The following is a 72,089-nucleotide window of genomic DNA, read 5'->3' as shown; positions in this document are numbered from 1 at the left end:
TATGCCATGAAACATTAATGAATCAGAAAGAAAACTGTAGTAAAGGGACTTAAATATCAAGAATGTCACTAAAACTGCAAATAGCTCGAAAATATAGCTAGAGTTCTTGCTATATGTTAAATTTTATGGCTAAAAACAAGTAACACGTAGTGCATCTAGCGGAAGAAACACTGACTTGGCAACTTACACTGGTGTGTGTGTGTGTGTGTGTGTGAGAGAGAGAGAGAGAGAGAGAGAATGGATGGGACTTTAAACCATCAACTCCTGGCAAAGGTAGACTTGGTTTTTTAATGGGGAAAGACTACACAAGGGACAAAGCAAAATCATCCCACATCTCTTCCTCTTCCCACGCAAAAATATTACGGGAAATATTGCAAGATGATATTTACTAACAATCTTAAGTTTCCTCTCCGAATTCTGATTTTTATTTGCAAGAAAAGCCAGAGATATCGCATGCAAAGTTTCTGCTCACACCTTTAGTTGTCCTTCAGCAAATTAAAAAAAAAAAAAATAAAGATTGAAGTATTTTATTGTTGTAAAGGTATGCAAAGTACATTATACAACAAAAGGTGGCAAGTCTGAGCCACGACACTTTCCCTCTCGTACAGAAGATTTTTTTTTCAGTACCGTAACACCAAAAAATAAATAAATTAATAAATAAACATTCTACTGTCTCCTTGTCACCCCTGTAAATCAAACTTTTGTGTTACAAGAAGAAATCAATCGTACAGTATATAGGTTTGAGAATCCCTTCACAAGTTACTGCGGGCAACTCGAGACCTTGAGTTGCATCACTGCTTGTACAGTCGGTCAAAATTTGTCAGCATAACCAATCGCCTCTCCTACTCCCCACTATCCTCTGCTGGCTAGTAAGACTCAGGAAGGATTGTTTATGTTTCTACGGCAACGGACGATTCTCTCTGACATCATGCATCAGGGAGGGAAGCGATGAACATGCCCAAGTACGAAGGAGATGCAGTGTAATAGTTGGTGGATTTTTGAACCAGACTGTACCATTTTGCCTTGTCATGCCGACTCTCAGACATACACCTCTCCAAATACGGTAGGCATCAAAAGTCCTGTTGTCTCCCACCCCCCTGCCTCTCTCTACACACTTGTAAAATCAGTGTGTTTGGTTTGTAGTTAACAACGCTTATGACACTCATCTGAGGCCAAAGAAAATCATCAGTATTAGTTGTTGGAGATTCACTTTTAATGTGCATGGAGGGTATATCAGGAATGGTGACAGGACTTTAGATGTCCACTGTACCTCTGAGATAACTGTTGATAAAGTAACGCCGCTTACACTATAAAAAAGCACATTACTTAACTCTGAATGACCTTGTGTCCGAGGGAAAAAAGAAAAAAGAAATAAAGAGGAGGTTGCATCGGAGTGGTTGGCAAGCCTGGGCAGCTGGTGACATTTGAGTTAGACGGGAGTATCCTCAATCAACCTTCACACTGGTTATGACGGGGTTAGTAAAGAGTATATTTAATTCCTCTATTTCATAAAATCTCTCTGCAGTAGGAAAAAGTCCACAGGAGCAGGAAGTACTCCAAAAGACGCGTCGGAGCAATTGGTAGGCCTGACAAGTGATTTTATTAAACCTCAGACAGACCTATAAAAGTATCAGGTGTTGCTGCTGCTTAACCTTGATCTGTCAGGCTAAGCTGGCCCGTCGACCATAGGTAAGCAATTGCTTGTGAAGTCAACCTACATGTACAGTACAGTACAGTACATACACCATGTAGGGATCCGGCGCCCCCCTTGTGGTATACACCTCGCCAGGGTCGGACTTCCATCCTTCCCAAGGGAAGCGGCAGGGAAATAAGAAGTTTGTTTCCCCGAGTCGTCGCCGAAGCTGCTCCACTTACGGTGCACAGTGCCACCACATTTAAGGTTATTTGTCAGCGCCACCTATACTCGTAACAGTAAAGGCCTTTATTATAGGTTATATTCAAATCCTTCAGTTTAAAAAACCTCTCCCAAGCAAAAAAAAAAAAATTCGTTTGGTGACGGTGATAGAATGTCATTGGAGTGAAGATGCTTACCCTTTCACTATGATGATGTCCAGTTTATTCTTGCTTCCTATGAACAATTTTAATTTGGAAAACACGTCTCGTACTGAAGGGGTTAATAAAGACTATACCTGATACCTCCAATTCGAGAAGTTCACGAAACAGAAAAAAATTGTCTAGATGCACCAAGAATTAATATACAGATGTCGTCAGGCTGAACGGGTTAAGTGGTGAGTAAACCTTGTATTTTCTTTCCCCTGCCTTTCCTGTAATATTAGTTTTCATAATGACAGGAAGGTTATTTTCTTCAGGCGGGGGTGGGGGGGTGGGGAGGAGACATCTACTGTAATAGGGACACTAGCCATCCACTAACTCAGTGGACTACTGCTCTCAGGTGACTAAACTTAGCGACAGGGCCAGATTTAAGCCAACTGGAACAAATGCTCCCAACTGGACCCCACGCTTATGAGGGCGCAGCGCGAGGCAGCTAGCGTAGGCCTACTCTACTTTAATCTTGTTAAGTACACAGAAGAACACATTGCAACATACACCCAACACCAAATTGCAGGTTTTACAGAGAACTATGTACTTTTCAAAAGTGATCTACACATTTTGTTTTTTTACGTCTAGGCTTACATGCATGCAACTTTAAATTAAAATGTAGCTTAGATTTATTTGGTCCATTTATTCACATGCACTTTTTAAGCACACATTTTGATTGCTTTCCATTCGACCATAGAGATATAAGGTCTATCAGAGACTTCATATCTCTATGACTCTACAGACCTTGGCTGTGAACCTGGAGGCCCTACCAAAAATGTTCCCAATAGGGCCCCGCAGCTTCCAAGGCCGGCCCTGCTTTGCAACAAGCCAAACTGTTCCCCATAACTCAAGAACCATTTACTACACTGGATGGTATTCTCCTAACGAAATGACGCCAAGTGGTGGTCTTGTGGGTTGAGGCACTCCTGTCAGACCGTGAGCCTTTTCACCCAGGACCACTAGAAATGCAAAGCTAGGTTGGGTTAGGTGGCTCTAGGTGGCCCTCAGTGAAAAGACTGACCCTTTTTGACCATTTTTTTTTTTTTCCTGTGCAGACAAGACATTGATACTCTTTTAGTGTGATTTAAGTACTGTAAATCGATGCCAAAAAGGCAACACGAACATACAAGAGAAAAATAAAGTGACTCGATGGCCCCCGGTTAAAAGACCGACCCCTGTCCTGTAGGACCTGCAAGGGTCTGCATCTGAGCAATTGCTGGGGTTTCTTGCTCACATAATGCCACCTAGAGGGCAGTGAGGGTGGTCATTCTAGCCTTAAGTGTTAGGACTAAGTAGCCTATTTCGGCACCCCTACGCTCCTGATGGGGCAAAGAAAGTTCGGGTGATCAACATTCTGTATTACAGAATCTCTCACCAGACAAAGCTACTGGTCCACATGAATTTCCTTCAATGGTACTTAAAAATTGTTCCTCAGTGTTGGCTCCTGTATTGGCAAAATTTTTCCGCTTATGCATCCGTACCTCAAGTTTTCCAGCCTCTTGGAAAGAAGCAAATATCCATCCTGTTCCTAAAAAAGGGGCAACTTCTGATCCATCAAACTATAGACCAATTGCAATAACTTCCATTCTCGGCAAAGTTTTTGAGACGCTAATTAATAAACACATAATCACGCATCTAGAAATCAATAAATTAATCAATGATTGGCAGTATGGATTTAGACAAGAACGTTCAACTGTAGACATTCTTTGCCTCCTTACCCATCAGATTAACAAAACAATAGACCAACACTGTGAAACACACACAATAGCACTGGATATATCAAAAGCATTTGACAGAGTATGGCACCGGCCTTGTTGTCTAAGATGTCACACTATGGCCTTGCATCACTGGTTCCTCTAATTTCTTCTTACCTTCATAATAGAAAAATACAGGTCATGGTAGATGGTATTTATTCTCAGTTTCATTCCATAAATGCTGGCGTACCTCAAGGATCAGCTTTGGTGCCAACCCTCTTTCTCATTCATATAAATGACCTCCTATCTGTCACTCACAACCCCCAATAAACTCTTATGCTGATGACTCGACCCTTCATAGTTCTTTCACATTTAGTACCTCCTTTACACAATTTGATATTATAAATTCCCAAATAAACATAGCAGTTTCTCTGAACCAGGACCTTTCTAAAATTAATCAATGGGGATAAACAAATCTGGTCTCATTTAATGCTCAGAAAACTAAATACATTAATTTCTCCAACAGAAAGAATCCCTCAGACTCTCACATAATTTTAAATGATGTCAATATTCCCATATCCACTACAATTGATATCCTAGGTGTTACTCTAAACCCTAACCTAAGCTGGACAACTTATGTTAAATCCCTTGCTAAAAATGCTTCCAAAAACTGGGACTTATGTACAGAGTTCGCGAGTTCTTCACTGACGAGCAGATGGCCACAATATACAAAAGTCATGTGCATTCTCAGATCGAATACTGTTCACCACTGTGGAGTGAATGTGGAGCGGTTGTATTGAGGCAGTTGGACAATATTCAAAATAAAGCCATTAGATTAATCAATAATCCTACCATCACGCAAGACCTTCCTCCATTATCAGTTCGTAGAGATGTTGCTTCTTTAGCATTATTTTATAGATATTTTTACCGTAAGTGTTCAGACGAACTGGCTTCAAATTGTTCCTCCCCTTCACATTTTCTCCCGAAATACTCGGGCAGCTGGGAGCGCCCATGAATTCACACTCTCTCCCCCGCAATGCAGAACCTCTGCTTATCAAAATTCATTTATCCCCAGAACTAATACTCCCTGGAATTCACTTCCAGGGAGCTGTTTCCCACAAACATTTAATCCACTTCAATTCAAATCCAGTTGTTATAATATGAATGGAGGATACCTTCAGGCACATGGACTTATTTTTTTTCCCCTTTATTTTTCCAGTTTTAATTTATGGGCATGAGTCATGGTACAGTACAATTGCAACAGATCAGAAAGGATTTGAGAATAAAATACTGAGAAGGATTCTTAGGGTAAAGTGGCAAGACAGAGTTACAAATGAAAGAGTAGGGGATAATACGAGAGTGGAACCAGTTAATGAATATGAGACTGTCTCGCTGGAAGTGGCTGGGGCACATATACAGAAAAGAAGGCAGTTTAATACAGGATGTGCCAGAGTGGACTGCTAGAGGAAGAAGAGGTAGAGGTAGGCCGAGGGAAACCTGGTTGAGGAGAGGAGTGTTGGTGGGACCTGAAGGAGATGGCAAAAGACAAATATTGGTGGAGAGAGTTCATCGAGCCCCTATGCATCCCGTGGGGTGCCACAGGAAATGACTGATTGATTGATTGATTGATTATTTTTCCTTCCTCCATTCATTATCTATCTATCTATATATATATATATATATAAAGGTAATAATTCATATATATGGAATTCTCAGAGATGTCTGGGAATTGATTCTCTCTCTCTCTCTCTCTCTCCACCAAGATTCACTAACAAACCTATCACTAGGTCAGTCATGGCTACACTTAGTTTTTGTAGAAAGACCAAGGAAAGCAGCAGTTCCACTAAGTGAAGAGAAAATTACTCCCCTATTATTAAAACAAAAAAGTATATGAGCTCACATTCACACTAAACTATAACCCCCGCCTCCACCATGTCGTCTAGTGTATCCAAGAAGCGAGTTCGTACTAGGGGGTTCTTCAGCATGATGTCCTTGAAGTGCTGCTCCCGCCAGGCCTCCAGTTTCGCCTTGGTGTCCTTGGCCAGTACCTCCTCAGCGCCGGGACCATCAGCAGGATCGGTCATTAACAAAGGCAATATTATCAAGGCAAACATAAGGCCATACGCCATCTTATCCCGAAACTCCTGCCGGAGCTCCGACATGCTGAACGGCATCTCCGCACCACCCGCTTGGATGACGCTTTTGTAGGTACAGTAGTAGCCGGTCAGGAAGGAGTCCAAATTTGGCCTCCTGACATCTGACGACACGCTGGTGAAGAAGAAGTAGCTGAGGTCCGTGGCGGGGGAGGCAACGCGCGATCCCTGGTGGTCCAGTAGCATAACTTCAGCTGGTGTGCCGTCGTCATTGTACCTTTAGGACAGGAGGCACATGTCAACATTTAGACACTGTAATTTTTTTATTTGGTTGAAAATCCAATTATAAAAAAGTTTGCTGAGAATTTTGGCTTAATATTTTTCATTTGGCCTAATGGAAAGTACCGAATTCAAATCTGCTCAAGGTTTTCTTTGTAACACGTTTTAGAGAAAACCACAAAAGTGGTAATGCTGTAACTTTACAGGAATATACCTCTGGTCCCTCTCATTAAGTGAAAAGAATAGGGTTACAGTTAAGCAAACAGTTATCCAGTTACTGAGACAAATATAAAACGTACCTATGGTGATGCTTCCTTACTGTGGCGACACAGTAAGTAAACAGGTAAGTAGTTATTATTATTACTATTTTTATTACCTTGCCTGGACGGAGTCCAGCAAGATACGGTTGTTGGTCGAGTCTGTTTGTTTGTTTATTAGCAACATTACGGAAAAATGGTTGAATGAAATTACATGAAGCCTTCAGGATATGTGGCCACTGGTCCCAAAAGGAACTAATTTAACTGTGAAGGCAATGTCTTCAACTTTGAAAGGTGAAGTGCAAGGTCAAGGGGTTTCACCAGACGAGTTCTTGAATGTGAAATTAGTTCTGCCATTACCGTAAACTCTATTAAAAGTTTCACAGGGCAAGTTGAAAATGAAGTTAGTTGCGACTTTAATTGTTTACTGACACTAAATGGCGGTAACGAATCAGTATTTAACAGCACTAAAATAACTACTGTCAGGCGAGGTATCCTGTGCCCTGAACAACTTGTTATTACTATTATTATTATTGTAATTCTTGCTGTTGTTTTAGTTCTTGTTGCTGTTGTAAATATTAATACTGTGATATCATCATCATAATCAATAATATTATCATTATTATCAAGAAAGATCAGTTATCCTACAGTATACGTGTAACCTGGTGCAGATACTTGGAGGGCTATGTTTGTAGGCGTATGGTGGACTACTCTCCACATTACAGAAACATTGAAAAAAGTCAGCAAAGGAAGATGGTCAGGAGCAGAGTCTCTAAAGCTAATGCAAGTAGAACCCTGGCTCTCCATACCGCCAGCTTTTTATCTGCCTCGGGGTAATGCCTTCTTCATTTGGTGCCTCAGTCACTTCCTAATAAAAAAAATAAATAATAAATATGTGTTTCGTGGGAAGGTATTTCAGTCCATCGCTCAGGGAGCTCTCTCATACTCTTCAATAACCTACGTGATGTATGGTTGGTCTGCTTTACAATGACGGAACTGGGCCACTCCTATACATTTAACACTTAAGTCGTGGTTGCACAAACCTTTATACGCCTTACCTGTACTTATAATACAAGAGTCAGTCCCCTCACTTACTAGTCAAATCAACCCTTTGACTAAATTTGGCGATAACCTGAGCCGAAAGGGGTTTGGGATCTACATAAGCTAAGAAAAAAGCTCTATCACAAACAATAACCTACCTGAAAAGCATGTTATTGTTCCAGCAGTCACCGTGGCACAGGACTTCAAAGGGTGGGACGCGAGTGATCAGCTTCTGGATAATGTCGAGGAAATTTAGTGCATTCTCCTCGACCCATTTCGCTACCTTCTCGTACCCCTCAATCTTCCTCAGCATCACTACTGTATTGTCGTAGTTCCCGGCCATCATGCTGGTGAACGTTTGTTTCATTTCTTCGCTCATGTTCAACACGTCCTTTTTGAGTGAAAGGTACTTGTCTGTGAGGTCGCGGTTGGGTAGTCTCGTCTGCAGGATGTACGAGGAGGCGTGCAATCTGGCCAGCTCCTGCATGACCAACTTTACGTGTGCTTCATCCTGCCCTTTATATCGGTCATACATCTCAAACCCCCTTGGCCTTAGGTCTTCCAGGAAGATAAGCTCATTCAAGGGCTGCATACAGGAGTAGACGAGCCTTGGCACCTTTATTTCGTCAAGCCCCGCAGCAGTTAGAGCAGAGTTCAGTTCCGGGACAATCTTGGTGTAGAAGTCGATTTCTTTCTCAAATAACAAGCGGTTAAACTCCTCAGGCAGAGCACCATCTCGACACGGGTTTAATTTGACCACGTATGACACCTGGTTCTGTTGGCCGGCCTGTTGGAAGTGGACCTGGACCCTGGTGACAACAGTCGCCATGTTGTCACCCTTCTCAACGCAGTCAGAGGTGGTGAAGGAGGACAACTGGGCGGCATCACCTTTGTCTGCCATTAGCGCCGCCCTCAAGTGGTCCTCCGTGATGAGAGTCAGTGGATCCTTCGGTCTGCCTCCCCGCTCTGTCACTGCAACATCACCACCACCAATAGTAATACGGAAGAGCCAAAAAGTGGGAAGGTGTTATAGGGGAAATTATTAGCTAGAAGAGCCAGAACAGGGAAGTTGTTATGTGACTAGGTGAGATTAGCAGACGGAAGAGACAAAGTTGGAACGTTATTGACTAAGAGAAAAGTAGTAGTTCATCCATCCATCCATCATCCAATCCTACATTGTCCCATGAGGAGCGTAGGAGCCCGGGGCTGGGCAGTTGGTCCCGACATTTAAGATGAGAGTGACCAGCCTCACTCATCCCTGAGTGGCATTACATGAGCAATCAACCCCAACTACCCCTTGGATATAAACTTTCACCGGCTCAATCCAATTGGAGTGCAATAATTACCCACTAAACCACCAGGCGCCAAAATTTGGTTATATGGTTACCACCCAGCGTAGTAAATGGTTCCCTGGTGCACAGGAAACCATTTGGCTTGTCACTCTGTGTAGAGTCACCCACAGGCTGAAGGAAGTGGAAAGAATGAAGGAAAGAAAGACAGAAGAGGGAGTTAAGAACAGTAAAATGAAAAAAAGAGGGAGAGACGGGGAAACTGCTACGTGAGTAGAGGATTTTAATAGGTATAATCCTCGGTCAACTGCAACTAAACCACTACCAATACTACCATCATTCAGCCAAAATGTGGGGAACTTGCTATGTGTCTAGGGGAAATTAAATCACTATCATGAATGATGTAAAAAAAAGTAAAAAAGTGGAGCAGATGAAATGTTATTAGGGAAATTTAATACCCATATCCATAGTTAAGCTGCAACTGCACTACCAAGAACAGCACCGCCAAAGTGTCGAAAAAAAAAAAAAAAGTTGTCATTAGAGGATTTTAATAGACTAGCCAAAAAATGAAAATGCTATGTGACTACGAGAAATTAACAGCGATGAGCCAAAAAGTGGGGAAGTTGGTATGTGACTAGACAGAAATGATAGCCTAGCCTCGGTATACTGCAACCACATCAACACCACTATGGCCGGTTTTTCTTCATCTGATGATACTCGGTCACTCGAATATTAAGTGCTGGTCGCGTGCAATTCGATAGCCTTTTGTTATGAAGCAGGAATAAGTCTACATGGTTACTAGTCAAATTTACCCTCCCACCTGACTACACCTGGCCATCAACTTTGATGATAAAAGGGTACGGATCTTTGTCAGGCCAGAACAGTGGTTTCCAACCTTTTCTAATTCTCGCCCCCTCTCACTGAGTGACACGTTCCCTGCGCCACCCTTCCTCAAATACTGTATTTTACTGTCAAAGTTGGCATGTCAATATAGATCATAGATTCTTAATCTTTGAAATTGTTAATATATTCAAATAACTAGATTTCTGATTCATATCTGAAATATTTTCTCCATATTTTGAAATTACTGAATTCCATTATAATTCACAGTTTTCAAATATAATTACCCACTTTATCAAGTCCTCGCGCCCCCCCCAGCCAGCCTGTCGTGCCCCCCTAGGGGAGCACGCCCCACAGGTTGGAAACCACTGAGCTAGAACAAATGCGCTACTGCACCACCATCACCATCATTATAATAACAATAATCACCACCTTGTCTCCCAGTACAGTAAACAGATAGGGCGGAAGGAATTTGAAGACAGGAAAACGAAGAACTATCAAAGTACCTAGTAAAATAGGTCACACGTCCGTTTTTTCATTGCCCAACGTATACTGAGTAGCTGTTACCCTGAGAAAAATACAGACATACGGCTTCATTCAGCGTAATCTAAGTGATATACAGCTTTACTCAACTTAATATAAGCGGTAGAGAAACAGGGACAAAAATATACATACATACGAGTACAAACATGTACAGAAAACAAACATATGCTCTTGCACCGAATATAGACAGGGATGTGGAGAGAGAGAGAGAGAGAGAGAGAGAGAGAGAGAGAGCGTATAGGGTCACCCAGCGTTATCCGCGTGGTAGGCATGCAAACAAAAAGAAAAGCAAACACACACACACACACACACACACACACACACACACACACACAAAGATGGGGGGATCAGATTTTAGTCTAAGAATCGGAGCTAAAAAAAAAAAAAAAAAAAAAAAAAGCAATCTAACAAACAAAAATGCACTACAGACATAAACAAGATCTATTACGTTAATTACAAGATGCACACGAAGATTTGTGACGTAATTACGATATACCACACTTACCATAAACAGAAACGACAAAATTAAATAATGCAGTGAATCCCTAACGTAAGTAGGAATAACTACAAGCCGAATGTACGCAAGTCTTATGACGTAAATAAGACACGCACTATACACAAACAATCTTATGAGGTAAATGACACAAAATAAAAGTAAACAGTATTGATAGTGGAAATGGACGCACATGACGTAAACATAAACAATATTTGTCGCAAGTAAAAGTTTCACGACGTAAATAAAAATAACTGTCGGAAAGACGCACATAAAGTAAATAAGACTATAAATACAAACAATATCGTTATCGTAGAAAATTAAAGGTGCACCACGAACCCAAAAGGCAAACAAAAGATCTTTTATGACAAATATCTCACACACTGATATAAATTATAAACCTGACGTAAGCAAGACGCATAAAAAAAAAACATACACACAAACCCAGCACAAACAAGAGTTTCTAACTATAAACACGCAAATTTCACTTTTAAGTTTGCTATATTTCAGGGTTATTTTCTGCAAACTTCAGGTCAGTTCCGGGAGCACCAGAGGGTAATCTTAATCGTCCAATGGGCAGTGAATGTAATATTTGCATCTATACCAATGTACTGGTATGTTCTGTTCACTGTAACGTGGCGTAAAAGTGTCAACTCTTCTTCAATTCCGACCTGTAACAAAGATTAAGAGGTATGGTGCTAGTCATGAAGTGCTTTGGGAAGGATGTTGAGCCGTGGCACTAAGTCTACCACTGAGATATGGGAAATAAGCTGCAAAATCGCGAAAATCATCTGATAGAAAAAAAAAAAAAAAAAAAAAAAAAAGAATGGCCAGCTGTCTCACAGTACTGAATCAACTTTCCCATCTAAAAACAACAGACTTACTTATATTTACCACACAGAGTAAGCATGCACTAGTCACGTAAATATCTGACGTACTTTTGAGAGGTGAGAGAGCAAGAGTTAATGGTATTCGATGCACAGCGATACTGATATGAATACAGCTGCTGTCTGCCTGATGCCTGCAGCCGAGTTGAACCCACAGTCACACGAAACGCTAAACTTGCAACAAAATCCGCTAATATGCCATGAAACATTAGTGAATCAGAAAGAAAACTGTAGAAAAGGGACTCAAATATCAAGAATGTCACTAAAACTGCAAATAGCTCGAAAATATAGCTAGAGTTCTTGCTATATGTTAAATTTTATGGCTAAAAACAAGTAACACGTAGTGCATCTAGCGGAAGAAACACTGACTTGGCAACTTACACTGGTGTGTGTGTGTGTGTGTGTGTGTGTGTGTGAGAGAGAGAGAGAGAGAGAGACAATGGATGGGACTTTAAACCATCAACTCCTGGCAAAGGTAGACTTGGTTTTTTAATGGGGAAAGACTACACAAGGGACAAAGCAAAATCATCCCACATCTCTTCCTCTTCCCACGCAAAAATATTACGGGAAATATTGCAAGATGATATTTACTAACAATCTTAAGTTTCCTCTCCGAATTCTGATTTTTATTTGCAAGAAAAGCTAGAGATATCGCATGCAAAGTTTCTGCTCACACCTTCAGTTGTCCTTCAGCAAAAAAAAAAAAAAAAATACAGATTGAAGTATTTATTGTTGTGAAGGTATGCAAAGTACATTATACAACGAAAGGTGGCAAGTCTGAGCCACGACACTTTCTCTCTCGTACAGATTTGTTTTCAGTACCGTAACACCAAAAAATAAATAAATTAATAAACATTCTACTGTCTCCTTGTCACCCCTGTAAATCAAACTTTTGTGTTACGAGAAGAAATCAATCGTACAGTATATAGGTTTGAGAATCCCTTCACAAGTTACTGCGGGCAACTCGAGACCTTGAGTTGCATCACTGCTTGTACAGTCGGTCAAAATTTGTCAGCATAACCAATCGCCTCTCCTACTCCCCACTATCCTCTGCTGGCTAGTAAGACTCAGGAAGGATTGTTTATGTTTCTACGGCAACGGACGATTCTCTCTGACATCATGCATCAGGGAGGGAAGCGATGAACATGCCCAAGTACGAAGGAGATGCAGTGTAATAGTTGGTGGATTTTTGAACCAGACTGTACCATTTTGCCTTGTCATGCCGACTCTCAGACATACACCTCTCCAAATACGGTAGGCATCAAAAGTCCTGTTGTCTCCCACCCCCCTGCCTCTCTCTACACACTTGTAAAATCAGTGTGTTTTGTTTGTAGTTAACAACGCTTATGACACTGATCTGAGGCCAAACAAATTCATCAGTATTAGTTGTTGGAGATTCACTTTTAATGTGCATGGAGGGTATATCAGGAATGGTGACAGGACTTTAGATGTCCACTGTACCTCTGAGATAACTGTTGATAAAGTAACGCCGCTTACACTATAAAAAAGCACATTACTTAACTCTGAATGACCTTGTGTCCGAGGGAAAAAAGAAAAAAGAAAAAAAGAGGAGGTTGCATCGGAGTGGTTGGCAAGCCTGGGCAGCTGGTGACATTTGAGTTAGGCGGGAGTATCCTCAATCAACCTTCACACTGGTTATGACGGGGTTAGTAGAGGGTATATATAATTCCTCTATTTCATAAAATCTCTCTGCAGTAGGAAAAAGTCCACAGGAGCAGGAAGTACTCCAAAAGACGTGTCGGAGCAATTGGTAGGCCTGACAAGTGATTTTATTAAACCTCAGACAGACCTATAAAAGTATCAGGTGTTGCTGCTGCTTAACCTTGATCTGTCTGGCTAAGCTGGCCCGTCGACCATAGGTAAGCAATTGCTTGTGAAGTCAACCTACATGTACAGTACAGTACAGTACATACACCGTGTAGGGATCCGGCGCCCCCCTTGTGGTATACACCTCGCCAGGGTCGGACTTGCATCCTTCCCAAGGGAAGCGGCAGGGAAATAAGAAGTTTGTTTCCCCGAGTCGTCGCCGCAGCTGCTCCACTTACGGTGCACAGTGCCACCACATTTAAGGTTATTTGTCAGCGCCACCTATACTCTTAACAGTAAAGGCATTTATAATAGGTTATATTCAAATCCTTCAGTTTAAAATACCTTTCCCAAGAAAAAAAAAAAAAATCGTTTGGTGACGGTGATAGAATGTCATTGGAGTGAAGTGGCTTACCCTTTCACTATGATGATGTCCAGTTTATTCTTGCTTCCTATCAACAATTTTATTTAATTTGGAAAACACGTCTCGTACTGAAGGGGTTAATAAAGACTATACCTGATACCTCCAATTCGAGAAGTTCACGAAACAGAAAAAAATTGTCTAGATGCACCAAGAATTAATATACAGATGTCGTCAGGCAGAACGGGTTAAGTGGTGAGTAAACCTTGTATTTTCTTTCCCTTGCCTTTCCTGTAATATTAGTTTTCATTATGACAGGAAGATTATTTTCTTCAGGTGGGGGTGGGAAGGAGACATCTACTGTAATAGGGACACTAGCCATCCACTAACTCAGTGGACTACTGCTCTCAGGTGACTAAACTTAGCGACAGGGCCAGATTTAAGCCAACTGGAACAAATGCTCCCAACTGGACCCCACTCTTATGAGGGCCCAGTGCGAGGCAGCTAGCGTAGGCCTAATCTACTTTAATCTTGTTAAGTACACAGAACAACACATTGCAACATACACCCAACACCAAATTGCAGGTTTTACAGAGAACTATTTACTTTTCAAAAGTGATCTACACATTTTGTTTTATTACGTCTAGGCTGACATGCATGCATATTTATATTAAAATGTAGCTTAGATTTATTTAGTCCATTTATTCACATGCACTTTTTAAGCGTACATTTTGATTGCTCTCCATTCGACCATAAAGATATAAAGTCTATCAGGGACTTCATATCTCTATGACTCTACAGACCTTGGCTGTGAACCTGGAGGCCCCACCGAAAATGTTCCCAATTGGGCCCCGCAGCTTCCAGGGCCGGCCCTGCTTTGTAACAAGCCAAACTGTTCCCCATAACTCAAGAACCATTTACTACACTGGATGGTATTGTCCTAACGAAATGACGCCAGGTGGTGGTCTTGTGGGTTGAGGCACTCCTGTCAGACCGTGAGTCTTTTCACCCAGGACCACTAGAAATGCAAAGCTAGGTTGGGTTACGTGGCTCTAGGTGGCCCTCAGTGAAAAGACTGACCCTTTTTTACCTTTTTTTTTTTTTTCTGTGCAGACAAGACATTGATATTCTTTTAGTGTGATTTATGTACTGTACATCGATGCCAAAAAGGCAACACGAACATACAAGAGAAAAATAAAGTGACTCGATGGTCCCCGGTTAAAAGACCGACCCCTGTCCTGTAGGACCTGCAAGGGTCTGCATCTGAGCAATTGCTGGGGTTTCTTGCTCACATAATGCCACCTAGAGGGCAGTGAGGGTGGTCATTCTAGTCTTAAGTGTTAGGACTAAGTACCCTATTTCGGCACCCCTACGCTCTTGATGGGGCAAAGAAGGTTCGGGTGATCAACATTCTGTATTACAGAATCTCTCACCAGACAAAGCTACTGGTCCACATGAATTTCCTTCAATGGTATTTAAAAATTGTTCCTCAGTGTTGGCTCCTGTATTGGCAAAATTTTTCCGCTTATGCATCCGTACCTCAAGTTTTCCAGCCTCTTGGAAAGAAGCAAATATCCATCCTGTTCCTAAAAAAGGGGCAACTTCTGATCCATCAAACTACAGACCAATTGCAATAACTTCCATTCTCGGCAAAGTTTTTGAGACGCTAATTAATAAACACATAATCAAGCATCTAGAAATCAATACATTAATCAATGATTGGCAGTATGGATTTAGACAAGAACGTTCAACTGTAGACATTCTTTGCCTCCTTACCCATCAGATTAACAAAACAATAGACCAACACTGTGAAACACACACAATAGCACTGGATATATCAAAAGCATTTGACAGAGTATGGCACCGGCCTTGTTGTCTAAGATGTCACACTATGGCCTTGCATCACTGGTTCCTCTAATTTCTTCTTACCTTCATAATAAAAAAAATACAGGTCATGGTAGATGGTATTTATTCTCAGTTTCATTCCATAAATGCTGGCGTACCCCAAGGATAAGCTTTGGTGCCAACCCTCTTTCTCATTCATATAAATGACCTCCTATGTCACTCACAACCCCCAATAAACTCTTATGCTGATGACTCGATCCTTCATAGTTCTTTCACATTTAGTACCTCCTTTACACAATTTCATATTATAAATTCCCAAATAAACATAGCAGTTTCTCTGAACCAGGACCTTTCTAAAATTAATCAATGGGGACAAACAAATCTGGTCTCATTTAATGCTCAGAAAACTAAATACATTAATTTCTCCAACAGAAAGAATCCCTCAGACTCTCACATAATTTTAAATGATGTCAATATTCCCATATTCACTACAATTGATATCCTAGATGATACTCTAAACCCCAACCTAAGCTGGACAACTTATGTTAAATCCCTTGCTAAAAATGCTTCCAAAAATTGGGACTTATGTACAGAGTTCGTGAGTTCTTCACTGACGAGCAGATGGCCACAATATACAAAAGTCATGTGCATTCTCAGATCGAATACTGTTCACCACTGTGGAGTGAATGTGGAGCGGTTGTATTGAGGCAGTTGGACAATATTCAAAATAAAGCCATTAGATTAATCAATAATCCTACCATCACGCAAGACCTTCCTCCATTATCAGTTCGTAGAGATGTTGCTTCTTTAGCATTATTTTATAGATATTTTTACCGTAAGTGTTCAGACGAACTGGCTTCAAATTGTTCCTCCCCTTCACATTTTCTCCCGAAATACTCGGGCAGCTGGGAGCGCCCATGAATTCACACTCTCTCCCCCGCAATGCAGAACCTCTGCTTATCAAAATTCATTTATCCCCAGAACTACTACTCTCTGGAATTCACTTCCTGGGAGTTGTTTCCTACAAACATTTAATCCACTTCAATTCAAATCCAGTTGTTATAATATGAATGGAGGATACCTTCAAGCACATGGACTTATTTTTTTTCCCCTTTATTTTTCCAGTTTTAATTTATGGGCATGAGTCATGGTACAGTACAATTGCAACAGATCAGAAAGTATTAAGACTTGAGAATAAAATACTGAGAAGGATTCTTAGGGTAAAGTGGCAAGACAGAGTTACAAATGAAAGAGTAGGGGATAATACGAGAGTGGAACCAGTTAATGAATATGAGACTGTCTCGCTGGAAGTGGCTGGGGCACATATACAGAAAAGAAGGCAGTTTAATACAGGATGTCCCAGAGTGGACTGCTAGAGGAAGAAGAGGTAGAGGTAGGCCGAGGGAAACCTGGTTGAGGACAATGAAAAAAGAAGCAGGAGAGGAGTGTTGGTGGGACCTGAAGGAGATGGCAAAAGACAAATATTGGTGGAGAGAGTTCATCGAGCCCCTATGCATCCCGTGGGGTGCCACAGGAAATGATTGATTGATTGATTAATTGTTTTTCCTTCCTCCATTCATTATCTATATATAAAAAAAAGGTAATAATTCATATATATGGAATTCTCAGAGATGTCTGGGAATTGATTCTCTCTCTCTCTCTCTCCACCAAGATTCACTAACAAACCTATCACTAGGTCAGTCATGGCTACACTTAGTTTTTGCAGAAAGACCAAGGAAAGCAGCAGTTCCACTAAGAGAAAATTACTCCCCTATTATTAAAACAAAAAAGTATATGAGCTCACATTCACACTAAACTATAACCCCCGCCTCCACCATGTCGTCTAGTGTATCCAAGAAGCGAGTTCGTACTAGGGGGTTCTTCAGCATGATGTCCTTGAAGTGCTGCTCCCGCCAGGCCTCCAGTTTCGCCTTGGTGTCCTTGGCCAGTACCTCCTCAGCGCCGGGACCATCAGCAGGATCGGTCATTAACAAGGGCAATATTATCAAGGCAAACATAAGGCCATACGCCATCTTATCCCGAAACTCCTGCCGGAGCTCCGACATGCTGAACGGCATCTCCGCACCACACGCTTGGATAACGCTTTTGTAGGTACAGTAGTAGCCGGTCAGGAAGGAGTCCAAATTTGGCCTCCTGACATCTGACGACACGCTGGTGAAGAAGTAGCAGCTGAGGTCCGTGGCGGGGGAGGCAACGCGCGATCCCTGGTGGTCCAGTAGCATAACTTCAGCTGGTGTGCCGTCGTCATTGTACCTTTAGGACAGGAGGCACATGTCAACATTTACACACTGTAATTTTTTTATTTCGTTGAAAATCCAATTATAAAAAAGTTTGCTGAGAATTTTGGCTTAATATTTTTCATTTGGCCTAATGGAAAGTACCGAATTCAAATCTGCTCAAGGTTTTCTTTGTAACACGTTGTAGAGAAAACCACAAAAGCTGTAATGCTGTAAATTTACAGGAATATACCTGTGGTCCCTCTCATTAAGTGAAAAGAATATGCTTACAGTTAAGCAAACAGTTATCCAGTTACTGAGACAAATATAAAACGTACCTATGGTGATGCTTCCTTACTGTGGCGACACAGTAAGTAAACAGGTAAGTAGTTATTATTATTACTATTTTTATTACCTTGCCTGGACGGAGTCCAGCAAGATACGGTTGTTGGTCGAGTCTGTTTGTTTGTTTATTAGCAACATTACGGAAAAATGGTTGAATGAAATTACATGAAGCCTTCAGGATATGTGGCCACTGGTCCCAAAAGGAACTAATTTAACTGTGAAGGCAATGTCTTCAACTTTGAAAGGTGAAGTGCAAGGTCAAGGGGTTTCACCAGACGAGTTCTTGAATGTGAAATTAGTTCTGCCATTACCGTAGACTCTATTAAAAGTTTCACAGGGCAAGTTGAAAATGAAATTAGTTGCGACTTTAATTGCTTACTGACACTAAATGGCGGTAACGAATCAGTATTTAACAGCACTAAAATAACTACTGTCAGGCGAGGTATCCTGTGCCCTGAACAACTTGTTATTACTATTATTATTATTGTAATTCTTGCTGTTGTTTTAGTTGTTGTTGCTGTTGTAAATATTAATACTGTGACATCATCATCATAAGCAATATTATTATCATTATTATCAAGAAAGATCAGTTATCCTACAGTATACGTGTAACCTGGTGCAGATACTTGGAGGACTATGTTTGTAGGCGTATGGTGGACTACTCTCCACATTACAGAAACATTGAAAAAAGTCAGCAAAGGAAGATGGTCAGGAGCAGAGTCTCTAAAGCTAGTGCAAGTAGAACCCTGGCTCTTCATACCGCCAGCTTTTTATCTGCCTCGGAGTAATGCCTTCTTCATTTGGTGCCTCAGTCACTTCCTAATAAAAAAAAAATAAATAATAAATATGTGTTTCGTGGGAAGGTATTTCAGTCCATCGCTCAGGGAGCTCTCTCATACTCTTCAATAACCTACGTGATGTATGGTTGGTTTGCTTTACAATGACGGAACTGGGCCACTCTTATACATTTAACACTTAAGTCGTGGTTGCACAAAACTTTATACGCCTTACCGGTACTTATAAGACAAGAGTCAGTCCCCTCACTTACTAGTCAAATCAACCCTTTGACTAAATTTGGCGATCACCTGAGCCGAAAGGGGTTTGGGATCTACATAAGCTAAGAAAAAAGCTCTATCACAAACAATAACCTACCTGAAAAGCATGTTATTGTTCCAGCAGTCACCGTGGCACAGGACTTCAAAGGGTGGGACGCGAGTGATCAACTTCTGGATAATGTCGAGGAAATTTAGTGCATTCTCCTCGACCCATTTCGCTACCTTCTCGTACCCCTCAATCTTCCTCAGCATCACTACTGTATTGTCGTAGTTCCCGGCCATCATGCTGGTGAACGTTTGTTTCATTTCTTCGCTCATGTTCAACACGTCCTTTTTGAGTGAAAGGTACTTGTCTGTGAGGTCGCGGTTGGGTAGTCTCGTCTGCAGGACGTACGAGGAGGCGTGCAATCTGGCCAGCTCCTGCATGACCAACTTTACGTGTGCTTCATCCTGCCCTTTATATCGGTCATACATCTCAAACCCCCTTGGCCTTAGGTCTTCCAGGAAGATAAGCTCATTCAAGGGCTGCATACAGGAGTAGACGAGCCTTGGGACTTTTATTTCGTCAAGCCCCGAAGCAATTAGAGAAGAGTTCAGTTCCGGGACAATCTTGGTGTAGAAGTCGATTTCCTTCTCAAATAACAAACGGTTAAACTCCTCGGGCAGAGCACCATCTCGACACGGGTTTAATTTGACCACGTATGACACCTGGTTCTGTTGGCCGGCCTGTTGGAAGTGGACCTTGACCCTGGTGACAACAGTCGCCATGTTGTCACCCTTCTCAACGCAGTCAGAGGTGGTGAAGGAGGACAACTGGGCGGCATCACCTTTGTCTGCCATTAGCGCCGCCCTCAAGTGGTCCTCCGTGATGAGAGTCAGTGGATCCCTCGGTCTGCCTCCCCGCTCTGTCACTGCAACATCACCACCACCAATAGTAATACGGAGGAGCCAAAAAGTGGGAAGGTTTCATAGGGGAAATTATTAGCTAGAAGAGCCAGAATAGGGAAGTTGTTATGTGACTAGGTGAGATTAGCAGACGGAAGAGACAAAGTTGGAACGTTATTGACTAGGAGAAAAGTAGTAGTTCATCCATCCATCCATCATCCAATCCTACATTGTCCCATGAGGAGCGTAGGAGCCCAGGGCTGGGCAGTTGGTCCCGACATTTAAGAGGAGAGTGACCAGCCTCACTCATCCCTGAGTGGCATTACATAAGCAATCAACCCCAACTACCCCTTGGATATAAACTTTCACCGGCTCAATCCGATTGGAGTGCAATAATTAACCACTAAACCACCAGGCGCCAAAATTTGGTTACATGGTTACCACCCAGCGTAGTAAATGGTTCCCTGGTGCACAGGAAACCATCTGGCTTGTCACTCTGTGTCGAGTCACCCACAGGCTGAAGGAAGTGGAAAGAATGAAGGAAAGAAAGACAGAAGAGGGAGTTAAGAACAGTAAAATGAAAAAAAGAGGGGGAGACGGGGAAACTGCTACGTGAGTAGAGGATTTTAATAGGTATAATCCTCGGTCAACTGCAACTAAACCACTACCAATACTACCATCATTCAGCCAAAATGTGGGGAACTTGCTATGTGTCTAGGGGGAATTAAATCACTGTCATGAATGATGTAAAAAAAAAAGTAAAAAAGTGGAGCAGATGAAATGTTATTAGGGAAATTTAATACCCATATCCATAGTTAAGCTGCAACTGCACTACCAAGAACAGCACCACCAAAGTGTAGAAAGAAAAAAAAAAAAGTTGTCCTTAGAGGATTTTAATAGTTAGACTAGCCAAAAAATGAAAATGCTATGTGACTACGAGAAATTAACAGCGATGAGCCAAAAAGTGGGGAAGTTGGTATGTGACTAGACAGAAATGATAGCCTAGCCTCGGTATACTGCAACCACATCAACACCACTATGGCCGGTTTTTCTTCATATGATGATACTCGGTCACTAGAATATTAAGTGCTGGTCGCGTGCAATTCGATAGCCTTTTGTTATGAAGCAGGAATAAGTCTCCTTGGTTACTAGTCAAATTTACCCTCCCACCTGACTACACCTGGCCATCAACTTTGGTGATAAAAGGGTACGGATCTTGGTCAGGCCAGAACAGTGGTTTCCAACCTTTTCTAATTCTCGCCCCCCCTCACTGAGTGACACGTTCCCTGCGCCACCCTTCCTCAAATACTGTATTTTACTGTCAAAGTTGGCATATGTCAATATATATCATAGATTCTTAATCTTTGAAATTGTTAATATATTTAAATAACTAGATTTCTGATTCATATCTGAAATATTTTCTCCATATTTTGAAATTACTGAATTCCATCATAATTCACAGTTTTCAAATATAATTACCCTCTTTATCAAGTCCTCGCGCCCCCCCAGGCAGCCTGTCGTGCCCCCCTAGGGGAGCGCGCCCCACAGGTTGGAAACCACTGGGCTAGAACAAATGCGCTACTGCACCACTATCGCCATCATTACAATAACAATAATCACCACCTTGTCTCCCAGTACAGGAAACAGATGGGGCGGAAGGAATTTGAAAACAGGAAAACGAAGAACTATCAGAGTACTCAGTAAAATAGGTCACACGTCCGTTCTTTCATCGCCCAACGTATACTGAGTAGCTGTTACCCTGAGAAAAATACAGACATACGGCTTCATTCAGCGTAATCTAAGTAATATACAGCTTTACTGAACTTAATCTAAGCGGTAGAGAAACAGGGACAAAAATATACATACATACGAGTACAAACATGTACAGAAAACAAACATATGCTCTTGCACCCAATATAGACAGGGATGTGAAGAGACAGAAACACACACACACACACGAAGAGAGAGAGAGAGAGAGAGAGAGAGAGAGAGAGAGAGAGAGCGTATAGGGTCACCCAGCGTTATCCGCGTGGTAGGCATGCAAACAGAAAGAAAGGCAAACATACACACACACACACACACACACAGACACACACAAAGATGGGGGGATCTGATTTTAGTCTAAGAATCGGAGCTAAAAAAAAAAAATAATAATAAACAAACAAAAATGCATTACAGACATAAACAAGATCTATTACGTTAATTGCAAGATGCACACAAAGATTTGTGACGTAATTACGATATACCACACTTACCATAAACAGAAACGACAAAATTAAATAATGCAGTGAATCCCTAACGTACGTAGGAATAACTACAAGCCGAATGTACGCAAGTCTTATGACGTAAATAAGACACGCACTATACACAAACAATGCTTATGAGGTAAATGACACAAAAAAGTAAACAGTATATAAATACAAACAATATCGTTAACGTAGAAAATTAAAGGTGCACCACGAACCCAAAAGGCAAACAAAAGATCTTTTATGACAAATATCTCACACACTGATATAAATTATAAACCTGACGTAAGCAAGACGCATAACAAAAAACACACACACACAAACCCAGCACAAACAAGAGTTTCTAACTATAAACACGCAAATTTCATTTTTAAAGTTTGCTATATTTCAGGGTTATTTTCTGCAAACTTCAGGTCAGTTCCGGGAGCACCAAAGGGTAATCATAATCGTCCAATGGGCAGTGAATGTAATATTTGCATCTATACCAATGTACTGGTATGTTCTGTTCACTGTAACGTGGCGTAAAAGTGTCAACTCTTCTTCAATTCCGACCTGTAACAAAGATTAAGGGGTATGGTGCTAGTCATGAAGTGCTTTGGGAAGGATGTTGAGCCGTGGCACTAAGTCTACCACTGAGATATGGGAAATAAGCTGCAAAATCGCGAAAATCATCTGGTAGAAAAAAAAAAAATGAATGGCCAGCTGTTTCACAGTACTGAATCAACTTTCCCATCTAAAAACAAAAGACTTACTTATATTTACCGCACAGAGTAAGCATGCACTAGTCATGTAAATATCTGACGTACTTTTGAAAGGTGAGAGAGCAAGAGTTAATGGTATTCGATGCACAGCGATACTGATATGAATACAGCTGCTGTCTGCCTGATGCCTGTAGCCGAATTGAACCCACAGTCACACGAAACGCTAAACTTGCAACAAAATCCTCTAATATGCCATGAAACATTAATGAATCAGAAAGAAAACTGTAGAAAAGGGACTTAAATATCAAGAATGTCACTAAAACTACAAATTGCTCGAAAATATGGCTAGAGCTCTTGCTATACGTTAAAATTTATCGCTAAAAACAAGTAACAGGTTGTGCATCTAGCGGCAGAAACACTGACTTGGCAACTTACACTGGTGTATGTGTGTGTGTGTGTGTGTGTGTGTGTGTGTGTGTGTGTGTGAGAGAGAGAGACAATGGATGGGACTTTAAACCATCAACTCCTGGCAAAGGTAGACTTGGTTTTTTAATGGGGAAAGACTACACAAGGGACAAAGCAAAATCATCCCACATCTCTTCCTCTTCCCATGCAAAAATATTACGGGAAATATTGCAAGATGATATTTACTAACAATCTTAAGTTTCCTCTCCGAATTCTGATTTTTATTTGCAAGAAAAGCTAGGGATATCGCATGCAAAGTTTCTGCTCACACCTTTAGTTGTCCTTCAGCAAATTAAAAAATAAAAAATAAAGATTGAAGTATTTTATTGTTGTGAAGGTATGCAAAGTACATTATACAACAAAAGGTGGCAAGTCTGAGCCACGACACTTTCCCTCTCGTACAGAAGATTTTTTTTTCAGTACCGTAACACCAAAAAATAAATAAATTAATAAATAAACATTCTACTGTCTCCTTGTCACCCCTGTAAATCAAACTTTTGTGTTACGAGAAGAAATCAATCGTACAGTATATAGGTTTGAGAATCCCTTCACAAGTTACTGAGGGCAACTCGAGACCTTGAGTTGCATCACTGCTTGTACAGTCGGTCAAAATTTGTCCGCATAACCAATCGCCTCTCCTACTCCTCACTATCCTCTGCTGGCTAGTAAGACTCAGGAAGGATTGTTTATGTTTCTACGGCAACGGACGATTCTCTCTGACATCATGCATCAGGGAGGGAAGCGATGAACATGCCCAAGTACGAAGGAGATGCAGTGTAATAGTTGGTGGATTTTTGAACCAGACTGTACCATTTTGCCTTGTCATGCCGACTCTCAGACATACACCTCTCCAAATACGGTAGGCATCAAAAGTCCTGTTGTCTCCCACCCCCCCTGCCTCTCTCTACACACTTGTAAAATCAGTGTGTTTGGTTTGTAGTTAACAACGCTTATGACACTGATCTGAGGCCAAACAAATTCATCAGTATTAGTTGTTGGAGATTCACTTTTAATGTGCATGGAGGGTATATCAGGAATGGTGACAGGACTTTAGATGTACACTGTACCTCTGAGATAACTGTTGATAAAGTAACGCCGCTTACACTATAAAAAAGCACATTACTTTGAACCCTGACATGATCTTGTGCCCCCCCCCCTCCAAAAAAAAAAAAAAAAAAAAGAGGCTGCATTAGAATGGTTGGCAAGCCTGGTCAGCTGGTGACGTTTGAGTTGGGCGGGGTTATCCTCAATCAACCTTCACACTGGTATGAGGGGGTTAGTTAAGGGTATATTTAATTGCTCTATTTCACAAAATCTCTCCGTAGTAGGAAAAAGTCCACAGGAGTAGTATTAGTTGTTGCTGCTGCTTAACCTTGATCTGTCTGGCAGAGCTGGCCCGTCGACCACGGGTAAGCAACTGCTTGTGTGGCCGTCCTACATGCACAGTACAGTACGTAGACCGTGTAGGGATCCAGTGCCCCGTTTGTGATACAAAACGCCTCGCTCACCAAGGTCGGACCTGGATTCTCCCAAGAAATATGATGTTTGGTTCCCGAGTGGTCGCTGCAGCTGCTCCACTGAGGGTGCATGGCCAAGGTTTCTCGGTGCCCTTGGCACAGTGCCACCACGTGTAGGTCCCTCGTCAGCGCCACTTATAGCAGTAAAGGGATTTATTAAAGATTATGTGCAATTCCTTCAGTCTGAAAAACCTCTCCCATGCCGAATAAAATCGTTTGGTGACGGTAAAATACATCATCAGAGTGAAGTGGCTGACTTCTTCACTACGATGATGCCCAGTTTGTTCTCGCTTCCTATAAGCAATATCATTCAATTTGGAAAACACTTCTCGTACTGAAGGGGTTAGCAGACTATACCTGACACCTCAATTTTGAGAAATCTCACCTATGCAAAAAAAAAAAAAAAAATCGTCTAGAGGCAGCAAGAATGAATAAACAGAAGACGTTGTCGGGCTGAAAGGGTTAAGTGGTGAGTATACCATGCATTTTCCTTTCTTTGCCTTTCCTGTAACATTAATTCTCAATTATAGCAGGGAAGTTATTTTCTTCAGGAGGAAATGGAAAATGTGTGTTTAAGTTCTTGGGTAGTGTGATGGGCGAAGTGCTAGAAAGGGTACAACAAGGAAGAAAGGTTGTTGGTTCCTTGAAAGCAGTGATAAGAAACAGGGAAGTGAACATGGAAGTGAAAAAGTTACTACATGACAGTATCGTGATGCCAACTCTAACGTATGGAAGTGAAGATTGGACCCTTGTTGGAGGGACAGAAGTCAAGACTGAGAGCAGTGGAAATGAGTTATTTGATAGGAGCGTGTGGAGTCACTAACAAATCACTGGAGTGAAGTGGTTAAGAGATTATTTGTGACGGTCATTTATTCTCACAAGGATTGTAAACTCAAGAGATGAAATTGTGGGAGTGGTTGATGATGATGATGGTTTAGTATTCCTGAAAGAATGCTTGTAGTAAAACAGTCTAAGAAGAATGGTGAAGGATGCGACGTAATAATGACGTTGTGTGTGTGTGTGTGTGTGTGTGTGTGTGTGTGTGTGTGTGTGTGTGTGTGTGTGTGTGTGTGTGTGTGGGATACGGATATGTGTATTTTAAGGTGTGTATGAGCACGATTATAAACACATATCAGCAGATTTGTATAGTGAAACACACACACACACACACACACACACACACACACACACACTACAAGGCAAAGGACAAAGTTATATCGGTAGAGTTAAATCACTAAAAAAGTTAATCGATTAAAACAAACTTTATACTGCACTGTATCTATCTACCCATTGAGCGAAATTGAGGTAGTAAAAAAGGTACGCAAGTAACAGCACATACCACACATGTAAATACAATTCTATATCATTCAAAAGCTAATAAAAAAGACAATATATTCATTCATTAATTATATAGGAGAGTTTGTTACAAAGCTAGAACAGCAAGCAAAAGACAGGCCAAGACAAGGCTATACCAACTTAAGCTACCCACTGAGCTTACCGTTTCATTCATTTATCACAGGAAAGCTATTGCACAAACTATTCGACTTATCTGTTTTTTTATGCAAGGAAGAAGGAACCAAAGGAGAGAATCCCGCGAGATTGCTCTCTCCAAGAAATAAAAAATAATAATAAGACAACCGAAAGCCAAATTCAAGATCAAAAACCTAAACAAGCAACACATACCACACAAGAGCAAGACAAGTCTTCTCAAACCAAAGCTATTTATTTTTTAGCAAAGAAAAAAAAAAATCCTAAAATGGCTACAAAAAGAACACCGCATAAGGCGAGAAGAGAGCTAATCCAAGGCCACTCTGTATAATGCTATTCATCATAGAGGGGAGAATCAGTAATAAAATAACGAAAGAAACATTGTACATCACACAAAGCTAATACAGAGCTAACCAATCATAAACTAATCAATGAAAAGGCAATACAGCCACATCATACATCACAGGAGAGTAAGCGAAAAAGCCGTGGAGGAAATAGCATACACCATATAATGCAAGATAAAGGTATAACAATCCATAGCAAGTTCATGAGGTAATCTATTCATTCACATATCACAGAAAATAGTTAAGGAATAAAAGCAACTAAAGATGGAAACACACACACACACACACACACACACACACACACACACACACACACACACACACACACAATACGAAGCTAGCCCAGTCCAAAGTTGTTAGTCATAAAAAGCTAATACTGCATATATCCATCGATCATAAAACATACAACCTAAATAACTGAATTTAATATCGTCCTCCCCTTCATCTATCACAGGTATGAGTTTGTGGATAAATTACTGAAGAAGCAACATATGGCTTCACCATATTACATTTAATAAAAAAGTAATATATTCACTCATTTGATACAAGAAAAAGTTAGTGGAAATGGCACATGGGAAATTCACTCATTTAACACGAGGAAAAGTTAGTGAAAATGGCACATGAAAAACAGCTCACACAAAAGGCCAGAAGCTAAGCAGAATAACACACCCAAGATGTTCCACTTTAGCCCCAATTATAATAGAATAAAACGTGTAGAACTAATACTAAAAGTTTCTCTACTCTGTCCTTCACCTTTTCTAGCCTTCCTAGGCAATTGCATCTTTGCTAAACACACACACACACACACATAAACGTCATTATTACGTCGCATCCTTCACCATTCTTCTTAGACTGTTTTACTACAAGCATTCTTTCAGGAATACTAAACCATCATCATCATCATCAACCACTCCCACAAATTCATCTCTTCAGCTTACAATCCTTGTGAAAATAAATGACCGTCACAAATAATCTCAACCACTTCACTCCAGTGATTTGTTACTGCTTCCGTCAAACGATTTTTGTAAACTGTGAACAGGTTTTTCGACCTGGAAGAGTTGACTATAGCTTTCAGTAACCTTTCCGCTGCTAAACGTCTGTTAAAAGTTAAATAAAACTGGTTGGTGGTTAGTGCTGTAAATCGACAGCCAAAAATTGATTAATATCGGTATCGGTATTGGTAGGGAAGAATATTCCGATAATCGGATTCGAATCGTGATCGGCTGAGAAACGATGAAAAATACATAAATGCTTGTTTTACCTAATCAGCCTAGATTGTAGCACTAATTTCTCTACCACTGTAGATGTGACCTAACGATGGGATGATTATGTTTTAGAGATACGGTCGTACTCCACACCGTAATGACTTTTAAAAGATATAATGCTTGAACTAAAACATACGAAATATCTTAATCATACTATAATATCTCTTGTTAGAATGACGCTCGACACAAAGACCTAGAAAACGGTCTTCTGTCAAGAAGCAGTGGCAGACTTGTATGAACTTGCGGGTGTCACACACACACACACACACACACACACACACACACACACACACACACACACACACACAAATTGCACTTTCAGGATTGCATATGACATAGATAACAGCAATGAAAGTTACAAAAAGAGCCTAAACTATAAAAAGGAAAAGTATCATGACCTAAAGAAGTACTTCTTAGAAACTGCTTGGGAAAAGGAGCTTAGAGGTCAAGATTTAAATGCTATACAGTATATGAAAAATTCTGTGAACTTTATGAAACAGGAGTCCAGAAGTACATCCCACAGCATAAAGAAGCAGAAAAGAAAATAAAGAAATGGTTCAATACAGAATGTAAAAAAGAAAAAGAAAAAAGATTTGTTGTGGAATAGATATAGAAGACACAATAGTGAAAGGGCATATAATAATTACAAACAAGCAAGAAACGATTATACAAGAATAAGGAGGGAAGCCCAAAAACAGTTTGAGGAGGATATCATAAATAAAAGTAGTGATCAACCAAAGCTATTTTACTGCTACATCAGAAACAAAACCAAAGTAAAAGATAAAATACAATCCATTACAGACGATGGAATCACCCATACACAAGAGAAGGATATTTGTGAAGCACTAAACAAGAATTTCCAATCAGTTTTTACAGAGGAAAAAAATTTTGAGAGGGATTATGTGGAACATGCATGCCCACACACACTACATGATATACGAACATCAGAAAAAGAAATACAGGAGGAGCTAAGTAAATTAGACAAAGGAAAAGCAAATGGTCCTGATGAAATTTCATGTTGGGTGCTACATGAATGTGCAAAGGAGTTAAGTAAACCATTATTTTTAATTTTCAAAAAATCCTTGAGTCAAGGTAAACTACCTGATATTTGGAAGAAAGCAAACACTGTTCCCTTATTCAAGAAAGGAAATAGACAAAATCCACTTAACTAAAGACCAGTATCACTAACCAGTGTTGTAAGCAAGGTATTAGAAAAGCTTATGAGAAAAGCTTGGGTAAATCATCTAGAAGAACACAGTATGATAACAGAAAGACAGTTTGGTTTCAGAAAAGGAAAATCATGTGTTACTAATCTGCTGAGCTACTATGACAGAATAACAGACACATTACAGGAAAGAGAAGGATGGGTGGACAGTATCTATTTAGATTTCAAGAAAGCATTTGACACAGTACCACACCAAAGACTTTTATAGACACTGTACCATCAAGGAGGAATTCGAGGCAAACTGTATTGTTGGATGCAAGATTTTCTCGCGAAAAGAAAAATGAGAACAGTACTAAGGGGAAATTACTCATCATGGAAAGAAGTGACTAGTGGAATACCACAGGGCTCAGTGCTGGCACCAATCATGTTTTTAGTTTATATAAATGATATAGACAGTAACACTGGAAATGATAGCTATCTACATTAAATATGTTTGCAGATGATGCAAAAATACAAAAGAGAATTACTAACACAGACTCTTGTAAAGAGCTACAAGAAGAATTAAATAAACTTCATGAATAGAGTAATACATGGCAAATGGAATTCAATGTGGACAAGTGTCATGTAATCAAGTTTGGTAAAAGTGGAAAAAGACCTGAATGGGATTATACATTAGGAAATAAAACCCTACACACATCAGAAAGAGAGAAGGACCTAGGTGTGATTGTCAATAACAGACTATCTCCGGCTGACCACATCAGTGAGAAGGTACGGAACATGTATACACTGCTTGCCAATATGAGAATACGATTACATACATAAATGAAGACATGCTAAGAAAGATAATAACATCATTCATCAGACCAACCCTGAAGTATGCATCAGTAGTCTGGAGTCCTCATCTCAAAAAACACAGACAAGATTGAAAAAGTTCAAAGGACCGCTACAAGATGGGTACCAAGATTAAGGGATCTAAGTTACGAAGAAAGACTAAATAAACTGAATCTACCAACACTACAGGAGAGAAGGAAAAGAGGTGACATGATTATGCTATATAAATGCATATCAGGGAAGGAGAAAATAGACATAAATGATTACTTAACGTATGGGGAAGCATCAGCAAAAGGACACTGCAAAAAACTGCATAAAAAGAGAGGTGATAAAGACGTAAGGAAATTTAGTTTCCCAAACAGAGCAATTGATCAGTGGAATGCACTAGCGAATGAAATAGTGTGTGCCAAAACAATTCACAAGTTTATGGATATGTACGATAAATATGGTTTAAGACACGGGACAGTACGACCTTGACTTATTCCTGTAGAGATACAATTAGGTAAACACACACACACACACACACAAGTACCCAATTGCAGACCCTGTATGTATAGCGTAGTAATGAAGAAGCCTTGGCAAGATCTATATGTAACTTTCTCCATCAAGTATTGTTTCACGGTTCATGCTGAGCTTCTACAAAGTTGCCAAATGTCGTTCACCCCATGTCCCAGAGTCACTGTCCTCTTATTGCCACAATCTACTGTCTTCCTCATTATATGCTGCAAATATCTTCTTATTTAGACTCCTGTGAGAAAACTGACTATTACGACTAGATAGAGAATACAGTAACAAATAGGTGTGGGCATTTCGCGCTTATTTCACCAGCGTGTGTACACTGTGTATGTACATAAACCCACACGGTCATCACACACACCACCAGTGCACGTACACAGTATCTCACTCTCAACTTGCTGCTTTCGTCCTTCAGTTTTCTCTCTCTCTCTTTCGAACGCCAGGATCATCACCATTACTGGGAACCTCTTATCATTTTAGGTCATATTTTAGATGCCACTGGAAGATTAGCACCATCTTCTCCTCAGCGATCTAGTTTGCTATAACACCTTACCATTCTCGTGTATGCTGTCTGTATAGTCATCTCGACGGGGTATGCATGAGTAACATACAGACGATACTGAAGTGTTATATTCAGCATAAATCGCTAGGCAAGAGGCGTTACGAAATCTACTGTGCCACTTAGCATAATTACAACCTTTATCCAATCCATAGCATGTTGCCCTTTTACAGCCATTGTGTCATAAAAGAATCACTTGTAAATATCTGTAAACATCCTTGACCTATCTTACCAGCTCTCTGTAAACATAACCTAATCAAGCCACTAAAGTGTAAATAAAATATCTCTGACCTGTCTCACCAGTTCTCTGTAAACAAGTAATCAAGACAAAATTATTTTATCTTTTTACTCAATAATTAAAATCACTTCTGCGAGCTCCGCAAATCAGACCTTCAAGATTCAGTGTTTCTCCATATTATATTAAGATACTGATATAAAAAGCTGGGCAATTTATGACCAAGTTTATGATCTGTGTGTGTGTGTGTGTGTGTGTGTGTGTGTGTGTTTTATGTTTGTTCTTGCTCTGCCGAAGTTCTATAATGACGGTGACGAACCACACTTCCGCACAAAATCTTATTTTAATTTGTCCTACATTATTATGAAAAGACGTTTCTTAAATCAGGTAACAGTGGTGGTGGTGTTAATTTTAGTTACCGGTACTGTAGCTGTAGAGAATAAGAAAAAATTAGAAAACAGAATGGAGAGAGAGAGAGAGAGAGAGAGAGAGAGAGACAGAGAGAGAGAGGAGACTACACCTTATTTTTTTTTTTTTTTTTTTGTTGTACATTCGCCTTGGTGAAAGTATCCTACCACGGTCAAGGTCATGTAAAGCATCCTGGAAACGAATATGTTTGTATATTTCCGTAGGTGAAAACTACCCCGGAATGAAAGTTGGTCAAACACTCACCTTGGTCGTTTCTTCCCTTCGTCATTTAGCCAGTTGCTACAGTACGAGGTGGACGTGTTTGCTCTCATGATTAAACATCTTCAGCCTGCATAGATTTAGACAGGGGAGGGGGGCGGGGGAGGTGTGGCCTGCGTAGCTATGGACAGGAGGTTGTGGCCAAAAATCAGAGTGGGTGGGGGGGGGTTGGGGGGGACTGCTTGCTGGCAGTGAGAAAAGGAAGAGGGAGGGGGATGGGGAAGGGGAGGCGGAAGAGGAGAGGAACGACAAATATTTCACTTTGTTTTTTATTTGTCCTTTATATGAAAAGACGTTTCTTAAATCAGGTAATAATAGTGGTAATGGTGTGAAGAATAAGAAGAAATTAGATAGAAAGCAGAATCAAGAGAGAGAGGGAGGGAGAGTTACTCGCCTATGAAAGTTAGTCAAGGCCGCTCACTCGAGCTTTCCCTCAGTCATTCACCCATCACCCACCACAGAAGGTGGACGTGTGAGATGAGCTATCTTGATTAAAACATGTTCAACCCTGTGTAGATTTGGACAGGAGGTACGTGACCTAATAATGGGGGGGGGGAGGGAGATGCCTTTTACGAAGTGTCCAGGATTAAGAGTGCGTAAACCTAGACAGGGGCTTGAAGTGTGGTTTGCTTGAAGGCATTCCCAGTAGTACGCAGAAGGGGGGGGGGGGGAAGTCTATTACACAGTGTCCAGGAGTACGCGTGCGTAGACCTGGGCAAGGGTTTGAAGTGGGGTTTGCCTGAAGGCATGCCCAGCAGTGGGCAGAGGGTGGTGGTGGGGGGGTAGGGGGAGGGGGGGATGCTCATTACTCAGTGCCCACGAGTACGTGTGCGTACTCCTGGGCACTTTTATACTACTATTCTTCCTATAAATAAATTCATAATGATGTCTGGGAATTCTCTCTGTCTCTTTCACCCCCCCCCTCTGTCTGCCTGTCTGTCTGTCTGTCTCTCTCTCTCCTCCACGATTCACTGACAAACCTAACATCAGGTCGGTCATAGTCACTCCTAGTTTTTGCAGAAGGAAGGAGGAAAGCAACAGATCTACTACATGAAGAGAAAACTTACTCCCCTATTATTAAAACAAAAAAAGTACATGAGCAAACATACACACTAGCATATAACACCCGCCTCCACCATGTCGTCTAGTGTATCCAAGAAGCGTGTTCGTAGTAGTGGGTTCTTCAGTATGTCGTCCGTTAAGTGTCGCTCCCGCCAGGCCTCAAGTTTCGCCTTGATGTCCTTGGCCAATATATCCTCAGCGCCGAGTCTACCTGTAGGATCTGTCATTAAGAAAGGCAAGATGACCAGGGCAAACATAAGGCCATACGTCATCTTATCCCGGAACTCCTGCCGGAGCTCCGACATGCTGAACGGCATCTCCGCTCCGCCTGCCTGAGTGACGGTGCTGAAGGTGCTGTAGTAGCAGGTCAGGAAGGAGTCCAGATTTGGCCTCCTGACATCTGACGAGACGTTGTTGAAGATAAAGTAGGTGAGGTCCGTGCCAGGGGAGGCAACACGTGATATCTGGAGATCGAGCAGCATAACTTCAGCTGGTGTGCCATCGTCATTGTACCTTTAGGGCAGGAAGCACAATATGTCAACAACATTTAGACATTGTAGTTTTTAACTCCTTTAACATTATGATTTATCAATTTGATTGTTTTTCCTGATTGATGTTTGAACATGTAATTACAAAAGACATGAATAATCGCGGAAAATTTTTCCTTCATATACCTCCCTCAGGAACTACGAAATTAAAGTTATGTCCACCAAGAGTTTTAATTCTTGTGGAAGAATATAAATGTGGTACATGTAAAATATACAGTAGTACCTGCAATCAACCACTACTGCTGCAAATACTTAATAACGGGATATAACATGCCAGTTTCATATATGTCATTTTACTACTGCACTGGTCAAAATATCAAAGTAAATATCGGTTACTTGAGCCTGGAAATGCATGGTAGTAATATAATCATGTCATGTAATATATACTTTTTTTTTCCCCTACTGAAACAAAAGACATGCCTGTATTCTCGAAGATTGAGGAAGCTCCCAAACACCTCCTCCTTAGCAATTTATTTTTGGTTATGCGTAGTTAATATCCTTTTGTATGTTATTTAAGGAGAATATGGCAATGCTGAAGGGATTTTATGTAACACAGAAGACTGCAGCAAATTAATATGCAAAAAGGGTGAATTCCCCGAGCTAGGACCACTGGGCCATACAGCTCTGCAGGGCAAGGAGAGATCCTTGCAGAGACCGCTACATCTCTCACCAGAACGACGCTACCCTGGTTCAGGCTCGAACTGCTAACTCTACGGTCATACAGTGAAAGCGTTACCACTGAGCTATTCTGGCCCCAATTTAAAAAAAAATGCTTAGGAAGATGTGTTGGGAAGCTTCCTTACCTAACGAGAATATGGACCTTACGATCGCAGCCCAACTCTTCAAGTGTTATAAGATATACATGCTGTGCAGTTACGTAATGAGAAATTATACTTCAATGTATTTAAAATTAATCAAAAAAAAAAAAAAAAAAAAAAAACACGACAATGGACCTGCTCATCCCAAGTGGCCATCACCGGGATAATGACAACTGGTGGGAGACATTTGTGGTCCCATTCTCGTAGTATTTGGAGGCTAAATTCTTCGTCTGATTATTATTTTTATAATAATAATAATAAAAATAATAATAATAATAATAATAATTATTATTATTATTATTATCATTATTATTAGTATTGTCACGGTTCGCGTTGTTTTTCTTCTTGTTGCGGTTGTAATTATTATTATTATTATTATTATTGTTGTTGTTATTATTATCACGAAAAATTGGTTATCCTACAATGTACGTGTAACCTGGTGCGGATACTTGGATTAATATGTTTGTATGCGTATGCTGGAGTACTCTCCATATTAGAAACACTGAAAAAAGTCAAGAAAGGAAGATGGTCAGGAGTAGAGTCCTGAAAGCTTGTGACAATAGAAACCCAGCTCTCCCTGCCATCAGCTTTCTATCTGCCTTGGAGTAATGCCCTCGTCATCCGGTGCCCCAGTCTCTTCCCATTAAAAAAATAAAAATAAAAAAATAAATAAATATAAATGTTTTGTGGGAAGACATTTCAGTCCATCACTCAGGCAACTCTTTCAGACTCTTCAGTAACCTGCGTGATGTATGGTCGGTCTGTTTACACATGACGGAACTGGGCCAGTCCCACACTTTCAATACTAAGTCGTGGTTGCATGAAACTTTATTCGCCTTATAAGACAGGAGTGAGTCCTCTCGTACACCAGTCAAATCAATCCTTTGACTACATTTAACCATCAACTGAGCCGATAGGGGTCAGGGATCTACATGAGCTAAGAAAAAAGCTCTGTTATAGTCAACTACCCACCTGAAAAGCATGTTATTGTTCCAGCAGTCACCGTGGCACAGGACTTCAAAGGACGGGACGCGAGTGATCTGCTTCTGCAAAATGTCGAAACAGTCTTGTGTGTTCTCTTCAATCCACTTCGCTACCTTCTCGTACCCCCCAATCTTCTTCAGCATCACTACTGTATTGTCGTGGTTCCCGGTCATCATGTTGGTGACCATTTGTTTGTATTCTCCGCTCGTACTGAAAAAGTCCTTTTTGAGGGTAAGGTACTTGTCTGTGAGGTCGCACTCAGGCAGTCGCGTCTGCAGGACATACGAGGAGGCGTGCAATCTGGCCAGCTCCTGCATGACCAACTTTATGTGTGCTTCATCCTGCCCTTTATATCGGTCATACATCTTAAACCCCTTTGCCCTTAGGTCCTCCAAGAAGATAAGCTCATTCAAGGGCTGCATACAGGAGTAGACGAACCTTGGCACTCTTATTTCGTCATGTCCCCCAGCAGTCAGAACAGAGTTCAGTTCCGGGGCAATCTTGGTGTAGAACTCGATTTCCTTGTCAAACATCATGTGGTTAACCTCCTCGGGCATAGCATCATCTCGACACGGGTTTATTTTGACCACGTAAGACACCTGCTTCTGTTGGCCGGCCTGCTGGAAGTGGACCTGGACGCTGATGACAACAGTGGCCACGTTGTCACCCTTCTCAACGCAGTCAGAGGTGGTGAAGGAGACGAGCTGAGCGGCATCACCTTTGTCTGCCATTAGCGCCGCCCTCACGTGGTCCTCCGTGATGAGAGTCAGTGGATCCTTCGGTCTGCCTCCCCGCTCTGTCACTGCAACACCACCACCACAAAGAGTATAACAGTACAAACAATAAGTGGGAAGGTGTTATAAGGGAAATTATTGGCTAGAAGGGCCAAAATAGGGAAATTGTTTGTGACTAGGTGAACTTAACAGACAGAAGAGTCAAAGTGAGGAAGTTATTGACTTGGACAATATTAGTAACATGTAACTGTCTTCCAAACTGAAAGGGTGGAATGTGTTCGAGCGAGCGAGCAAGCAAGTCAGGCAGTGCTGAATATTGTCTCATGTGGCTCATCATCTTCCTCTGATATCTTGACCTAAAAATCACACCAAAAATATTGCCTCACACTTCCTAAAACCAATAATCCTCTTGTATTAATTTTAGGTCTAGGGTCAAACAGAAGGTATTATTTGTTTGAAAAGGCAAAACTTGGTTGCTCTCAGCAATCGTCGGAAAATACTGCTGCGCTACTTAACCTTAGACTGTGCTGTAACGCTAATCTGCCATATCAAAAATAGTTTCCTCGATTTACGGAAAAACTATTGGGAATGACGAGTTGTCTATAATATGAAAATATTTGAGGATTTTTATGCGATTTCCAAATTGGTGTCTATCTCTCTTGTAACTTCAAAATTGGCTAAGATATTCAAAACAGTTCGCTACTGTACTACAGAGTTTTCCTCCCGACCCCTGCCCCCATTTCTTGCTGTTGAGATCAATCTTTCCCTCAGGGTACATATGTCGGGGTTCCAACCTGTGACTAAATTTGGTGTTCTCGCTCGCTTCGCTCTCTCGAACGAGTAAACAACAGCAAAAGAAAAAATGCTATGTGACCAGGAGAGTTTAACTATTATATTCCTAGATCAATTGCAACTAAACCACCACCAATACTCCCATCAAACAGTTCAAATGCGGGGAACTGGCTACGTGTCTAGAGGAAATTAAATCACTATCAAGAATTAAAGAAAAAAACAAAAAAAAAGTGGAGAAGCTCCTATGTGATTAGAGAAATTTAATACCCATATCCTTAGGTAGGCTGTAACAACACTACCATGAAAAGTACCAAAAAATCAGTATATATACCTAGGCTTTTCTCCCTAAGGGGAACTGCCGAGACAAGGCGACGCACACACACCAAATTACCGGTACTCATTCACACACAAACAATAACTCGTATCTTAGCCATTAAGGGGAGAAGAGACCGCGCCTTACCGCATCGCACCGCAAGAGCGTCAACTGCGCAGTGCAATCCAGCGACATCCGCAGCAGAGCTGGTTTACCCCTGCCACATCATAATGGACCCATCCCTATCCCCGCACCTGACTCGATCAGCTGATCAGACAAGATGCGGGAAAACACCTCGTCGGGGCCGCGTCACCATTTATGCATTCACAGTTTCTGCCCATTCATCCTTATCATGCGCAGCCACTCTTCCTTGCTCTACAAACATTCCCCTTGCATCTAACGCTCTCTTTGCTCTGCCCATCCATCCTGTTCGTGGTCTTCCACTCAGTCTGACATCTCTCATATCAGATCTACCTGTAATTATCTTCTTCACTACTCGCTCTTCATCCATTCCCTCCAGAACAGTCGAAAAAATTAAAAGATTTAAGTCATCAGGGGATTTTAACAGTTAGCCTAGCCAAAAAATGAAGATGCAATGTGACTACGAGAAATTAACAGCCGTGAGCCAGAAAGTGGGGAAGTTGCTATGTGACTAGATGGAAATGATAGCCATAAGCCTCGGTATACTGCAACCACATAACTACCGCTATAGCCGGTTTGTCTTTATCTGATGGTACTGGGTCAAACGAATATTAAATAGCGGTTGAGTGCAATTCGATAGCCATTTGTTATGGTGCAGGAATAAGTCTCCATGGTTACTAGTCAAATTTACCCTCCCACCTGACTATACCTGGCCATCAACTTACGAAAAAAGGGTACGGATCACGGTCAAGCTACAACAAATGCGCTACTGCACCACCACCACCACCACCACCACCATCATGATCATTATAACAATAATCATCATCACCACCTTGTCTCCCAGTACAGTAAGTACATGGGGTGGAGGGAATCTGAAAACAGGAAAACGAAGAACTATCAGAGTACCCAGTAAAATATGTCACACGTCCGTTTTTTCATCGCCCAACGTATACTGAGTAGCTGTTACCCTGAGAAAAATACAGACATACGGCTTCATTCAGCGTAATCTAAGTAATATACAGCTTTACTCAACTTAATCTAAGCGGTAGAGAAACAGGGACAAAAATATATACATACGAGTACAAACATGTACAGAAAACAAACATATGCTCTTGCACCCAAAATAGACAGGGATGTGAAGAGAGAGACACACACACAAGGGGAGAGAGAGAGAGAGAGAGAGAGAGAGAGAGAGAGAGAGAGAGAGAGAGAGACCCAGCGTTATCCAAGTGGTAGGCAAGGAAACAGAAAGAAAAGCAAACACAAAGAGACACACACAGCTTCACCCTAAGTATTGTCCGTGGTGGCCACACACACACACACACACACAGACGGGAGTATCTGATTTCAGTAGAATCGGAGCTAAAAATAAAAATAAAAAGCAATCTAACATAAACAAAAATGCACTAGACATAAACAAGATCTATTACGTTGAATACAAGATGCACACGAAGATTTGTGACGTAATTACAATATACCACACTTACCATAAACAGACACGACAAAATTAAATAATTCAGTATAGCCCTAACGTAACTAAAAATAACAACAAGTCTAATGTACGCAATTCTTATGACGTAAATAAAACAAGCACTATACACAAACAATGCTTGTGAGGTAAATGACACTCAAGAAACGTAAACAGTACTCATGTCGTAAATGGATGCACATGACGTAAATATAAACCAAATTTGTCGTAAAAAAAAAATCCACGACGTAAATAAAAAATAACTCGTAAATAAAAGACGCACATAACGTAAATAAGACACTATAAATACACTCAATATCGTTAATGTAGTAAACTGAAGGTGCACCACGAACCCAAAAGGCAAACAAAAGATCTTTTATGACAAATATCTCACACACTGATATAAACTATAAACCTGACGTAAGCAAGACGCATGAACACACACGCACACACACAGCACAAACAAGATTTTCTAATTATAAACACGCAAATTTCATTTTCAAGTTTCTTATATTTCATGGTTATTTTCTGCAAACTTCAGATTAGTTCCGGGAGCAGCAGAGGGTAATCAGAATCGTCCAATGGGCAGTGAATGTAATATCTGCATCTATACCAAAGTATTGGTATATTCTGTTCACTGTAACGTGACGTAAATGTGTCACTTCTTCAATACCGAGCTGTAACAAAGATTAAGGGTTATGGTGCTAGTCATGAAGAAGTGCTATGGGAAGGATGTTGAGCCAAGGCATTGTCTCCTTCTGAGATAAGGGAAATTAGCTGCAAAATAACGAAAGTCGCCTGTTTAAAAAAAAAATGAATGTCCAGGTGTCTCACAGTATTGAATCAACTTTCCGCTTTAAAAATAACAGATTTACTTATATTTACCGCATACAGTACGCATGCACTAGTCACGTAAATATCTGACGTACTTTTGAAAGGTGAGACAGGAAGAGTTAATGCTTGTATTCGATGCACTGGGATACTAACAAGACAGCTCAGCTGCCTTATCAGTTTTGACACATTTTTAGATGAGAATCATCGTACCAGCCCCTCAAAATCATCGATTTTTCGTTGGAATTATCGTACAGTATTATTTTTTTAGTGTTTAGGAATCTGATGTAGCCTCCTTTAAAACTGTTGCTGATGCCTTTGTTATTTACTATAAACTTACCAAGTACAATTATCTTCATCAGAACCGTCATTTTGTAAGGTACTGAGGCATACTCAGGTGTATATTTATCACTTTGTTTTGTATTAGAATTAGAGCATACCATAAAAATCTCATAATAATAATATTCCGATAGTATAATCATATCCTTTATTACAAAAGTAATATTACGAGGATAAGAAATAGCCTTAGTGCCACTCTAGAAAATCACTGACAAGCAGCAGAATGCAGTCCATAGAACTTAGATAATTCATAGAAATGTGCATATTCTTGCAGGTAACAACTAAAACCATAAATAACATATTTTCAGCGATGACCATCACATTCGTCCTTATGATCTTCATCTGTCAAATTGTGGAACAACTGAGCATGATTAGCTATGCGTGCAACATTATTTAATGTCATGCTAACTTTCAACCCAAAATTATCGTACAAACCGTACGATAAGGGAAAATGGTACGTACATCGTACCAGGGGCAATATTATCGTACTTATACGATAATTATCGTATTTGTGGCACAGTGCCTTATGCATGCAGCAGAGTTGTACCCACTGTCACACGAAACGCTGAACTTGCTACAGAATCCGCTAATATGCCATGAAACATTAATGAACCAGAAAGAAAACTGTTGAAAAAGGAACTTAAATATCAAGAATGTCACTAAAACTGCAAATTGCTCGAAAATATGGCTAGAGCTCTTGCTATGTTAAAATTTAGCGCTAAAAACAAGTAACAGCTCGTGCATCTAGCGGCAGAAACACTGACTTGGCAACTTATATTGGCGTGTGTGTGTGTGTGAGAGTGACAATGGACGGGACTTGAAACCATCAACTCCTGTCAAAGGCTGACTTGCTTTCTTAGTGGGGAAAGACTACACAAGGGACAAAGCAGAATCACCCCACATCTCTTCCTCTTCCCACGCAAAAATATCTTACGGAAAATATTGCAAGATGGTATTTACTAACAGTCTTAAGTTTCCTTTCCGAATTCTGATCTTTATTTGCTGGAAAATCTAGGGATATCGTATGCAAAGTTTCTGCTCACACCTTTAGTTGTCCTTCAGCAAATAAAACATAAAAAATACACACTGATTGAAATATTTATTGTTGTAAAGGTATACAGAGTACATTATACAACAAAACGTGTTGGGTCTAAAGACCCTTGACACTTCCGTACCGAAGATTTTTTCAGTAACACCAACAAATATAGGAACATTTTATTGTCTCCTTGTCACCCCTGTAAATCAAACTCTTGTGTTACGAGAAATCAATCGTATAGAGGTTTGAGAATCCCTTCACAAGGTACTATGGGCAACTCGCGACCTTGAGTGGCATCACTGCTTGTACAGTCAGGGTTAAAAGTCCGACTAACCAATCGCCTCTCCTCACTTTCCTCTGCTGGCTAATAAGACTTAGGAAGGATTGTTTATGTTTCTACGGCAACAGACGATTCTATCTGACATATACATCAGGGAGGGAAGCGATGAACATGCCCTAAGTATGAAGGAGATGCAGTGTAATAGTTGGTGGATTTTTGAACCATTTTGCTGTGTCATGCCGACTCTCAGATATACAGTACACCTCCCCAATTACGGTAGGCATCAAAAGTCCTGTTGTCCCCCCCCCCCCTGCCTCTCTCTCTACACACTTGTAAAATCAGGGTTTGGTTTGTAGTTAACAACGCTTATGACACTGATCTGAGGCCAAACAAAATCATCAGTATTAGTTGTTGGAGATTCACTTTTAATGTGCATGGAGGGTATATCAGGAATGGTGACAAGACTTTTGATGTACACTGTACCTTTGAGATAACTGTTGATAAAGTAACGCCGCTTATACTATAAAAAAAGCACATTACTTTGAACCTTGACATGATCTTGTGCCCCCCCCCCAAAAAAAAAAGCCACATCGGAATGGTTGGCAAGCCTGATCAGCTGGTGACGCTTGAGTTAGGCGGGATTATCCTCAATCAACCTTCACACTGGTTATGACGGGGTTAGTAAAGGGTATATTTAATTCCTCTATTTCATAAAATCTCTCTGCAGTAGGAAACAGTCCACAGGAGCAGGAAGTACTCCAAAAGACGCGTCGGAGTAATTGGTAGGCCTGACAAGTGATTTTATTAAACCTGAGACAGACCTATAAAAGTATCAGGTGTTGCTGCTGCTTGACCTTGATCTGTCTGGCTAAGCTGGCCCGTCGACCATAGGTAAGCAATTGCTTGTGAAGTCAACCTACATGTACAGTACAGTACAGTACATACACCGTGTAGGGATCCGGCGCCCCCCTTGTGGTATACACCTCGCCAGGGTCGGATTTGCATCATTCCCATGGAAGCGGCAGGGAAATAAGAAGTTTGTTTCCAGAGTCGTTGCCGCAGCTGCTCCACTTACGGTGCACAGTGCCACCACGTGTAGGTCCCACGTCAGCGTTACCTATACTCGTACTTGTAAAGAGATTTATTAAAGGTTATATTCAGTTCCTTCAGTTTGAAAAATCTCTCCCAGGCCGAACCATATTGCTTAATGACGGTACTAGAATACGTAATCGGAGTGAACTGGCTGATCTTTCACTACAATGATGTCCAGTTTGTTCTCGCTTCCTATAAGCAATCTTATTCAGTGTGGAAAACACTTCTCGTACTGAAGGGGTTACCAGACTACTGTATACCTGACACATCAATTTCGATAAATCTCACAAAAAAAAAAAAAAAAAAATCGTCTAGAGGCAGCAAGAATGAATATACTGAAAACGCTGACGGGATGAAAGGGTTAAGCGCTGAGTATACCATGCATTTTCCTTTCTTTGCCTTTCCTGTAACAGCAAATCTCAATTATGACAGGGAAGTCATTTTCAAGGAAAATATATATATATATATAATTATATGGTAAGAGTGCCTGCCATTCACTAACTCAATGGACTGCTGATCTCAGGTGACTAAACTTAGCGATAAGCCAAACCGTTTCCTGTATGTCAAGAAGCATTTACTGCATTGGGTGATAATCATATAACCCAATGACGGCAGGTGGTGGTCTTGTGGGTTAAGGCAATCCTGTCGGACTGTGACTCTTTTCACCGAGAGCCATCGTGAGACACCGAATTTCACAGGAAATCCAAGGTTAGGTTGTGTGGCTCTCCGTGGCTCCCGGAGAAAAGACCGACCCAGTTTGATGGCTCACGGCGAAAAGACCGACCCCGTTTGATGGCTCTCCGTGACCCTCGGTGAATTGACCAGCCCAGTTAGGTGACTCTCAGTGAAAAGACCGACCCTTCCTTACCATTTATTTTTTATTTTTTCCAGACAAGACGCTGATGTTCTTTTAAACTGATTTTTTGTACTGTACGTCAAAGCCACAAAGACAAGAGAAAAATAAGGTGGCTCTCTGTGGCCTTTGGTGCACAGACCAAACCCTGTCAAATAGGACCCGTAATGATTTGCTTTTGGGCAAATGCCGCGGTTTCTTACCCACATACTGCCACTCATGGGCCAGTGAGGGTGGTCATTATGACTGTAAATGTTAGGACTGAGTTGCCTACCTCGGGACCCCCACGCTCCTGAAGGGGCAAAGAAAGTTCGGATGATCGACATGACAGATAATTCTTCCTATAAATAAATTCATATTGATGTCTGGGAATTCTCTCTGTCTCTTTCTCCCCCCCCCCTCTCTGTCTCTGTCTGTCTCTCTCTCTCTCCTCCACGATTCACTGACAAACCTAACATCAGGTCGGTCATAGTCACTCCTAGTTTTTGCAGAAGGAAGAAGGAAAACAACAGATCTACCGTAATACATGAAGAGAAAACTTACTCCCGTATTATTAAAACAAAAAATGTACATGAGCAAACATACACACTAGCATATAACCCCCGCCTCCACCATGTCGTCTAGTGTATCCAAGAAGCGTGTTCGTAGTAGTGGGTTCTTCAGTATGTCGTCCGTCAAGTGCCGCTCCCGCCAGGCCTTCAGTTTCGCCTTGGGGTCCTTGGCCACTACATCCTCAGCGCCGAGTCTACCTGTAGGATCTGTCATTAAGAAAGGCAAGATGACCAGGGCAAACCAAAGGCCAAACGCCATCTTATCCCGGAACTCCTGCCGGAGCTCCGACATGCTGAACGGCATCTCCGCTCCGCCTGCCTGGGTGACGGTGCTGAAGGTGCTGTAGTAGCAGGTCAAGAAGGAGTCCAGATTTGGCCTCCTGACATCTGACGAGACGCTGTTCAAGATAAAGTAAGTGAGGTCCGTGCCAGGGGAGGCAACACGTGATACCTGGTGATCGAGCAGCATAACTTCAGCTGGTGTGCCATCGTCATTGTACCTTTAGGGCAGGAAGCACAATATGTCAACAACATTTAGACACAGTAGTTTTTAACTCCTTTAACATTATGATTTATCATTTCATTGTTTTTCCTGATTGATGTTTGAACATGTAAAAAAAAAAAAAAAAAAAAAAAAAAAAAAAAAAATGAATAATCGCGGAAAATTTTTCCTTCATATACCTCCCTCAGGAACTACGAAATTAAAGTTATGTCCAACAAGAGTTTTAATTCTTGTAGAAGAATATAAATGTGGTACATGTAAAATATACAGTAGTACCTGCAATCAACCACTACTGCTGCAAATATTTAATAACGGGATATAACATGCCAGTTTCATATATGTCATTTTACTACTGCACTGGTCAAAATATCAAAGTAAATATCGGTTACTTGAGCCTGGAAATGCATGGTAGTAATATAATCATGTCATGTAATATATACTTTTTTTTCCCTACTGAAACAAAAGACATGCCTGTATTCTCGAAGATTGAGGAAGCTCCCAAACACCTCCTCCTTAGCAATTTATTTTTGGTTATGCGTAGTTAATATCCTTTTGTATGTTATTTAAGGAGAATATGGCAATGCTGAAGGGATTTTATGTAACACAGAAGACTACAGCAAATCAATATGCAAAAAGGATGAATTCCCCGAGCTAGGACCACTAGGCCATACAGCTCTGCAGGGCAAGGAGAGATCCTTGGAGAGACCGCTACTTCTCTCACCAGAACGACGCTACCCTGGTTCGGGCTCGAACTGCTAACTCTACGGTCATACAGTGAAAGCGTTACCTCTGAGCTATTCTGGCCGCAATTTAAAAAAAAAATGCTTAGGAAGATGTGTTGGGAAGCTTCCTTACCTAACGAGAATATGGACCTTACGATCGCAGCTCAACTCTTCAAGTGTTATAAGATATACATGCTGTGCAGTTAAGTAATGAGAAATTATACCTCAATGTATTAAAAAAAAAAAAAAAAAAAAAAAAAAGACAATGGACCTGCTCATCCCAAGTGGCCATCACCGGGATAATGACACCTGGTGGGAGACATTTGTGGTCCCATTCTCGTAGTATTTGGAGGCTGAATTCATCGTCTGATTATTATTATTTTTATAATAGTAATAATAATAAAAATAATAATAATAATAACAATAATAATAATTAATAATATTATTATTATTACTATTGTCACGGTTCGCGTTGTTTTTCTTATTGTTGCTGTTGTAATAATTATTATTACTATGACATCATGATCATTATTATTATTATAATTAATGTTGTTGTTATTATTGTTGTTCTCACGAAAAATTGTTTATCCTACAATGTACGTGTAACCTGGTGCGGATACTTGGATTAAAATGTTTGTATGCGTATGCTGGAGTACTCTCCATATTAGAAACACTGAAAAAAGTCAAGAAAGGAAGATGGTCAGGAGTAGAGTCCTGAAAGCTTATGACAGTAGAAACCCAGCTCTCCCTACCATCAGCTTTCTATCTGCCTTGGAGTAATGCCCTCGTCATCCGGTGCCTCAGTCTCTTCCCATTAATATATATATATATATATATATATATATATATATATATATATATATATATATATATATATAAATGTTTTGTGGGAAGACATTTCAGTCCATCACTCAGGCAACTCTTTCAGACTCTTCAGTAACCTGCGTGATGTATGGTCGGCCTGTTTACTCATGACGGAACTGGGCCAATCCCACACTTTCAATACCAAGTCGTGGTTGCATGAAACTATATACGCCTTACATATAAGACAGGACCCTTTGACTACATTTGGCCATCAACTGAGCCAATAGGGGTATGGGATCTACATGAGGTAAGAAAAAAGCTCTGTTACAATCAACTACCCACCTGAAAAGCAAGTTATTGTTGAAGCAGTCACCGTGGCACAGGACTTCAAAGGGCGGGACGCGAGTGATCTGCTTCTGCAAAATGTCGAAACAGTTTTGTGTGTTCTCTTCAATCCACTTCGCTACCTTCTCGTACCCCCCAATCTTCCTCAGGATCACTACTGTGTTGTCGTGGCCCCCGGTCATCATGTTGGTGAACATTTGTTTGTGTTCTCCGCTCGTGCTGAAAAAGTCCTTTTTGAGGGTAAGGTACTTGTCTGTCAGGTCGCACTCAGGCAGTCTCGTCTGCAGGACATACGAGGAGGCGTGCAATCTGGCCAGCTCCTGCATGACCAACTTTATGTGTGCTTCATCCTGCCCTTTATATCGGTCATACATCTTAAACCCCTTTGCCCTTAGGTCCTCCAAGAAGATAAGCTCATTCAAGGGCTGCATACAGGAGTAGACGAACCTTGGCGCCTTTATTTCGTCATGTCCCCCAGCAGTCAGAACAGAGTTCAGTTCCGGGGCAATCTTGGTGTAGAACTCGATTTCCTTGTCAAATATCATGTGGTTAAACTCCTCGGGCAGACCATCATCTCGACAAGGGTTTATTTTGACCACGTAAGACACCTGCTTCTGTTGGCCGGCCTGCTGGAAGTGGACCTGGACCCTGGTGACAACAGTGGCCACGTTGTCACCCTTCTCAACGCAGTCAGAGGTGGTGAAGGAGACGAGCTGAGCGGCATCACCTTTGTCTGCCATTAGCGCCGCCCTCACGTGGTCCTCCGTGATGAGAGTCAGTGGATCCTTCGGTCTGCCTCCCCGCTCTGTCACTGCAACATCACCACCACAAAGAGTATAACAGTACAAACAATAAGTGGGAAGGTGTTATAAGGGAAATTATTGGCTAGAAGGGCCAAAATAGGAAATTGTTTGTGACTAGGTGAACTTAACAGACAGAAGAGTCAAAGTGAGGAAGTTATTGACTTGGACAATATTAGTAACATGTAACTGTCTTCCAAACTGAAAGGGTGGAATGTGTTCGAGCGAGCGAGCAAGCAAGTCAGGCAGTGCTGAATAATGTCTCATGTGGCTCATCATCTTCCTCTGATATCTTGACCTGAAAATCACACCAAAAATATTGCCTCACACTTCCTAAAACCAATAGTCCTCTTGTATTAATTTTAGGTCTAGGGTCAAACAGAAGGTATTATTTGTTTGAAAGGGCAAAACTTGGTTGCTCTCAGCAATCGTCGGAAAATACTGCTGCGCTACTTAGACTGTGCTGTAACGCTAATCTGCCTTATCAAAAATTGTTTCCTCGATTTACGGAAAAACTATTGGGAATGACGGGATGTCTATAATATGAAAATAATTGAGGATTTTTAGGCGATTTCCAAATTAGTGTCTATCTCTCTTGTAATTTCAAAATTGGCTGAGATATTCAAAACAGTTCGCTACTGTACTACAGAGTTTTCCTCCCGACCCCTGCCCCCATTTCTTGCTGTTGAGATCAATCTTTCCCTCAGGGTACATATGTCGGGGTTCCAACCTGTGACTAAATTTGATGTTCTCGCTCGCTTCGCTCTCTCGAACGAGTAAACAACAGCAAAAGAAAAAAATGCTATGTGACCAGGAGAGTTTAATTGTAATATTCCTAGATCAACTGCAACTAAACCACCACCAACACTCCCATCAAACAGTTCAAATGCGGGGAACTTGTCGTGTCTACAGGAAATTAAATCAATATCAAGAATGATATACAAAAAACAAAAACAAAGCCAAAAAGTGGAGAAGCTCCTATGTGATCAGAGAAGTTTAATACCCATATCCTTAGGTAAGCTGTAACAACACTACCATGAAAAGTACCACAAAATCAGTCCATATACCTAGGCTTTGGGGGGAACTGAGGAGACAAGGCGACACACACACACCAAATTACTCATTCACACACAAACAATTACTTGTATCGTAGCCATTAAGGGGAGAAGGGACCGCGCCTTACCGCATCGCACCGCATGAGCGTCAACTGCGCAGTGCAATCCAGCGACATCCGCAGCAGAGCTGGTTTACCCCTGCCACATCATAATGGACCCATCCCTATCCTTGCACCTGACTCGATCAGCTGATCAGACAAGATGCAGGAAAACACCTCGTCGGGGCCGCGTCACCATTTATGCATTCGCAGTTTCTGCCCATTCATCCTTATCATGCGCAGCCACTCTTCCTTGCTCTACAAACATTCTCCTTGCATCTAACGCTCTCCTTGCTCTGCCCATCCATCCTGTTCGTGGTCTTCCACTCAGTCTGACATCTCTCATATCAGATCTACCCGTAATTATCTTCTTCACTACTCGCTCTTCATCCATTCCCTCCAGAATAGTCGAAAATATTAAAAGATTTAAGTCACCAGGGGATTTTAACAGTTAGCCTAGCCAAAAAATGAAGATGCAATGTGATTACGAGTAATTAACAGCCGTGAGCCAGAAAGTGGGGAAGTTGCTATGTGACTAGATGGAAATGATAGCCATAAGCCTCGGTATACTGCAACCACATGACCACCGCTATAGCCGGTTTGTCTTTATCTGATGGTACTGGGTCAAACGAATATTAAATAGCGGTTGAGTGCAATTCGATAGCCATTTGTTATGGTGCAGGAATAAGTCTCCATGGTTACTAGTCAAATTTACCCTCCCACCTGACTATACCTGGCCATCAACTTACGAAAAAAGGGTACAGATCATGGTCAGGCTACAACAAATACGCTACTGCACCACCACCACCACCACCATCATGATCATGATAACAATAATCATCACCACCACCTTGTCTCCCAGTACAGTAAGTACATGGGGTGGAGGGAATCTGAAAACAGGAAAAAGAAGAACTATCAGAGTACCCAATAAAATAGGTCACAAGTCCGTTTTTTCATCGCCCAACGTATACTGAGTAGCTGTTACCCTGAGAAAAATACAGACATACGGCTTCATTCAGCGTAATCTAAGTAATATACAGCTTAACTCAACTTAATTTAAGCGGTAGAGAAACAGGGACAAAAATATACATACATACGAGTACAAACATGTACAGAAAACAAACATATGCTCTTGCACCCAATATAGACAGGGATGTGAAGAGACAGAAACACACACACAGGGAGAGAGAGAGAGAGAGAGAGAGAGAAGAGGCCCAGCGTTATCCGAGTGGTAGGCATGGAAACAGAAAATAAGCAAACACAAAGAGACACACACACAGCTTCACCCTGAGTATTGTCCGTGGTGGCCACACACACACACACACACACACACACACACACCTTGTCTCCCAGTACAGACGAATATGAGGACCTGGCAGAGAGTACAATTCAAAGTATAAGATCATTACTACATAAAATGGAAGAGAAATCGAAAAGAATTATACCATCTGGGGATTTCAATACAAATATAAATTGGAATACTCTAGATATAATTAGCCAAGAAAGCTGTTGGGACCAAAAGCTCCTGGATCTAGTACAAGAGTTTTTCCTAACGCAACATGTGAGGGAAACCACCAGAAAAAGAGGACTTGATGTACTCTCAGTGCTAGATCTAATATTTACTAGGCAAGAAAATGATATTGACAGTTTAATATATCACCCTCCACTCGGCAAAAGCGATCATGCAGTACTAAATTATAACTTCAAGATAGCATATGACATAGTAAACAGCTATGACAATTACAAAAAGAGCCTAAACTATAAAAAGGGAAATTATCAAGACCTAAAGAAGTATTTCTTAGAAGCTGATTGGGAAAATGAGCTTAGAGGACAAGATTTAAATGCTGTATATAAAAAATTCTGTGAATTTTATGAAATAGGAGTCCAGAAGTACATCCCACAGGACAAAGAAGCAGATAAGAAAATACAGAAATGGTTCAATACAGAATGTAAAAAATCAAAAGAAAGAAGAGATTTGTTGTGGAATAGATACAGAAGACACAATAGTGAAAGGGCGTATAATAATTACAAACAGGCAAGAAACAACTATACAAGAATAAGGAGGGAAGCCCAAAAACAGTTTGAGGAGGATATAATAAATAAAAGTAGTGATCAACCAAAGCTGTTTTACAGCTATATCAGAAGCAAAACCAAAGTAAGAGATATAATACAATCCATTACGGACGAGGGAATCACTTATACACAAGAGAGATATTTGTGAAGCACTAAATATGAATTTCCAATTAGTTTTTACAGAAGAAAAAAATTTTGAGAGGGACTATGTAGAACACGCATGTCCACACATACTATCAGATATACAAATAGCAGAAAAAGTAATACAGGAGGAGTTAAGTAGATTAGACAGAGGAAAAGCAAGTGGTCCTGATGAAATTTCATGTTGGGTATTACGAGAATGTGCAAAGGAGTTAAGTAAACCATTATTTTTAAATTTCAAGAAATCCTTGAGTCAAGGTAAACTGCCTGATATTCGGAAAAAAGCAAATATTGTCCCCTTATTCAAGAAAGGAAATAGACAAAATCCACTCAACTACTGACCAGTGTTGTAAGCAAGGTATTAGAAAAGCTTATAAGAAAAGCTTGGGTAAATCATCTAGAACACAATATGATAACAGAAAGACAGTTTGGTTTCAGAAAAGGAAAATCATGTGTTACTAATCTGTTGAGATACTATGACACAGTAACAAACACAATACAGGAAAGGGAAGGATGGGTGGACAGTATCTATTTAGATTTCAAGAAAGCTTTTGACACAGTACCACACCAAAGACTTTTATGGAAACTATCATCAAGGAGGAATTCGAGGCAAACTGTTTTGTTGGATGCAAGACTTTCTCATAAAAAGAGAAATGAGGACAGTACTAAAAGGAAACTACTCATCATGGAAAGAAGTGATTAGTGGAGTACCACAGGGTTCAGTGCTGGCACGAATCATGTTTTTAGTGTATATAAATGATATAAACAGTAACACTGGAAATGATAGCTATCTGAATATGTTTGCAGATGATGCAAAAATACAAAGAAGAATTACTAGCACAGACTCTTGTAGGGAGCTACAAGAAGAATTAAATAAACTTCATGAATGGAGTAGTACATGGCAAATGGAATTCAATGTGGACAAGTGTCATGTAATCAAGTTTGGTAAAAGTGGAAAAAGACCTGATTGGGATTATAAGTTAGGTAATAAAACCTTATACACATCAGAAAGAGAGAAAGACCTAGGTGTGATTATCAATAACAGACTATCTCCGGCTGACCACATCAGCGAGAAGATACGGAACATGTATACACTGCTTGCAAATATGAGAATAGCATTCACATACATAAATGAAGACATGCTAAGAAGGATAATAACATCATTCATTAGACCAACCCTGGAATATGCATCAGTAGTCTGGAGTCCTCATCTCAAAAAGCATATAGACAAGATTGAAAAAGTTCAAAGGGCCGCTACAAGATGGATACCAAGCTTAAGGGACCTAAGCTACGAAGAAAGACTAAATAAACTGAATCTACCAACACTACAGGAGAGAAGGGAAAGAGGTGACATGATAATGCTATATAAGTGCATATCAGGGAAGGAGAAAATAGACATAAATGATTACTTAACATATGGAGAAGCATCAGCAAGTGGATACTGCAAAAAACTGCATAAGAAGAGAGGTGATAAAGACGTAAGGAAATTCAGTTTCCCAAATAGAGCAATTGATCAATGGATTGCACTACCGAATGAAACAGTGTGTGCCAAAACAATTCACAAATTTAAGGATATGTACGATAAATATGGTTTAAGACACGGGACAGTACGAGCTTGACTCATTCCTATAAAGATACAGTTAGGTAAGAACACACAGACGGGAGTATCTGATATCAGTAGAATCGGAGCTAAAATAAAATAAATAAAAAGCAATCTAACATAAACAAAAACGCACTAGACATAAACAAGATCTATTATGTTAATTACAAGATGCACACGAAGATTTGACATAATTACGATACACCACACTTACCATAAACAGACACGACAAAATAAATAATTCAGCATAACCCTAACGTAAGAATAACTACAAGCCGAATGTGAGCAATTCTTATGACTAAATAAAACGAGCACTATACACAAACAATGCTTGTGAGGTAAATGACAGTCAAGAAACGTAAACAGTACTCATGTCGTAAATGGATGCACATGACGTAAATATAAACCAAATTTGTCGTAAATAAAAATTCCACGACGTAAATAAAAATAACTCGTAAATAAAAGACGCATAAATAAGACACTATAAATAAATACAATATCGTTAACGTAGTAAATTGAAGGTGCACCACGAACCCAAAAGGCAAACAAAAGATCTTTTATGACAAATATCTCACACACTGATATAAACTATAAACATGACGTAAGCAAGACGCATGAACACACACACACACACAGCACAAACAAGATTTTCTAATTACAGTAATCCCTCCAATATCCGACATAATAGAGCCATAGGCAGGTCCGGATAGTGGTCCTGTCCGGATATTGGGCCCCAGCTTATGGACTTGTACTTATGGACCCTAACTCTGAAAAACACCTACACAACTCCCTCTGGACATGCATTGCACCTATTTAAGACCCAAATCACACCAATAAGGGACATAAAAGACTGAAATAAATGCAAAAGAACCATAAAATGAGGTTTTAGAGGTGAGTTTATACAATATTAAGCATTCTGGGTACTTACAAGTCCCTTGCTCCTGGACTGGTTTGAACCGCCAGTTTGCAGTCCACAGTTAATCCTCTGCACTCTAAATTCTAATTTCTTAACACTGCACAACACTGTAAATTCCTGTGTGTTCTAGTGGCAAGGTATTGCAGTTTATTCACTGTTTATTCACAAAAAACAAGCACCTGTGGCTTGCACTGTTATGAGTGTCTGCTCTCCATCGGAGTTAAGCTGTGACTGTTGATGTTGGTGGGGTAACAGAGTTGCCAGATCGCAACAGCCACATTACCAATCTCCTCAACTTTCATTGTCAAATATAACTTTTCATTACCAAATTCGTAAAGCTAGCATATATTCTTCACTAATTATATATACAAGTGGAAATACATGTAATCACTCTCCTTATAACTAACACCATGTTGATTATTTTCACACTATGTAGGGTAGCAGATTAATCAGAGAGAGCAAACAATCCACCATCTCCATCCTGTGTATCCTCATACATGTGAAAAATCCATTTGGTAATGCATTATTCTAATTCATTACCAAACGAATTTTTCATTACCAAATTGGCCCACACTTGGTAATGAAAAATACCAAATGGCAACCTGACAGGGGAGGGGGGAGGGGGAGGAAGGAAGGGGTGAAGGGACCATGGTGTAACAGCTGTTCGGCGCCAGGCGGGAATTTCAAATTATGGGAGGGAAAAAAGTCAGATTTTTTTCGAATTTTTTGCGGTTTTTGGCTCATTTTGGGAATATTGGATCCCAGTAGGATTATGTCCGGTTAGTGGGGATGTTCGGATATTGGGCGTTCGGATATTAGAGGGATTACTGTACAGTATAAACACACAAATTTCATTTTTAAATTTCCTGTATTTCATGGTTATTTTCTGCAAACTTCAGGTTAGTTCCGGGAGCAGCAGAGGGTAATCAGAATCGTCCAATGGGCAGTGAATGTAAGGCGCATTTTTGTGAGGCCCAGGCTTGAGCCTGGCTCGGGCCAGACTTAAGCCAAACGTCCATTCCTGTTTTTGCAGTGCCCAGGCTCAAGCCGGACTCGAGCCGCGCTTGAGCCAGACTCAAGCCGGACTCGAGCCGCGCTTGAGCCAGACTCAAGCCAAGTCGATCCACCCCTGGAGCTGGCTTGAGGTAGCTCGAGCCCGGGAGTGTGATGTCATATGTAAACAAAGATGGCGTCTTCCATTGTGTTTTAAGTGCTGTTCTCAATTTTTTTTTTCAATATGCCATGAGTATGTGGCTTGCACCAATTGATTTTGATATACAGATATGCTAGAATTTACAGTTGATGCACGTGAGAGAACATGTGTAGCAAGAGTGGATTGGACAGTTCGTTTGTGGTGCAGATCAGATCAGATGGTGTTCACTCAGTATTGCTTTTGAATCAGCACTGGGCTGTTCGTTGTCTTTTTTTTTTTTTTTTTTTAAATACGTTTTCTAGTGTTCCATACTTCACAGAGGTATTCTTGTAATGGCAGAATTTTTTATCTGCATCTTTTGCATATGTTAATAACAGTATCTTCTCTAAATTGCCTTCTTCTACCTCCTATTTACTTCTTATATCTTTTCATGCATTACAATTTTTAAAAAAATGTTCAAGAGCTTCTTCTCGTTTGGTTACATAATTCACAATACGTATTTCCAATATACCTTGCTCTCCAGTTTAATTTTACAGTGTTCGAGCAACATCTGTGCAGCAGTATAGAACCCTGTGTGTTTTCAGTTTTTCTTCCTTAATGTTTAATTTTTTCTCTTTATAAAATATAATTGAGGATTTGTTTGTCAGTTCTTCTCTCCAACATTTTCTTTTTTTCGTATTCATTTACCTTCTTCTTTGTTTCATCCTTTTTTAAATTGTCCAGTTGGTTTGTATTTCTTATGCTGATTTCCTTCATATATTCCTGAATATCTTTTATCCATGCATCTCCTTTTTTTTTTTTTTCCATACAGTTCTAAGAACACATTTAATGCTAGTGAATTATTTCCTTGCTGAGGAAAGCATATAATGAGTGGATGAGGAACAGGGGCGTCGAAGAAGCTGAGAGGAGGACGAGAGAGTTATATGTAGAGAAGAGGAGAGAGGTAAAAAGATTAGTAAGAGAGAGTAAGAAGAGAGTGGATGAGGAATTTGGAAGGAATTTGAGTGCAAACTGGAGGGAATGTAAGAAAATGTTCAGGAAAGAGGTAAAGAGAGCTACACAGGGTGCCAAACAAAGTTAGTTGGGATGTGAAAGATAAAAATGGTAGATTACTAGTGGAGAAGGGAGAAAAAGTGAACAGATGGAGAGAACACTTTAATGAATTGCTGAATATAGAAAATGAAAGTAATGACTGTCTCATGTAACCCAAGTGTTCTCAGGGAAAGTCCTGTTTTCGTCACTGTACAAAAGAAACTTATAGAAGTTCTTGTAACCTTCCACATCAGTTGGGGTTTCATTTGACCATACTCACCTTGAATATAAACTGCCTACCTTTTATGATTTTGAGTGGAGAATGAAATATGTCATTACCCCTTTAACTTCACCCAACTCAGTATTCTATAAAGAGTATGTAATGTATATATATATATATATATATATATATATATATAGTGCATACACTTCATAGAATGCTGAGTGGGGTGAAGTTAGAGGGGTAATGACATATTTCATTCTCCACTCAAAATGATAAAAGGCAGGCAGTTTCTGTTCAAGGTGAGTATGGTCAAATGAAACCCCAATTGATGTGGAAGGTTACAACATTTCTATCAGTATCTTTTGTACAATGAAGAAAACATTACTTTGACTCGCCCAAATAACACTTGGGAAAACTGACACAGTCTACAGGTGAATTCTGTTGCATTTGTTGTGGATTCTCTGAGGAACCTTATTGGTATAACAGAAAAAGAATGATGAAGCACTGAACATAATATTATAATGGTGATTGTTTGAATTCACTCCACGGAAAAATCAATTTCAGTTCACCCGACACGACGCTTGCATGTATAAAACCAAACTAGAAAGACAGAGAGAGAGAGAGAAATAAAGGCCAAAGACCAAACAGTTTACATTATTAATTTTCAGTTATCCTCAACAAAAATTTTTCTCCATTTGTGGTGTCGGCAGTGACATTACTTTCTATAGAGCTGCTGTAGTTCTCGGGTGCAGAAATGTATAATTTTTTTGCTTTTTCTATATAAGATGAATTTTTATTAGCCTTGCTATCACGGTCAGTTTCTTATTACTGGTAATTTAAGGTAAGGTATAGTTAAATCTAACAAGCTAACCATATGTTTTCCATATTGTGTGTAGTGATTGGGGACAGTAAAAGCTATTTTTAAAGTTTCATTGAGTTTTATGGAATCCTCTTGTAATGCATAAAGGTATTACTAATATTTATAGCTATATACAATCCAGTTTCCTATGGGGGGGGGGAAAAAAAAAAAAAAAAAATCTAATTATTACAATAAGCAAACATTTACCTTGGATCTGAATACTGGCATAATTTTGAATGTAACTTGACATTTAAACTTCACTTAAAATATCATTTTTTTTTTTTTTTTTTTTTTTTACCCATGCTTCCATGTTGCATTGTCCTCTTCCATACGACTACCATTCCTCCAATACGCACCGCACTCGCTCTCATTTACTGTTTCTCCACAATCCTTCCACCCATCACATTCTTGGTCTTCCTTCACACATCATCTTCCACCTCATTCACACCATCCTAGTCTGTCTTTCATTCTCCACAATTCCCACAGTCATACAACCTCGGACAACATCTTCCAAGTCATGCAATCACATCCATGACAGTACCATTATGTTTCACTCCATCTTAACATGTAACTCAAGTTATTCCTAAAAAAAAAAAAAAAAAAAAAAAAAAAAAAAAAAAAAAAAGGATGTATGGTACACTCTACAAAATACTTGCAATGAAAAGACTTTTTTCGATGCCACTAACATCGGGCAGAAGAATTTGATCAAGAATATCATGTTCATCATCATGTTCAACCTCAACAGAGCCTTCATTTAGAAGAAGGGTTACTTCTACAGGGTTCTGTAGAGTTATGTTATGAAGTATGCAGCAAGGCTTTATTATCTGGGGAATTCTTTTGACATCTGCATCAATATACTTCATACACCTGACCCGGCCTATAAGAAAAGCAAAAGCATTTTCTATTATATATCTACTTTGCGACAATTTCCTATTAAATTTTCTTTGCATATCATTTAAATTTCCTGTATCTCTGAAGGGAACAAGAAGGTTGGTGGACTGTTGAAATGCAGAATCCCCAATGATGTGATAGTAATTCGTAGGGAAAACAGTTACTGGCGAATGAGTCATTAAATGATTGAGTCTTGTATTCTTGAAAACTCGACTGTCATGAGCAGAGCCAGGGAAGGTAAAGAATTTCTCACTGTCACATACTGCCATTAGGTTTACATTGTGTCTGTTTGTTCGGTTAAGGTAATCGGACTGGACATCATCAAGCTCTTTTATCTCCACATGGCAACCATCTAATGCTCCAAAAATTCCTGGAAACCCAGCCACATCTTTGAATTTTTCCTCAACTCTCTTTAAGTCATCACCAGTTGGCCATGTTATGTATCTGTGACCAAGACTGCAAATAATGTTTATGACAATTTGAACACAATTAAAAACAGCACTCTCTGATAGGCCAAACAATTCTGCAATTTCTCTGTATGTGGCTCTGTTACCTCAATACCACAAACCTAGCTGAAGGCACAATTTAGCTGGAACAGGTGGAGTCCCTCCATGGAACACTGGTCTGTACTGCTTCTGTATAAAATCAAGGAGAAGAGTAAAGGTTTCCTTGGTGACTCGCATATTTCTGAAGAAATCAAGATCTTCTTTCTGATCCAGGTGATCAGGCCTTTCTGCTTTCCAAGCGATTTTCTGCACCAACCCAAAGGAACATAATGTCATTATAAAGTATGGTTTTGCTATTATTATTAATATATATATATATATATATATATATATATATATATATACAGTATATATATATATATATATATATATATATATATATATATATTTTTTTTTTTTGAGGGGGTGGGGGGACACATTGACCTAACAGCAAAGTAGCTCACTGAAGGGAACACCTGAATGGAAATGAGGGTCAATTTTTAGTTTCACACAAACACTGATCTTTGCATCAAATCTGAGTGTTTCCAATGGTTTTTGGTGTGATTCATTTGATTTTGCCCTTGAAATCTATGGCCAAACAATGGTTTCAGAGGAATGAATATTTTTGCGATCACCTTAGAGTCCACTATTTCTTTTTAGAAATAAAGGTCAAAATGAACAGAATCACACCCAAAACCATAGGAAACAGTCAGGTTTGATGAAAAAATATGTATTGTGGGCTTACTACTTACCATAACCCAACCCAACCTAATGTAACCTAACCACCTAACCTAACCCAACCCAACTCAACCTAATCCAAGTATTATTCATTTGTGAGCAAAGTGCATAGAATGAAAAATGGTCTATATTGGCCCAGAACTTAATTGGTAAACTCATGTTTCTAAGAACCTCTGGCTGTGCGAATATAAAAATTATCCGAAATGAGCACCACCAGATACCCATTAATCACAAAGCAATGTGACCCTATGGCAGAAATTCGCCACACATTCAATACGTTGTTATCACAAATGAATATAATCTTGATAATTCCTTTCCCCTGAAAGTATGCACTGATAGAGAGTTCATAATGCAGGTACAGTTCATGCAACATACAGGGAGTGCTGCCTGTTGCATGCACACCTGAATGAACCAGACATGCACTCATACAGCTTATTGGCCAACTTCATACTTAAATGGCCAATCATCTGCACCCAAAAGAAAAAAAAAATAGATATAAAAATATATAAATCTGGCTGGCACAACATCTGCATGATGAAGGCTCATGTATTCCTCTACGGTACAAGAGTGGACACAACAGTCGCAGACTCTTGTGTCTCTGCAAATAACGGAAAAGTTCCTATCTGGAGGGAAGACTTACTGCTTAGATCGAAAATATCTGATTCTCCAATATCTGCCATGCTGCTTTGCGTCGTCAGCTGACCGGGGTGTCTGTTTACATTCGTCAGTACGTGAGTACGGCTCGAGCACTGTTTTTGCGGGGTCACTTTGGCTTAAGCCAAAGAGCGAAGCCAGGCTTGAGCCTCAGGCCTCACAAAAACGCGCCTTTAATATCTGCATCTATACCAAAGTATTGGAATATTCTGTTCACTGTAACGTGAAGTAAACGTGTCATTTCTTCAATACCGAGCTGTAACAAGGATTAAGGGGTATGGTGCTAGTCATGAAGAAGTGCTATGGGAAGGATGTTGAGCCGAGGCATTGTCTACCTCTGAGATAAGGGAAATAAGCTGCAAAGATAACGAAAGTCGCCTGTTAAAAAAAAAAAAAAAAAAAAAAAAAAAAGCATGTCCAGCTATCTCACAGTATTGAATCAACTTTCCGCTTTAAAAACAACACATTTACTTATATTTACCGCATACAGTACGCATGCACTAGTCATATAAATATCTGACGTACTTTTGAAAGGTGAGAGAGGAAGCATTCGATGCACTTGGATACTGACAAGACAGCTCAGCTGACTCATGCCTGTCACACGAAACGCTAAACTTGCTACAGAATCCGCTAATATGCCATGAAACATTAATGAACCAAAAAGAAAACTGCAGAAAAGTGGCATATATCAAGAATGTCACTAAAACTGCAAATGGCTCGAAAATATAGCTAGAATTCTTGCTATAAGTTTATCATCGCTAAAAACAAGTAACAGCTCGTGCATCTAGCGGCAGAAACACTATCTACCGGTATCTATCTATAGCCCGACGCCCTAATCCCGCAAAGGGTGGCCGCAGACAAAACGCCTCCAAGTCGCTCTGTCACCCACCATTTGACTACTCTCCCCCCAACTCACCCCTCCCCCTCCCTCATATACCTTTCAACTCCATCTCTCCACCTCATCCTCGGTCTACCTCTCCCTCTCCCTCCCTCCACCTCACCTACATACACCCTCTTAGTCAGTCTTTCATTCTCCATTCTCTTCACATGTCCAAACCACCTCAGTGTATTTCTCCTAATCTTTTCAACCACATCCACATCCACCCCACAGCGTTCCTTCACTTCTTCATTCGTCAACCTGTCCCTCCACGTCACTCCACATGCTCCTCTCAAGTAACTCATTTCCACTGCTCTCACTCTTGACTTGTTCCCCTCTTGCAAGGTCCATGCCTCGCTTCCATACGTCAGGGTAGGGATCACAATACTATCATGCAGTGACTTCTTAACTTCCATACTCACCTCCCTATTTCTCATCACTGCTTTCAGTGTACCAACAACCTTCCTTCCCTGCTGTACCCTTTCACGCACTTCATCCCCCAAAGTTCCATCCTTACTCATCACACTACCCAAGGACTTGAATGCACTCACATTCTCCATATCCTCACCATCCAACCTCACTGCACACTCTGTGACTTCATTCCTCTCAAACACCATAACTTTACTTTTGTTTACATTAACTTTCAGATTCCTCCTCCTACACACTGTCGCAAATTCATTCACCAAACCTTGCAACTCCCATTCATCTTCACTCAACAGTACTGTATCATCAGCAAACAACAACACCGGAAGCTTCCAAATCTCACCCTCATTCATTAGGGCCAGCCCCACATCCACTGCCCTACCCTGCACCTCCTTTACAACCCCATCCATGTATATATTAAACAGCCATGGAGACATCACACAACCCTGTTTCAGTCCCACACTGAGATCAAAGAACTCACTCAACTCACCATCCACTCGCACCGTAGCCCTAGCTCCCTCGTACATACTCTTCACAGCACTCAACAATTTCCCCTCCACTCCATATATTCTTAATACCTTCCACATACCTTGCCTATCTATTCTGTCATAAGCTTTCTCCAAGTCCATGAAGGCAGCATACACTTTCCTTCCCTTCTCTAGATACTTCTCCACTAAACATCTTAGAACAAATATCTGATCTACACACCCTTTTCCCTTCCTAAATCCCCCTTGTTCTTCTCCAACTAGCTCCTCTGTCATATGCCTAACCCTATCAATGAGTATTCTACCATATATTTTACCAGTCACACTAAGTAGGCAAATACCCCTATGGTTACCACATACTTCTCTCTCCCCTTTTCCTTTGTATAAAGGAACAATTATACCTGATTTCCAGTCCTCTGGAACCCTTCCCTCTTCCCAAGCCAATCTACACAATTTCCATATCCACTCCACAACAATCTCACCCCCATACCTAAGCATTTCACCACACACTCCATCAATTTCTGGGGCCTTTCCCAACTTAATATTCTTCATCGCTTCCACTACTTCCGCCCTACTGATCTCTTCCTCCCTCCTCTCATCTCTTCTTCTCCCAGCCATTCCCCAACCACTTATACTCGCACTGCTCTCACTCTCCACATTCAACAAATCCTCAAAGTGCTCCTTCCATCTCCTCAGTTTCTCTCTCTCTTCTCCACCAACAATCTATTATTCCTATCTTTCACTCCCCTACTATTTCCCCTTTCACACTGCCTTACTTTCTTTACCTCCTTCCAAAACAATTTCTTACTCTCCCTCCATTTCACACTCAGATTCCTCCCAAACTCTTCATCCACTTTCTTCTTACTCTCCTTCACCAGTCTCTTAACCTCCCTTCTCCTGCTCACATATACCTCTCTCTTCTCTTTCTCATCTTCTCCCCTACCTCTACTCGCTAACCATTCACTATATGCCTTCTTCTTTTGTTCCACAGCTCGTTTCACCTCATCATTCCACCATGCTGTCCCTTGCACACCCTTGCATCTCCTCCTCACTCCACAAACCGCCTCACACGCTGCGCCTATTTCTTCCGTGAATATCTTACATACGTCTTCCACCCCTTCCATCTGCTCTAGCTCATACCTTCTCAATCTTTCTTCCACTATGCTCTTACACTCTGTCATTTTCTCACTATCTTGCAATTTCTCCACTCTTCTCACAGGAGTTGCTTCCTCCTGTCTTCCCCTTTGTCTCCTCAACCACTTTCTTTGCAGCTCTACTTTGGCCATCACTAAGTGATGGTCCGAGACTCCATTCCCCCACCCTCTCCACACTCTTGCATCCAACACTTGTCTTCTCATTCGCTCATCCACACACACGTAGTCTATCATTGCCTTTCGTTCAACAAATTCACCATCCATCCTCCTCATTACTCTCCATGTATACCGGTGGATCATCTTATGCCGAAAGTAGGTGTTGGCTATTGCCGACCCCTTACAAGCACAGATGTCCACCAAAGCACTTCCATTCCCATCTACGTCAGCTGGCACACCCCACTGACCAACCACTCCATCCACTCGTACATTCCCAACTTTGCCATTCATGTCTCCAATCAACAGCACTCTCTCGCTCCTCTCAAACTTGTCCATACACGCTTCTACACTCGCCCAAAACTCATCTTTCACTCTTGCCACTCGATCCTCTGTCGGGGCATACACACATACAATGGCAATTTACAATGGTATGTGTGTGTGTGTGTGTGTGTGTATGTATGCCAATGGACGGGCTTTAAACCATCAACTCCTGTCAAAAGCTGACTTGGTTTTTTAGTGGGGAAAGACTACAGAAGGGACAAGGCAAAATCATCCCACATCTCTTCCTCTTCCCACGCAAAAATATCTTATGGAAATATTGCAAGATGGTATTTACTAACAATCTTAAGTTTCCTCTCCGAATTCTGATCTTTAAGTGCAGGAAAATCTAGGGATATCGTATGCAAAGTTTCTGCTCACACCTTTAGTTGTCCTTCAGCAAAGAAAAAAGAAAAAATACACTGATTGAAATATTTATCGTTGTAGAGATATACAGAGTACATCATAAAACAAAACGTGGTGGGTCTAAAGAGCCATGACACTTCCTAAACCGAAGATTTTTTCAGTAACAACAACAAATATAGAAACATTCTACGGTCTCCTTGTCACCCCTGTAAATCAAACTCTTGTGTTAACGAGAAATCAATTGTTTATAGGTTTGAGAATCCCTTCACAAGGTACTACGGGCAACTCGCGACCCTGAGTGGCATCACTGCTTGTACAGTCAAGGTCAAAAGTCCGCCTAACCAATCGCCTCTCCTACTCCTCACTTTCCTCTGCTGGCTAATAAGACTCAGGAAGGATTGTTTATGTTTCTACGGCAACGGACGATTCTATCTGACATCATGCATCAGGGAGGGAAGCGATGAACATGCCCTAAGTATGAAGGAGATGCAGTGTAATAGTTGTCTTGAACCATTTTGCTGTGTCATGCCGACTCTCAGATATACAGTACGGTAGGCATCAAAAGTCCTGTTGTCCCCACTTGCCTCTCTCTCCAAACACTTGTAAAATCAGTGTGTTTGGTTTGTAGTAAACAACGCTTATGACACTCATCTGAGGCCAAACAAATTCATCAGTATTAGTTGTTGCAGATTCACTTTTAGTATGCATGGAGGGTATATCAGGAATGGTGACAGGACTTTTGTATGTACACTGTACCTCTAAGATAACTGTTGATAAAGTAACGCCGCTTATACTATAAAAAAGTACATTACTTTGAACTCTGACATGATCTTATGGAGAAAAAAAAAAAAAGAGGCTGCATTAGAATGGTTGGCAAGCCTGGTCAGCAGGTGACGTTTGAGTTGGGCGGGATTATCCTCAATCAACCTTCACACTGGTATGAGGGGGTTAGTTAAGGGTATATTTAATTGCTCTATTTCACAAAATCTCTCCGTAGTAGGAAAAAGTCCACAGATGCAGTATTAGTTGTTGCTGCTGCTTAACCTTGATCTGTCTGGCAGAGCTGACCCGTCGACCACGGGTAAGCAACTGCTTGTGTGGCCGTCCTACATGCACAGTACAGTACGTACACCGTGTAGGGATCCAGTGCCCCGTTTGTGATACAAAACGCCTCGTTCGCCAGAGTCGGACATGGATTCTCCCTAGGCAAGGTGCAGGGAAATTTGAGGTTTGGTTCCCGAGTGGCCGCAGCAGCTGCTCCACTGAGGGTACACGGCCAAGGTTTCTCGGTGCCCTCGGCACAGTGCCACCACATGTAGGTCCCTCGTCAGCGCAATTCCTTCAGTCTGAAAACCCTTTTCCATGCAGAATAAAATCGTTTGGTGACTAATAAAATATGTCATCGGAGTGAAGTGGCTGACTTATTCACTACGATGATGTCCAGTTTGTTCTCGCTTCCTAAAGCAATTTTATTCAATTTGGAAAACACTTCTCGTACTGAAGGGGTTACCAGACTATACCTGACACCTCAATTTTGAGAAATCTCACCTATGCACAAAAAAATCGTCTAGAGGCAGCAAGAATGAATATACAGAAGACGTTGTCGGGCTGAAAGGGTTAAGTGGTGAGTATACCATGCATTTTCCTTCCTTTGCCTTTCCTGTAACACTAATTCTCAATTACAACTGGGAAGTAATTTTCTTCAGGAGGAAATGGAAAATGTGAGTGCGTTTAAGTACAGTAGGCTCGCACAGTGCACGTCATCACAGTGCGCGATTCGCATTGTGCGCAAGTGACCAAAACTCATAACCAAAAACCCTTGAATGCGCGAGTTTACCACACAGAACGCGAGGCGGAGGCAAGGAGTGGCTCAAAAATGCCATTTTCTACTAGTGCATGACCACCCCTAACACAGCGCGTCACGTGTCGTCATGTTGATGTGCAGAAATTCCCGGGCATTCTACTGTTGAGGATGAAGAGGATGCAATGTCAGAAGTGTCAGCATTGGACTTTGAAGGATTTATGGCCAAAGTGAGTGACTGATGCTCCTGGGGAAGGTGCTCAAGAGGAGTCTGGAGGGAAGTGTTGGTGCGGTGGAAGGTGCGGTGGGGAGTGCGGCGCTGTAAATGTTGCCGCGCCTCGGAACCCCTGTTATTTAAGGTCATCAGGCCTGTCGTCTACTGTTGTTAAGGTGACTACCCACATTTCTGTTATTGTAGCTATAGCTTTAGTACAATGTCTGAAAAATGACCTTTATTATGTCTCTAAGAGCCAAAAAATGTCCAGGTATGAGGGGGTACCGCCCATATGTAATTATTCCCATAAGATTATGTATTCCCAGCAAGCGAATTCCCAGTGCACGAGGTCGTGGACCGCCCAATCTCTTGCGCACTGTGCGAGCCTACTGTACTTAGGTAGTGTAATGAGTAAGGATGGAAGTTTAGAGGGTGAAGTGCTTGAATGCGTACAACAAGGAAGAAAGGTTGCTGGTTCCTTGAAAGCAGTGATAAGAAACAGGGAAGTGAGCATGGAAGTGAAAAGGTACATGACAGTATTGTGATACCAGCTCTAACGTATGGAAGTGAAGCCTGGACGTTGTTGGAGGGAGACAAGTCAAGAGTGAGAGCAGTGGAAATGAGTTATCTGAATGGAGCATGTGGAGTCACATGGAAAGACTGACTGACAAGTGAGGAAGTGATGGGGCGTTGTGATGTGGATATAATAGGAAGCGTCAGGAGAAACATTTTGGTGGTTGGCCATGTGGAGATGATGGAGAGTGAGAGACTGACGAGTGAGGTGGATGGGTGGAGAGGGAGGAGGAGGCCAAGGATGAGATGGAGGGATGGAGTGGAGAGGTATATGAGAGAGGGGGGGTGTAAGCTGGGAGCGGGCAACGTAATGGTGGGGGACAGGGTGACATGGAAGTTATTTGTTTGTGGCCACCCCTTAAGGGATTAAGACGTCTAAACAAAGATAGAAAAAAAAAAAAACTATATAGTAGGGGTGCTAGCCATTCACTAACTCAAAGGACTGCTGATCTCAGATGACTAAACTTAGCGATAAGCCAAACCGTTTCCTGTACGTCAAGAAGCATATACTGCATTGGGTGGTAATCGTATGACCCAGTGACGGCAGGTGGTGGTCTTGTGGGTTAAGACAATCCTGTCGGACTGTGACTCTTTTCACCGAGGGCCATCGTGAGACATCGAAGTTCACTGGAAATGCAAAGTTCGTTTGTGTGGCTCTCGGTGGCCACTGGTGAAAAGACCGACCCAGTTTGATGGCTCTCGGTGAAAAGACCAGCCCAGTTAGGTGGCTCACAGTGAAAAGACCAACCCTTCCTTACCATTTTTTTTTTTAATTATTATTATTTTTTTTTTGCAGACAAGACGTTGATATTCTTTTAAAATGATTTCTGTACTGTACGTACAGACTAAACCCTGTCAAACAGGACTCGTAATGGTCTGCTTCTGAGCAACTGCCGCGGTTTCTTACTCACATAATGCCACTCAGGGACAAGCGAGGGTGGTCAATCTCACCGTCAATGTTAGGACTAAGAAGCCTATCTCCGGACCCCCACGCTCCTGACGGGGCAAAGAAAGTTCGGATGATCGACATGACAGATAATTCTTCCTATAAATTCATTCATAATGATGTCTGGGAATTCTCTCTCTCTCTCTCCTCCAAGATTCACTAACAAACCTAACATCAGATAGGTCATAGTCACTTTTAGTTTTTGCAGAAAGAAGGAGAGCAACAGATGCACTAGGTTAAGAGAAAATTTACTCCCCTATTATTCAAAAAAAAAAAAAAAAGTACTCAAGCCTACATACACACAAGCTTATAACCCCCGCCTCCACCATGTCGTCTAGTGTATCCAAGCAGCGTGTTCGTAGCAGGGGGTTCTTCAGCATGTCGTACTTGAAGTGTCCCTCCCACCAGGCCTCCAGTTTCGCCTTGGTGTCCTTGGCCACTAAATCCTCAGCGCTGGGGCCATCTGCAGGATCGATCATTAACAAGGGCAACATCATCACGGCAAACATAAGGCCATACGCCATCTTATCCCGGAACTCCGGCATGCTGAACGGCATCTCAGCTTAACCCGCCTGGATGAAGCTGCTGAAGGTGCTGTAGTAGCAGGCCAGGAAGGGGTCCAGATTTGGCTTCCTGACATCTGACGACACGCTGGTGAAAAGGAAGTAGGTGAGGTCCGTGCCAGGGGAGGCAACGCGCGATATCTGGTTTTCCAGCAGCATAACTTCAGCTGGTATGCTGTCGTCATTGTACCTTTACGGCAGAGAGCCCAGTATGTCACATTTAGTCATTGTAGTTTTTAACTCCTTCAACATAATGATTTACCCATTTAATTCTTTCTCCTGACAGGTCATCGAACATATGACTAGAAGAAAAAGGTGACAAAGTTATGAACTGTCGCAGAAAATTGTTCCGCCATAAACCTCTCTCAGGAACTGGGAAATAGTTATGTGTCCACCAAGAGTTTTTATTTTTGTGGAAGAATATAAATGTATTATAAATGTATAACCCGTAAAATATCCAGTACAGTAGTATCTGCAATCAACCACTATTGCTGCAAATATTTAATAACGGGATAAAACAGGTCATATTCAAAACTGCTCCAGGTATTTTACTACTGCACTGGTCAAAATATCAAAGAAGTAAAGATCGGTTACTTGAGCCTGGAAATGCAGGGCAGTGATAAAGTCATGTCCTGTAATATATACTTTTTTTCCCTACTGTAACAAATGACATGCCTGTATTCTAGAAGATTGAGGAAGCTCCCAAACACCTCCTCCTTAGCAACTTATTTTTTTAGATATGGGTGGTTAATATCCTCTTGTATGTTATTAAAGGACAGTATGTTAATACTGAGGGGATTTTATGTAACATAGAAGACTACAGCAAATTAATATGCAAAAAGGGTGAATTCCCCAAGCTAGGACCACTGGGCCATACAGCTCTGCAGGGCAAGGAGAGATCCTAGGAGAGACCGCTACATCTCTCACCAGAACGACGCTACCCTGGTTCGGGCTCGAACTGCTAACTCTACGGTCATACAGTGAAAGCGTTGAACTGCTAACTCTACGGTCATACAGTGAAAGCGTTGAACTGCTAACTCTACGGTCATACAGTGAAAGCGTTACCACTGAGCTATTCTGGCCCCAATTAAAAAAAAAAAAAGTTGCTTAGGAAGTTGTGTTAGCGAGCTTCCGTACCTGACGAGAATATTGACCTTACGATCCCAGCCCAACTCTTCAAGTGTTATAAGATATACATGGTGTGCTGTTAAGTAATGAGAAATTATACTTCAATGTATTTAAAATCAATCCAAAAAAATATACGACAATGGACCAGCTCATCTCAAGTGGCCATCACCGGGATAATGACAACTGGTGGGAGACATTTGTGGTCCCATTCCCTTAGTATTTGGAGGCTGAATTCTTCGACGAATTATTATTGTTCTATTATTAATATTATTATTATTATTGTAGCAGTTGCCGTTGTTTTTGTTCTTGTTACTGTTGAAATTATTATTATTACTATGACATCATCATCATCATTATTATTACCATCAAAGGCTGGTTATCCTATAACATGCGTGTACCCTCGTGCAGATACTTGGAGGAATACGTTTGTAGGCGTCAGCTGGACTACTCTCCATATTACAGAAACATTGAAATAACTAAGCTAAAGATGATGGTCAGGAGTAGAGTCCAGCTAGTGAAAACAGAACCCCAGCTCTCCCTAGCACCAGCTCTCTATCCGCGTCGGAGTAATACCCTTTTCATCTGGTGCCTCAATCTCTTCCCAATTAAAAAGAAAATAATAATAATAGTAATAATAATAATGATAAATTTTTGTTTGTGGGAAGACATGACACCATCGCTCAGGCAACTCTCTCATATTCTTCAATACCTAGCGTGTGTGGTCGGTTTGTTTACATATGACGGAACTGGGCCAATCCCACACTTTCAATACTAAGTTGTGGTTGCATGAAACTTTATACGCCTTACTTACAAGACGGGAGTGAGTCCTCTGGCTTATCAGTCAAATCAACTCTTTGACAACATTTGGCGGGCTCATGGCCTTTGGTTCCTTCTTCCTCGCATAAGAAAAAAAAAAAAAAAAAAAAACTGAGCCGATAGGGGTCTGGGATCTACATGAGCTAAGAAAAAAGCTCTGTTACAATCAATGACCCACCTGAAAAGCATGCTATTGTTCCGGCAGTCACCGTGGCACAGGACTTCAAAGGGCGGGACGCGAGTGATCTGATTCTGCATAATGTCGAGGCAGTTTTGTGTGTTCTTTTCAATCCACTTCGCTACCTTCTCGTACCCCCCAATCTTCCTCGGCATCACTATTGTATTGTCGTAGTTCCCGGCCATCATGCTGGTGTACATTTGTTTCTCTTCTCCGCCCTTGTTCAACCAGTCCTTTTTGAGGGAAAGGTACTTGTCTGTGAGGTCGCGCTCGGGCAGTCTCGCCTGCAGGACGTAAGACAAGGCATGCAATCTGGCCACCTCCTGCATGACCGACTTTACGTGCTTCATCCTGTCCTTAATATCGGTCATACATCTTAAACCCCTTGCCCTTAGGTCCTCCAAGAAGATAAGCACATTCAAGGGCTGCATACAGGAGTAGACGAACCATGGCACCCTTATTTCGTCATGTCCCCCAGCAGTCAGCATAGAGTTCAGTTCCGGGGCAATCTTGGTGTAGAAGTCGATTTCCTTGTCAAATATCATGTGATTAAACTCCTCAGGCAGAGCATCATCTCGACACGGGTTTATTTTGACCTGGCTCCGTTGGCCGGCCTGTTGGAAGTGGACCTGGACCCTGGTGACAACAGTGGCCACGTAGTCACCCTTCTCAACGCAGTCAGAGGTGGTGAAAGAGACGAGCTGGGCGGCATCACCTTCACACACACACCACAAAGCCAGGCAGGAGGCAGGACGTGTGTGCTGGGCAATCCCCAGGTCCTGTCCTCCCCATTTATTACTTTTTAACCAGCCCATACCCCACTGACCGGGCTAATGTATGGTCCGGCCTACACTACATGTGCAGGAAATCTTTGAACGAACGAACGAACGGCATCACCCTTTGTCTGCCCTTAGCACCGTCCTCACGTGGTCCTCCGTGATGAGAGTCAGTGGATCCTTCGGTATGTATCCCCGCTCTGTCACTGCAACATCAGCACAAGCTTTAGTACCACGGTGCAGTCAATAAGTGGAAGGGTATTATAAGGGAAATTATTAGCTGGAACAGCCAAAATAGGGAAATTGTTACGGTATATGCCTAGGTGAAATTAACGGACAGAAGAGCCAAAGTGGGGAAGTTGCTGACCAAGAGAAAATTAGTAGCCTATTAAAAAAAAAAAAAAAAAAAAAAAAAAAAAAAGTTATGTGAGATGGGTAGTTAATAGTTTTATACCTTGGTCAATTGCAATTAAACCTCAATGAATACTAACATCAAGTAGCTACAATTTGAACTGGCAATATGTCTAGGGGAAATTAAACCACAACCAAGATATGATACCAAAAAATTGCCAAAAAATGGAGAAACTGCTATGTGATTAGGGATATTCAATAGCATCATCCTTAGGTTAGCTGCAACTACACTACCATGAACAGTACCACATAACAATTGAAAAAATAAAGACAACTGTTACGTGATTAGGTGATTGTAACAGTTAGCCTAACCAAACAATGAAAATGCTATGTGACTACGAGAAATTAACAGCCCTGAGTCAAAAAGTGGGGAAGTTGCTATATGACTAGAAAAGAAATGACAGCCATAAGCCTCGGTATACTGCAACCACAATACCACCACTACAGCCGGTGGTACTGGGTCACTCGAATATTAAGTGATGGTTGCGAGGAATTTGATAGCCCTTTGTTATGACGCGGGAATGTCTCCTTGGTTACTAGTCAAATTTACCCTCCCACCTGACTACACCTGGCCATCAACTTATGTGATAAAAGGGTACGGATCTTGGTCAGGCTAGAACAAATGCGCTACTGCACCACCACCACCACCACCACCATCATCATTATAATAATACTCATTATCACCACCTTGTCTCCCAGTACAGTAAATAGACGGGGTGGAAGGAATCGAAAACCAGGAAAATGGAGAACTATCAGAGTGCCTATTAAAACAGGTCACACGTCCGTTCTTTCATCCTCCAACATACACTAAGTATTGGTTACACAGAGAGGGGAAAATACAGACATACGAGTATACAGCTTCACCCAGCGTAATCTAAGTGATGGACAAGGATACAGATACAAAAACATATACATACACATGAACACACACACACACACACACACACACACACACACACACACACACACACACACACACAGCTTCTAAGTGGTGACCCTCCATACGCCCCTCTTACGCAACAACGTCCAATCCCATCCCACAGACCTTGCGTAACTCAACATCATAAGCAGCTGTATTCAAGGCAGTATCCTTAGCGCCTCTAAGTGGTTTCGTAAAACATCTTTCTCAGCTGTTTATTCTGGACACCACATTGCAACACCATCTTGTTTGCTATTGGTGGCTTTGATGATTTCGAAATGTATTGTTCTAAGCGATTTATTATCCACATTATACCTGAATATCCTCAAGCATGTTACTGTTAGCTTTGGAGAACATGTGACATATTTTCTTTAGCGATTTCTGGTCATTACACCGGAGTATTTTCGTGTAAGTTATTGATGGAAACAATATCAACATTAAAACGACAAGAATAGCACAAATACGAATGATAATAAAATACATCGCTAAAGGTGTTACGTAAATCTCCAAGGCCAACTAGAATACAGACCATACAATAAGCTTAGAATTCCTTGACCCCTTCATTACGATGACGTCTTAGTTTCCTCCTCAACCTGTCTCCTTCAGCTTCATCTCTAGTGACTGGGTAAGAAAGTCTCCATTAACTGCTTCATATCCTAATTTATCCCCTTAAGCTGAACAAAATCGTCTGGTAATAGCAACAGTAGCAGATGCAACCCCAGGCTCATCTGACCGTTTACCCGGTGGACTGCTGACTGAAGTTGCCCTCCTTCTGCAGTCTACCATCCTCCTTTCAGGGGATTGAGAGTGAGTTGAATGTTAGTTTATAACAGAAGATTAACACTAGACTACGGTGTTTATCTCAAAGGCACTGCGGAAAAGATGTTGAGCCTTACCATTTATATTTTGGACCCCTGGACTAGCAAGAGAATCAATAAAATATGATACTATTCACGAAGAAGTCCTCTATAGACAGGCACTGTGAAATAAGCTGCAAAAGG

General features: G+C 41.0%; 2 protein-coding genes across 3 annotated transcripts; both read right to left on the bottom strand.

The window, feature by feature from the left end:
* Positions 1-43,863: 43,863 nt before the first annotated feature.
* LOC145392388 (uncharacterized) lies at positions 43,864-59,015 on the bottom strand. Of its 2 annotated transcripts, none has more exons than XM_080266789.1 (3): positions 58,971-59,015; positions 46,264-47,077; positions 43,864-44,393 (listed from the first exon to the last, which is right to left on the bottom strand). In XM_080266789.1, the coding sequence occupies exons 1-3, from the start codon at positions 59,008-59,010 to the stop codon at positions 43,931-43,933; spliced, it is 1,317 nt and encodes a 438-aa protein (XP_080122915.1). In that variant the 5' UTR covers positions 59,011-59,015; the 3' UTR covers positions 43,864-43,930. The 2 variants fall into 2 exon arrangements, with proteins under 2 accessions (XP_080122915.1, XP_080122916.1); XM_080266790.1 differs by lacking the exon at positions 58,971-59,015 and adding an exon at positions 52,962-53,092.
* A 7,845-nt stretch (positions 59,016-66,860) lies between these two features.
* LOC145392474 (uncharacterized) lies at positions 66,861-69,527 on the bottom strand. Its single transcript, XM_080266870.1, has 2 exons — positions 68,983-69,527; positions 66,861-67,050 (listed from the first exon to the last, which is right to left on the bottom strand). Exons 1-2 carry the CDS (start codon positions 69,525-69,527, stop codon positions 66,861-66,863), a joined length of 735 nt encoding a protein of 244 aa, XP_080122996.1.
* Between the last annotated feature and the right edge of the window lie 2,562 nt (positions 69,528-72,089).

This window comes from Coenobita brevimanus, chromosome 22 (assembly GCF_032717465.1).
Source record: "Coenobita brevimanus isolate Jiangsu-jjx chromosome 22, ASM3271746v2, whole genome shotgun sequence".
Taxonomy (NCBI): Eukaryota; Metazoa; Arthropoda; class Malacostraca; order Decapoda; family Coenobitidae; genus Coenobita; species Coenobita brevimanus.
The sequence above is the reverse complement of the archived record's forward strand: the minus strand, read 5'-3'. Positions and strand labels throughout refer to the sequence as shown.

Excerpts from the sequence above, each read along its gene's own strand:
- LOC145392474 (XM_080266870.1), bottom strand. The coding sequence starts at position 69,527 with ATGATATTTGACAAGGAAATCGACTTCTACACCAAGATTGCCCCGGAA. Across the intron at positions 67,051-68,982 it reads AACAATAGCATGCTTTTCAG|GTACAATGACGACAGCATAC; the intron begins GTGGGTCATTGA and ends TCTGCCGTAAAG.
- LOC145392388 (XM_080266789.1), bottom strand. The coding sequence starts at position 59,010 with ATGGCAGATATTGGAGAATCAGATATTTTCGATCTAAGCA. Across the intron at positions 47,078-58,970 it reads AGATATTTTCGATCTAAGCA|TGACAGAGCGGGGAGGCAGA; the intron begins GTAAGTCTTCCC and ends GTGATGTTGCAG. Across the intron at positions 44,394-46,263 it reads AACAATAACTTGCTTTTCAG|GTACAATGACGATGGCACAC; the intron begins GTGGGTAGTTGA and ends CCTGCCCTAAAG.